Consider the following 72,089-nt stretch of genomic DNA (forward strand, 5'->3'; position numbering starts at 1 on the left):
ATTTTAAAACCAGCACTTCTATCATTCATGCACAGTGGGCTCCATTTACACCGTACAAGGGAAGCTACTCATACGCGGGTGGCGCTGTGGGATAAACCACAGAGCCTAGGGCTTGCCGATCAGAAGGTCAGTGCCGCGGTTTGAATTCCCACGACGGGGTGAGCTCCTGTTGCTGGTCCCAGCTCCTGCCAACCTAGCAGTTCGAAAGCACGTCAAAGTGCAAGTAGATAAATAGGGACCGCTACAGCGGGAAGGTAAACGACGTTTCCATGTGCTGCTCTGGTTCACCAGAAGTGGCTTTGTCATGCTGGCCACATGACCTGGAAGCTGTACGCCGGCTCCCTCGGCCAATAACGCGAGATGAGCGCCGCAACCCCAGAGTTGGTCACGACTGGACCTAATGGTCAGGGGTCCCTTTACCTTTTTACTCATACTTAGCATCCATAAATTGGCATCCATTTTCAACACACAATTAAAACAAACAAATAACTAATGTCCTGATGCTAAGAAGAGTTGTCTGAGGCCTGGTCTACACACACCAGAATGAGGTGTTTGCATGCTGTGGTGCTAGAAGGGACTGCTTCCCTCACTGAGGGGGAGTGGTGAGAGGGTGAGGAGAGGAAATCACAGTTTTAATGTTTTCCTGTGAAACTCCATGCAAGTAAAATAAATCACTAGCAAATAAAAAATTAGCAGGCAAAGGACCAGAATAGAGGCCTGGTATTTAGTTGTCTATTTGTATAGAATATGCATTCATTTTTTAACATTAGGGGCATTCAGAAGTGGTATTCCTGCATTGCAATACAATGTGGTACAGTCCTTTTCAGTGCTATTTGTCAACAAAAGAAGTGCTGGAACTCACCCTGAACACCTCCCTTGTTCTCTTATAATGGCAATGGCGTCCATCTGAGAGGTGCCAGAACTGAGTTCCGGTGAGTTCCAGCTGAAAAAAAGCCCTAGGCCTTTCATTCTATCATGTCAGCATTCTACCTCTGCTACTTTCATTTGCTGCCTGAAGCAGTGGGTCCGAGATTGTCAGTGAAGCAATTGAGGAATTTGTTGGACCCACATTCTAGGCAGAGTTTGAGTTCCAACAGGTATCAAATCCCCACTCAGCCATTATGCTCACTGGCTGATCTTGGGCTAGTCACTATCTTATCCTTTTTCACAGGGCAGTTGTTGAGATAAAATTGGGTGGGGAAGAACCACATAGACCACTCTTGAACTTATTGAAAGAATGACAGGATATACATGTAATAAGTAAGTAAGCCATTGCTTTCCCCAGTGCCTCTTCAGCCCACCCACAGGCTGCTTACTACCAGGCTCTTACAAAGGGCAGTAACATAATCCATCCAACCACTGTGATAGTGTTGTGATAACATCCCATATCAGTTTCACTCTGTGGTTTCAGAGGATCTGCAACCAGCCAAAAAGAAAAGAAGAAACTCCTGTTGCCATAATGGCCTCTTTCCTTTCAGTTCAGACTCCATTCTCTACAAGGTTGAAGAAACCACAGTACTTCTTTCTTTCTTTCTTTTAGTACACTGAAGGAAGTATTTACGACACAACCTTTTTTTCCTTTTCAGAACTCTGTGTGTGCAGAGGAGCACGTATTTGGGTGGCTGCACTGTGTCTTTAATTACTGTGATTAGACATGGTAACACATCAATTGTGCATGCTGTGATTACGAGGCCAAGCAGATCTCAACGTGCACAGAACCACTGCAGAATGAAAAACAGTGTGTGGCCCTAAAGCAAGTCACTAGGATGCTTGTGCAATATAAAAAGTAGAGCATAGTCACAGCATTACTTTGACACTGAGCGCTGAAATGCACAGTTATCAACCCAGCAGCTCACCCTCTCCTTCCCATGCTTTCTTTCTGAACTTTAGTAGGCTATTCTCCTTTACTTGCTTGCCCTTGTCTACCCCTGGTTCTCATAAGGAGATCGTAGACAGATGGCAAAGGACCTCAGAATCATGTAGCCTAGCTCAATGCAGGGTTGCATGATGAAGGCCTCTGTGCAGGCAGGTCAGACTCTTCTTACTAGTCTGTTATTTTGTGGGTAACATACCTGCATTATTACAGCCTGGCCCATGTTTTCCAAATTAACAGAGTTGCTCATTATGCTGGGAGATCGGTGATTGATTGCCTGGCCTTTTCCTGACCTTTCCCAACAAACAAGCACACTCGGGACCAGACACAACATGCCATCACTAAGTAGGGCAATGCTTCTTGCCTAGGAGGCGGGTCGGATTTGCCAACAAATCTCAACAGAGACTCAGTTGGAAGTGTGGGGAGCATTTTCATCAGTAACCCACCCGAACCATGAGTGCAATAGCTGAAGGGCATGGATGGAGCAGGTTGATGGCCTGGTGAGAAGCTCCCTAGAGGGCATTTTTGCACAGCGAATTCAAGGAGCACGGGTGGCAAACTGTCGTGGGCATGTATGCTCTTTATCTTCAGCTCCAAAAGAAGTCATCACAGCTGAGGGGGTGCTTCTGCTGCTGGTGGTAATCTGATCAAGGGAGTGGCAGAGATGTCTAGGATAGTGATCAGACTCTATCGCTTGTCCTTTACAAGCGTTTTTGCAGGAAGGGCGCTTGCACAACACTGAGGGGGATGTCATTTGTGTGGAATCAGCAGCAGCCTCCTTGTATAAGGCATTCTGAGGGCAAAGGCAGAGAGATGTCCTACGTGGGGAGGAAGTGGTTTCGACACACGTTCTCTGTCCTGAAAACAAATGCCTCGGAATGTGGCGAGCTTGTGTTGAAACCACGTCCACCACATTTCAGAATATATGCTTGTGTTGGTACACTGAGTGCCCTAGGAGCAGATTCAGCCATACCCAGATAGTAAAAAAAGAGAAAAAAAGGTTTGAATGGGAAGGCAGCTGTGTCCTATTTGCCAGTCACAGTCAGGATGCAGCTTGAGCTGTCGTGGGCATGCCGCGTTGTTCACACTCTTGAAGCTGAAGTGCAAGCTGCTACAGGAGGCTGAGACCATGGGGGATCTCGTTATGAGAAAGCTGGAGAATGTCCATAATTCAAAGTAAATTAACACGTGATGAAAAGTAGTCATCATTTAGGCTTGATTTTAAGATGGGTCTGTAAAGGCACTGTTCAAAAACCAGCAGGCAATTAATATAAAACAGAAGGGATGCATGAATGTACATGCAAAGACTCAAATAGTCCTATTTAGGCTTGGGTCTTTGAAGTTAAATAAACATGCAAAGGGGGCACTAGCTTTGCCTCTCCATCACTGCCACTACTGCCCATGGATTGGAAGGCAACAGTCTGCAGCAGAGAACCTGCAGTACTCATGTAGCTCCTCCGAATGCAATGCAGAACTCTGAATTTCCACCGAGATAATACGTTGCAGGTACGGTTCTACTCTATCAGTTCTTGGTCTCATTTTTAAGAGTTCCAAAGTTTGAAAAAGCACCTATTTTTTTCCACAATGATACCTCGGAATTATAACAATCAGGCTTTAGCACCTGAAGTGGTCTTCGACTCCCATCACACCATCCATGACACTTATAAATAGAGGCTTTTATTGGTGAAATATGTATGTATCTCACAGCAGAGTGGCTGTATGGCATGCCGTATATCTATCTGTAGGATTTAGTGTTCAGTTTCTGAAACACTAGAGCACAATACGGAAGGAGGTGGAGGGTGTTGAAGAAAAGCATATTTAAAAATAAACCTAGATCTTAACACAATCAAATGTGATTTATAGCAAGTCTCTGTTTCTCTCTTTTCAAATTTAAGCACCAGCGCTGGGAGCTGTTCTTTAAGTTGCCACTATAAATCAAGGAGGACAGGCAAAACCCTTCCAAGACAAGGGAATACACTTATTGAATTTCACTTGCTCAGATTTCAAATTGATACTATTTACATACAAAACGTGATTTATTCATTGCAGATTTCCCCCATTTAATGTGTTGTTACTTTTCAAGCCTGGAACATATCACTGTAAATAAGAGCACTTGTACACTCAGGTGTTAGGAGATAGGCCTGTTGCACGCAACACTCGGGATAACAGAGCCCTGAAATGTGAGCAGGCCATACAAGATACAGAATGTACTTGAGAGGAGTAACATTGTCAAAGGAAATCATCCCTCCAAATGCTTAAGTCGTATTAACAAGAACAAGATCATACACTAAGAACTGTGGAGAAAGCAAATTCTACTGCTGCACCACAGTGGAAACTGTGAAGTTAAGAGTTAGGTCCCAAGGTATGACCCAAGGCTACCAAATTACTAAAACTAAGCAGGTCTGGGTCTGGTCAGTGCCTGAATGGGACCCCCAATGTGCCATGCTCTGCAGTAAACAACTACAAACACAGGTGTGAAATTTGTCCCATACTAGCTACCAGTTTGCTCCAAAGGAAGTCTTTTTATTTTGTTCATTTTGCTTTGGACTTGTACAGTGACTTTCATTCCACAGAATGGGATTAACCACACTATACTAGACACAGTTGAATTCAAGGCTTGTATCAAGCCTCCCCCGCCCCTGAAGTGAGGAGTGTGCTGTAGTGCATTGCATTGCAACTGTGATATAGTGCACATGCAGAAAGGAAGGCGCACTGAATTTTGGCCTTATACAAGGTGCTGCTGAAATTTTAAAGACCCAAGTCTTTCCGTGCTTGTATCCTAACACTTTGGGGGTTTGGGGTTTGCTTGTTTATTTGTTTGCTCTTGTACTGGGAGGTGTCAGATTTGTTTCCAGTGAAACAGAATTGCTGTCAAGAGCAATTGTTCCTGCTGGTCTAAGCCTGAAAGCATAGGAGCCAACTCCTAGGGTCTGAGGTCCCTTTGCCCCCTTGCCATTCATATGGTGTGTGTGCTGCATCTTGTTATTTATTGTGGAGAGCGGGGCTTACCTGAGCCCCCTCAATATTTTATTCAAGCTGGCATTCCTGCTGGAAAGCCAATTAAAAATCCAGGAATCTAATCAGGAGTACAGATGATGCTATAAAGAAGAGTGTGCCTGTGCATGTGCAGAATGCAGTTCCATCTACTAGACTAGAGACAGGATCAAGATAAGCTCAGACCCTCCAAGTGTCCCTATCTTCCAGGGAGAGGCCTAGATTTACAGAAGGTGTCCTGGTTTGATCCTGGAATGCCCTGCATTTCTTTAGCACGCCCCTATTTTCATCAGAGAGATGTTGGCGGGTATGTCGTAGCCTGATAACAATCGCACACCTTTCTTTTGAGAACCAAACAACAACCAAACACTTTGTCCTTCTTAAGTCCTGCGTTTTAAGTGAACTGGGGCACTTTTTGTACTAACAAACACATGGGGAACGCTTCGTTGCAGCAGCAGCAGCAGCAGCAGTGGTAACCCCATTATCTTGATTTCCAGAACTGGACAGGCCAGGACTGGAAAAGCGAAAAAAGTCAGCACAAAGCCCAGGTCCCCCCAGGTGAATGAATGGAGCCAGCCGCGGCCAGCGTTTGCGAGCTTCCTTTGTGGTTCCCGCCCCTCGTTCCAAGGCGGGCACGTAACAATCCCAGATCCCAGTCTCTCCCTGCACGTCCGGCACTGCCCGGGAGCTTTTTCGTGCGCTGCGTTGGATCCCGCGTGTTCCCAGCGCGTGTCCTCGAGGGATGGCTGGGGGAGGCGGCGGCGGCGAGAGAGAGAGGGAGGAAGCGAGGAGGGCGGGAAGGAGGGAGGCGCTGGGCGGGGGAGGAGGCGCCGCTCGCTCCCCGTGGTACGTGTGCACGCTCCCGAGCGGCATGTCCTTGCTCCTCGTATCCGGCGGCGTGTGGCGCGAGCATGGCATTTCCCGCGTGGAGCTCGGGCCCGGCCAGAAGCGGCATGCCGCCGCCGTGGTGAGGCGATGCCGCCCCGCCGGCCGGGAGCGGGATCTGGTCTTGTGCGCAAATCATGGCCTCCGGCGGGGAAGCGGCCGAGCAGCAGCCCCCGGCGGCCGCCCAGCTCCGCGGAGACTCAGTAGAAAGCATGAGGAGGATTTTCATCCGCCACCCGCCCGGGAGCCGCGAGGAGGGGGGCGTAGAGGAGCAGCCCGCTGGGCCGGCGGCAGGCCCCCTCGGAGGCCTCCTGTGCCCCGCCGCGAGCTCGGCGGAGGCCCCGGGCGTCGAGGGCGCTTTGCCCTCCGCCGGCTCTCCGCCTCCCAGCAAAGCTCCTCTCCGGGAGCCCCGCAGAGATGCGCAGAGGCTAGTGTTACACTACGTGGTGCCTTGCATGAACGCCTATGGCTTGTGCATAGTCGACCACTTCCTGGGGCACAGGATGGCCGAGAAAATCTTCCAAGAGGTCCTGGCTTTGCACCTGAGTGACAAATTCCAGGACGGCGCCCTGGCGAGCCAGAAGGCAGGCGGCGGCCGAGCCATTCGCGGGGACAAGATTTTGTGGGTTGAGGGCAGTGAGCCGGGCTGTGAAAATATAGGCTACCTCCTGAAAAGAATGGATAAGCTCATCATGTACGCAGATGGCAAGCTGGGGCGCTACAAAATTAGAGGAAGACACAAGGTTAGTAGCTTGCAAGCATCGAGGACCCTCGGGGTCCGCCCCGACCGAAGTTCACTCCGGGCTCCTCCGGAGTTTCTGATCTCCCTCTCTGCCATTTCATGCACTCTTCCGAGTCTTAACCACGCAATTCCTGGCCGCTCTGCTACAAGCTGCAACTTGGGCTTGGCATTTGGTCCACCCGTCCAGATCCTAACCGTAGTTCGATCGCTTTGTGAAACAACTTTTAAACCGGGTAGCCTTCACAGCCTGGCAGCCCACGTGGGATTTCCTAAATCCACGAACTGGAGAAGTAGCGGGTGCGTGTGTATGGCGGGGGGTAACCTCACTACGCTTAAAGACACAATTTCCTTTTTTTTGCTTTTCCGCCTTCATCAAAAGTTTCCGGTTTGTGAGCTAGTTTCAAGGAGAGCAATACTGTACATATATGTGTGCGTGTATATAATATAACCCTGAACATCTTTCTTTAACGACTCTCTATAATCTTTATATTGTTAATTGCTGAAACGAAAGTTATCTTGTCAGGCTATGAGAGTGGGCATATTTTCCTAGCTTTTAGGAGAAGAGGAATGAGACTTAGAATCCAGGTGGTGACAAGTCAGCGAGCGCTTTTTAAACACATAATCTGTAATGGGAGGCTTTTGAAAGCCGGGAACTGGTATTCCGCACGCATGATCTTGTTTGCAAAGCGAATTCCAGCTCTACAATATGTTTTGTCAGCAGATGATCAGGTGTGAAAAGGGGGGAGGATGTCTTGTAGTAGGAGAGGGAGAGAAAGAAAAGATGGGGATAAGCACTTGTAAACTCGCTCCCCATCCCTATACTGTAGCATTAAGTTGCCAAGAGGAACTCAACTGCCACTTAACGCCCTTATACCCCCCTCCGTTTGTTTACATTGGCTCGTAGTATGTGACCGTAGTAGAAGCGTACATGCTAGGGGAGAATTCCTCAATGGCGGAGGCCACACCCACTCCGAGTTGTAGGCGGCGCAGGACAAACCATAAGCCGCGCCTCCTCCAGACACGCGGCTTTTCCTCTCCTCCCTCTCCCCCACGCCTTGATTCCAGCCGTGAACCCTACGCGGGTTGGATGCTCCCCGCGAAGCCCCGCCTCGCCTCCCTTTTGATTGGCTGCCCTCACGTTCCACATGGCTGCGGGTAGGCGCAGGGCGAGATTGTCCCCGGGACGGGGCTCCACCCACGTGGCGCTCGCCGCAGAAGTAGGAACACATTCTGCACGTAGCAGACGTATTAATCAGAGAGGGGCCATCTGCTGCCTCGTTGAAATAAATTGAAAGGAGTTTGCAGGACTCGGCACCAAAAGAAAAAAAAATTAGGGGGAGTGATCACATCAGCAATTGCGGGGTGTTCACACACTGGTCTCCCGGCCTTAAAGCTGGTAGAAAAGCGCTGCTTCAGCTTCCTTTTTCAGCAACTGCCTATCTGCCAAGGTATTGGGTGGAGGTCAGTACGCAGAAGGCGTGCAGCCACCGTTCACTTCATTAGCGAGCCTTGTGTCGCCCAGGGGTTGGGAGAACCCGAGAAGGTGACTGCTGACTGCGCTGAAGACAAAAGTACGACTTTAGCCAAACTTTTGGGCACGCCGGTTTCTCTGACTTGCCGGACACTGATTTGCTCTGCTCGCTTCTCCCAAGAGTTAGGCAACGCTGCTGGCGCGTGTGGCTGATTCAGTGTGTTAGCATCGCTAATAGAAACCAGGTCTCCTGGCGCGCTCTCCGCCGCTTGGCTTGCGGCTCTTGACTTTCTACTACAAGGGGCGAAATCAGTCGGGTTCATTAAAATGCCACTGGGACATATCATGAGATTAGACCTAGAGAGAATTGCCTTGGACTACATAGTGCCTTGTTTGCATGACATTGGTTTTTGCTACCTGGACAATTTTTTGGGCGACTTGGTAGGAGACTGTGTCCTGGAACGTGTGAAACAGATTCATTATAACGGGGAGCTGCAGGATGGCCAGCTAGCCGGCAAGCGCAATGGCATCTCCAAAAGACACTTGAGGGGAGACCAGATAAAGTGGATCGCAGGCACTGAGGAGGGATGTGAGGCCATCAACTTTCTCTTGTCACTGATAGACAGACTGGTTATGTACTGTGGAAGTAGACTTGGCAAATACTATGTGAAAGAGAGGTCCAAGGTAAGAAATTCAAAGGGGAAAGTAGCTACTAACACTTCTAATGTAATGGGGACTTTTAATTTAGGAGCCATTCCTGAATGTTTGGATTATAAGGGGGTTAATACCCTGATTTGCTTTCATACTGATGCTGGGTTTAATCTTTCCATCATAAACTGCAAATACAGGTAACCGATAACAGGGATGGTTTTTATGATTCTCCACCCCAAGTTAAAATCCTAAAAAAGTTTATTGTGAATATGCTCCTTTGCAATCAACTGGATTTACTTACTGGTTTAAGAATTTTTCACTTTTTCAGTGCAGCATGTGAATGACAATAATTCACACTGGGGCATCCAACTTGGTTTAAGTGAGATTATAACAATGTAATTGGCTCTCTTGTCTCCTCCTAGAAGTGGAAATGCAGGGTGTTGCATTTATGAGGAATTTGTTTTTAACTATTGCTAATAATAATTGCAATATAGCATCGATTATACACCTGTAGAAGAGTTTCCTAGAACTACATTGGCAATTCAAAATGATTTTGAATGGTGCCAAAAGTTTGTATAAATCCATTGCCTAATTAGATTATCCTTGCTTTCCTGTCACTTTCCACTAAGCTCCAGGTAGGGTTCTTGTGGTGGACATATGCTGAATGCTTGTCAGGCTCCTGAGCAGCTTACGGTAGCTTGTCTTTAGAAAGGTAATAAAGTTAATCCCTAATTTATGCACATATGTACCAGCAGAGGACACTGCACGCTGAGTAAATAAACAAAATCCACAGCAATTAATAAATTAATTTATGCTGAAAAGTGGCCGAAGTGTGGGCCCATGCATAAACTCCTTTTGGTTTGCATTGATCAAACTGATTGCACAGCTTCAACCTTCTGTTAGCAATTAGTTTCATACAACTTAAGCCTTTGTATGTCAGAAGCAAATCCTATTGAGCTCGGTGGAATTTCAACTTACTCCCTGGTTAGTGGAGTTAGGATTGCAGCTGTGGAATGTGAAACATATCTGGAAGTGACAACAAAAATCCTGATTAAATGGCCATGAGAGGACGTTCTATAACAGTAGTTAGATTCAAAATAAAAAAAATTCCTTCAGTAGCACCTTACCGGTAAAGACCAACTAAGTTTTTATTTTGGTATGAGCTTTCGTGTGCATGCACACTTCTTCAGATATTTCGTGCATGCACACGAAAGTTCATACCAAAAAAAACAACCTTAGTTGGTCTTTAAGGTGCTACTGAAGGAATTTTTTTATTTTGCTTCGACTCAGACCAACACGGCTACCTACCTGTAACTAGTAGTTAGATTGATTTCCTTCTTCCTTAGTTTCAGACTTCATTGAAAGCACCAGGTAAATTATTTCATTGCTTTTGCTTCCTTCCCCACCACTCAAGAGGTAAAGAAGTTAAATAATGTCATGCATATGTTCAGTTGAACAAAAGCAGTTTTGACAAAAAGCCAGCACATTACCTAGTTTTTGAAAAGTTATTCGGGACTTTCTTCCTCACTTCTGTGTTGCTCATTATTCCAGCATCCTTCATGCTAATGAATGAATAGTTTTACCAGAACTCAACTTTAGGTAGTGACTAACCCCACAGAAGTGTATCTGTAACTCTGCTATAGGCTTAATTATTTACAGTACAATCCTATGCCTGTCAGAAGTCTCATTGATTCAAATGAGGCATACTTCCAGGTAAGTGGGTATGGGATTAAAGTATTTGGTTGTGTGCAACTAACTTTGAATCAGAGTAGACCCAGTGATCCATTGCTGTTAACATCTGAGTCAAAGTTAGTTGACTACAACCCCATGATTCACAAATAGGACTTCCAACAAAATATTGCAGTGTGGACTGGGTCTATTCAGAGTTCCAGACAACAATGGCCTTTTGCAAGACACTCCATTCCCCCTGGTTTTGTCTTCCCAGTCAGCCAGTGTACTATGGCCACCAAGCATGCTCAGTGAGCTAGTTGGGGTTTCCCCCTCCTCTTAGAGTTTTTTTTTTGGGGGGGTATTTTACGTTTTTGTGTTTCAGCAAACCTCGGGACTCTGCTAAACCTCTTATGTATTGATGCATTTAGGCTACAGTCTAATGAGTTTGCTATTAGCATATAGAATTCTTAGAATTGCTAGTGTTTATCACAGAAGTAGAAGTTAAACTGAGTTAAAAGTGATCACCCATCACTCTGACTGCTAGTAAGCATAGCCACAATCTGTGTACAGTTTTAGCTATTTACGTACAGCTGTCTTAAGGTGGTGATTGTAAGCATGCTTACTAGGGAATAAATCCTGGCTGAATTAAATAGGACTTGTAAGCAAAGATGCTTAGAACCATGGAGCACAGGAGATGGAACATCATGGGGGAATGAATATGGAAGAGAAATCATAACATACATTGCAGCCATGGGAAGTTATATACTGTATTCATGTATGTTAGAAGCTGATTTAAGCCTCAGACTTGAAAATAATCTATGGTCACAATGATTCATACACTTACCTGGAGCCAAGTCCCATTGAACTCAGGTGGACCACTTCTGAGAAGATGTGCATAGGATGACACTGTAAGTTGTAGTCCAAAACATCTGGAGGGCCGAAGTTTGGGGATGCCTGCTCTAACCACTATAACACACAGGCTCTCCGTTTAAGATTGTTGCTTTAGACCAGGCACCCCCAAACTTTGGCCCTCCAGATGTTTTGGACTACAGTTCCCATCTTCCCTGACCACTGGTCCTGTTAGCTAGGGATCATGGGAGTTGTAGGCCAAAACATCTGGAGGGCCAAAGTTTGGGGACGCCTGTTTTAGACTGTAAGCTGATAACATACTTAGGTGTAAGTCCCATTGAACTCAAATGAGGAAGGGCTACAGCTGTACCTAGGGGTTGATGAAACCCCTCCAGGGTCACAGGCCCGTGTGTGTGTGTGTATGTGTGTGTGTGTGTGCGCGCGCACATACAATATTCAACTGTCTGGTGTTTGAGTCCTACCACACCAACTGGAGTGCCCCTCTCCAGCTCTGCACCTGCTTTTCCTGCAGAAGGAATTTGCTGGGATCTCCAGCATAAAAAGCTGGTGCTGCAGGAGGGACAGAATAATGCTAATATAGTCTTCGTTGCCTTTCCGAAGTTTTCTCACATCAACTTTGTTTATAAAGTCTGGACTGACCTGCTTCTGTATAGGGAGCAGTGCAAGCCTAGTCGTGCCCACTCTGAAGTATGTCCCACTTGGAATATACGAAGTGGCCTTATACCTTGGCCCATCTAGCTCACTATTACCTGACTAACAACAGCTCTCCAAGATTTCAGGCAGGAATCTCTCCCAGCCCTACCTGGAGATGCAGACATGCGTTAGTTTTCAGTAAGGTTGATGTCAACTTCCCCAGTTACATTATGCGTCCGCGTTTTGCATGTCACACAAAGTTTTAGTAGAAGTAGAAGTGAAGAAGAAATCCCAGTCCAGTTGAAGGGAAGTCCTCTTGGCTGCTTGAAATCTTGACAAATCAAAGTGAGGCGTTTGTATAAAACTAGGGATAGCAACTAATCCTTATGGTAAATGTCTGCTACTCCCAAGTATTCAGGCCAAAGAAATATTTACATGCAGGCATCATTTCAATCAGAAATTGCATATGAAAGGCAGACAGCTTGAAACATTGTGCTGCTAAAAGTAAACACTACTGTAGTTCAGGGGTGCAGCTAAAATTCACAGTACCTCACAAGGTAGTAATTTCCACAAGCAAACTAAAGTAGAATTTAGCTCCTGTTATCACCAGTGACACAGTGGTCCTGCCTTCCAATGTGTGCTCCATGCTATCTATATCACAGTTAGGTTTTCATTCCCATCCCATCTCCGGCACTACCATGCAATTTGTCATTGTTACTTTAAACTTTCAAAAACTCTGAACAATAATCCAAACCAGGCTTGGGTACTCCTCCCTGTCTCTCCCCTTTCCTTCTCATGATCTCATTCTCTATTTATTTATTTATTTGTTTATTAAATTTCTATACCACTCTACATCCAGGGAACACTGGGGAGTTTACAATATAAAAACACAAAAATACATAACATAGTAACAAAAAACAATCACACACACACACACGCAGGGTTATAGATGGTTTAATTCAGGCATAGGCAAACTTGGCCCTCCAGATATTTTGGGACTACAACTCCCATCATCCCTAGCTAACAGGACCAGTGGTCAGGGATGATGGGAATTGTAGTCTCAAAACCTCTAGTGGGCCAAAGTTTGGGGGTGCCTGGCCTATGCCTGGTTTAATTACATGCAGAAGGTCCCAGGTTCTGTCTCTGGTTAAAGGATTTCAGGTTGCAGGGCTGGGAAAGATCCCCAAGAGCTGCTGCCAGGCATAGTAAACAATATTGAGCTCGATGAGCCAGTGTTCCAAATCAGTACCTGGCACTTTTATGTGTTATGTGTCCATTATCCCATCATTACCATCAATTTCAGTGGAGCTGCTTTGGAAAACTTGTTGGTTGGTTCATAGGGGTTTATGTTCATGTCCACAAGTGTGTCTAAGTAAGGCTTGACCTGATAAGAAAACAATCTTACTCAAGACTCTAGCTTGCTCCTTATCATAGTTGAGTATTGGGAGCTTAGCTTGGTGAGCCACATCTGTGCCTTTTCTAATTCCCAAGACTTACTAGCCCATTTTATAAACCTTTGCATTGCTCTTTTGGCATATTACAGCAGGAAAAACCTCACTGCGCCTGTGGTACTGCAACGGTCTTTGACACTGTACTGTGCAGCTGTTGCAGTACCCCAGCACATGTGTGTGTAGGTCCAGAGGTTGTCTCCATAGGTGTTTCTCCATTGACAGAAGGCACTTTGATCTAGCAGAAGCTTTCCTCGGCTGTAGGAGGAGGCTGGTGATTTCCTCCAATTCCCCTAATCCCTGCATCTGTTCCAAAAACATGGGATGCTTCAGAGCAGCATGGGAGGTGATGCTAGGGATTGCAGGGGAGCAGGGAATCAGCAAAAGTACCTCCTTCTCTGTTCCACAGGCAGAAGTCTTCACTGGTGTGAGGGGCACCATTGAATGCATACCTTGGAAATAGGCACTTAAGCACTAGTTCAGGGGTCCCCAAACTACGGCCCCCGGGCCGGATGCGGCCCAATCGGCCTCCCAATCCAGCCCGCGACGACCCCCGCTGCCGCCGCCCGCTCTTACGACGCGCGGCGCGGCGACGATCTTAAAAATCAGCAAAAAATCGCCGAAAATCCTTTGTGCGCATGGGCCTCTCCCGACCCAGAAGAGGTCATTTCCGATGCACTTCCGGGTCGGGGGAGGCCCATACGCATGCGCACAAGCGATTTTCGGCGATTTCTTCCCGACCGTGTGCGTGTGCGCATGCGCACGGGCGCGCACTCCCCGCCCTCCGGCCCGCCGCGCGGTCGGCGCGGCGGGCACCGGCCCACTGCGCGGTAAGTCTGGGGACCCCTGCACTAGTTGGTGTTACCTGTTTATTGCAAGGGGTTTTTTTGTACTACGGTACCTTTCACTATAAACATCCAGAGCATAGCAAGTCGTAGAGCTAAATGATCAGTGCATATTTCTGTGGACATAAAGATCTTTTGTTCAAAGTCCGAGGTCAAAGCTTTCTGTAAATGGAAAGTGCTTCCACCAAAATAAGATAGTGAGGATATAAAAAGTTGGAAAGTTTCCTCCTCAAAGAATATGGAGCAGCAGTTTGTCTTCGTGTAAAAAAGCCACAGATTTTAACTAAAAAACAGAGTGAGTTTGTTGGCACAGAGTGCTGCCCTTGTGTGGGGGGGAAAAAAAGTGAGTGGGCTGCCATGACTGAAAAGCAGGGTGGAAACTGTTGCCAAGACCATTGATTTTATCACTTTGTATATCTTGTGCTCATTTTTAATCTATGTATGTAACTATGTAACCTTAGGACAGAATTGTTAAATTGTTGTTCATTGGACCTCTTCATGTGATTATACAATTTTTGTATACATTTTTAAATCTGTTTATTTCTATCATTTCGTTCCCTTCTTGGGGATCGAACATATTCAATGAAGAGCAGGCTATGAATACTGTCCAGTAAATAAATAAAGGTGATTCTCTCAAACAAGCAATCCTTCAGTGCATGTCTGAAGGGGTACTGGCTGCTTCAAATGCCCTGCCGAACATTTGAATGAATTCTGAAGTGGCATCTGTGTTACAAAGGCCTGCTTTGTTGGCAGTGCAGATGGACTTGAGGTGAGCATAATGCACACATTCTTGTTCAGATCTGTATCAGCATGTACCTGAAATGACTGGCATGTGAGAAACGCCTAATGCAGCATTAAGTCCTGAACGATCCCATAGCCTCTTTGTGGTAGTCTACTTCTAGTACTGCTCTTAATATTGTCTTGAAATGGTTCCTCTGCTATCAAGATACAGGAAAAGTAATGAATATGCACAGGGCTGGATCTGAGAAATCTGGCTGCCTAGCATGGCGTGATGAAAGCAGCACAGCCTCTGCCACTTGCACAGCTAAGCTGAAAGGTCGGAGGGGAGGCAAAACCTTGCTCCACACTACGCTGCGGTAATTTTGTCTGCCTGCACCTTCAGCTGGTAGAGTAGGAAGGTCCACAGTGGAGAAGTGATGCTGGCATCAATCCATGGAGGTGATTTAATTTAGTCAGAGGAGGATCTGCCCCATCACATTGTGGGTTTAGATTGCTGTTAGTTGCACTTGGGTGACATTGAAATCAGTGGGACTTCACTTGCGCATGACTAACTTTCCACGTTTGATGGTATCTTACCGTAAGTGCATCTAAAGCTATGGTTTCCCCAGTAGTGATGTATGGAAGTGAGAGCTGGACCATAAAGAAGGCTGATCGCCAAAGAATTGATGCTTTTGAATTATGGTGCTGGAGGAGACTCTTGAGCAGGGGTCCCCAAACTTACATTGCCGAGGGCCAGTGCGCCAGTGCTGATCGCGCTGCGGGCCGGAGTGCGCGCCCACGGGCCTTAGTTTGGGGAAGCCTGCTCTTGAGAGTACCATGGACTGCAAGAAGATCAAACCTATCCATTCTGAAGGAAATCAGCCCTGAGTGCTCACTGGAAGGACAGATCCTGAAGCTGAGGCTCCAATACTTTGGCCACCTCATGAGAAGAGAAGACTCCCTGGAAAAGACCCTGATGTTGGGAAAGATTGAGGGCACAAGGAGAAGGGGACGACAGAGGACGAGATGGTTGGACTGTTCTCGAAGCTACTAACATGAGTCTGACCAAACTGCAGGAGGCAGTGGAAGACAGGAGTGCCTGGCGTGCTCTGGTCTATGGGGTCACAAAGAGTCGGACACGACTAAACAACAACAACAAGTGTGACTAGCTTAGCCTGGTTCCAATACATAATGACTCTGTCTCACTGTTGCAGCTGTATTTATCTCAGTTAAGGAAGTCAGGAACTACTATTACTATACATGAAGTCACATAAAAAACATGAGTTCCAGAAGTGCAAACTTATTTCTGTTCTGGGCCTGAAGCATAAGTAGCAGCATGATTTATTACTGGGTTGTTGAAGAGCACCGCCTTTGGAACTAAAATTGTTTATTATAGGTTACAAAGGATTTGGATGATACTTGCATAGCAGCATGCTTTGCAATTAGTTTACAATGGAACGTCTGATGAAGACTGCCATCCTGGAAAAATATGCATAATTTGTCTTTCTTTTTTTCTAATGAAATGCACATGTTCTGGCATAATGGCTGGGCTCAAATCTGTTCTCCTGGCTAACTGCCAGGATGCCCAGTGTTCATCAGACTGGGTCGAGAGCCACTGGAATTGTAAATACAACAGACAAGTCATTTTATGATATCGGACAGAGGAATTCAGCTTTGGCAGAGATCCTGGAGCAGTTGCCATAGCTGTGTGTCAGAGCTGATCTTTAGATCTATGTTTATCAAGCAAGATTAGTTAGCCTGGTTCATTATACAGTGGTACCTAGTTACGAACTTAATTCATTCCGGAGGTCTGTTCTTAACCTGAAACTGTGCTTTTGCTAATGGGGCCTCTTGCTGTCGCTTTGCCGCCGGCACACGATTTCCATTCTCATCTTGCGGCAAAGTTCTCAACTCAAGGTAACTCTTCCGGTTAGCGGAGTTTGTAACCTGAGGCGTTTATAACTTGAGGTACCACTGTATATAGGAATAGAGTTTTTGTAGTCTTCTTCATAGTCAAGACATTAAAACTCTGCAGTTTGATACACCTTTGCATTCTGTTTTTTTATGCAACAGCATTCCCTTTATGCAACTCTATTCCACATACAGCTTTCCAAAGTTAGGTATTGGGTTTCTATAAGGTGATTTAGAAGGCAGGGCTGGCCTTACCATTCGGCTGGCCCTTCTCAGGGGCAGATGCTGACAAGAAGTGACGGAGGACTGGGCTGTGTGTGCCACATGGCCTGCCTTGTGCCCCTAAGCTAGCCTGTCGCCTTCGGGTGTGGTGGAGGATGCTGTCCCATTGCCAATGTCGTAGTAAGATTCTGCTGGTCCCATTGGTTTCTATACGTAGAATGTGGGAGGAAGGCGCCTTTGGGAAGCAAAATGCCTGTAGCCAGTTTTGAAAGACTGTTTGATTTGGATACAGGAGACCTATATTCAAAATTTTGAACTGCTATGGAGTTGTGTTCAGCACAATGCCAATATGCATGGTATTTAATGTACATTGCATAAGCAGCTCCATAGGCTTAATTTGGACAGATAAAAAGAAAATGGGAAGAGAAGGCAGGACAGTGGACAAATGTGCTCCTCTCAGCTTGGCCTTTCTCACGGGTTATTGTGGAAGATGTATTCAATTATAATTGTACAAGGATCTGTACATTTGCAATAGAAACGATGATTAGATATAATCCACGTAGGTAGTCTGTGTACTAATTTTAAGGATAATTTGTTCTCTTTAAATTTTGTTCCATGGGCACAGAACTAATTGGAGGGCACACAGTGAAGTTATTGTTATTTTTTTAAAAAAATGAATTTAGTTAGTATCCAAACAATCAGATTTGGTTAATGAAGAATGCTGTTCCAGAAACATTTGTATGAACCATGATGGTCCATGAGCCTGTCACCCACTTATGTGAATGAATGAGGGCAGTGGTGTAGAAGAATCTAGATTGCCCAAATATAACCATCTAATTTCAGGGTGTGGCCTCCCCAACTTGCTCCATGCCCACCAGAATGTTACTTGAGGATAACTAAGTCACCAACTGTCCCAGCATTCTCAGTGCCTACTCCCACCAAACCATGCACGGTCCTTTTGTTACCATTTCAAATTATACTCAAAAACATATGCCCCCCCCACTCTGATCTAGGATATGGAGCAGTTTCTTTCTGCTCCTATTGGGTCCAAGCCATAGGTTGCCTACCGGTAGGTTGCTTCAGCTGAAGCATGAAGTCACTGGACTTTTTCTATCTGCTTCACTGCTTTGTTTTAAAACCAGGTTGTTAATCAGGGCCCCTAATCGGTCACATTGTAATTGACATTGCCGATTCTTCTTTTCTGCTTCCTGTAAAAAGGTATTGTGTAAATTGCTTAAACTCTATGTGACCTTTTCCTGTGAACTAAACAGAGAATATGCCTTTTGCTCTTAGTCATCATGGACTCTTGAATGCTTGTAGGAGCTGAATTTTCATATGCCCAGGAGAACTTAATTATGAAAATATAATGGCAGTATGTTTCTAAATCCACAAGGAAATGCAAATGCAAGGGGGTAGATATGCAGGGCAGAATTTTCAGGGTCTGAAATTTCTCGCTTCAATCCCTTTCCCCAAGCCATTCTCTTAGCCCACGGTCTTGGTAGTCTTGTTTCTAGTTTTGGAGCTCAGCTGGTGGGCGGCTAGTTCTTCCAAGACCTGTGTTTGATACATCACACAGCCCTTACCAACAGTCATTGGCGGAAGGAGGTTGTGGACTCTCCTTCATTGGAGGTTTTCAAGCAGAAGTTGGATGGCCATCTGTCTTGGATGTTTTAGTTGAGATTCCTGCTTTGCAGGGGGTTGGACTAGATGACCATTTAATGAAGAGCTATCAAGTATTTATTTTCATGCAAACTGTCCCAGGTATTCAGCCTTGGCAACTCCAGATAGACCTGGGAGAAGTTCATTGTCTGAAACCTTGGACAGTTTCCGAGTGTACAGAGTAGCACTACTGACACGTTAGTATAATAATATTGTCATGCACTTTTAGCTTCAACCATGACATTGCCCCTATTTGTGTCACGCACTGTGTCTGTAAAGAAACCCTGGTGTGTGTGAGCTGCTTCTCAGTTGAGGCTCCACACCATTGGGGCATATGCACAACCAGCTGCTCTGATCATGTGGAGCCCCCTACTCCTAAGGAGCTCATATTTTGGTTTTTAGTTGTTGCAGGAAGCAGGGCTGATGTCAGGGGTGTGGCTAAAATGTGGCTCTGCTCCAAGTCAACATGCCATTGCAATCCACACGAGCAGTGTGTGGATAGGTCTAATATTGCGCTCGATGGACTAGTGGCCTGATTTGGTATAAGGCAACTCCCTATCCCTGTGTTCCAAAACCAGCATAATTTGCTTATATGTTTTAATGCAATTATTTTCACCCCCAAAAATGTGTGGGGTTTTTTTTAAATGAATAATGCATTAAAAATGTCCCTAATGAATGGAAAGGCACGGATGTTCATTACACTGATTGATGCAGGCAAGTGCGTCTGCTGAAAGGCAAACCTGTTTGTTTGCAGAAGGAATTCCAGGTGTCTAATTGAGTTAACAATTTACTTTGGTATCTTTATTTCCTTCTAGAATCAGCTGCTCCAGTAAATGTCATTCTTCAAAAGCTTATGGGCAAGAGGGAATGAAAATGCAGGTCTTGCTAGGGGCTCCAGTTTATGCATAGATCTTCCATCTTGGGTCAGACAGAAAATTAATCGTATGTTAGCAGGAAGTTAAATTAATGAATAGTTCTGCTATTATAGGTTCTGATTTTGCAGTCTGTGTTAAAAGTATGGATGCTGTCGGCAGCTTGAATGGAAAGCTGTGCCAACCCTGCTTGCATTGCTTTGCATTGATGTTCCTGTGCCTCTTGCCTGTATTTTGCTTCCTAAGCGCTCTGTCCCTGATCAGCAACCCACAGCCACTGCTTGTTCAGAAACCCCTGCAGAAAACACCCATTCCCTGTCTGAGACCCTGGAGAGCTACTGCCAGTCAGTGTCAGCAGTACTGTGGTACCTTGGTTCTCAAACTTAATCTGTTCCGGAAGTCCTTTCCAAAACCAAAATGTTCCAAAACCAAGGGGCGCTTTCCCATAGAAAGTAATGCAAAATGGATTAATCCATTCCAGACTTTTAAAAACAACCCCTAAAACAGCAATTCAACATGAATTTTACTATCTGGTAACAAGACCATTGATCCATAAAATGAAAGCAATAATCAATGTACATATTGCAGTCACACAATCAATCAATCATTGGCTGGACTGGGTTCCACACAGTCACAAAAACAAAAGAGCTGCAAAAACTAAAACGCAAAATAAAAAGTGAAAAACCAGGCAGACCTCAGTGTAACACTCAAAATGGAGCACATTCAGCTTCTGCAAAAAGTTCACAAACCGGAACACTTACTTCCGGGTTCCAAGTTGTTTGAGTACCATGGTGTTTGAGAACCAAGGTACCACCATACTGAACTAAATGGACTAATGGTCTGACTTAGCTTCCTATGACAACTTATTTTTGTTGTTGCAACGAAAATTATAATTCTTCAGTTTTGTTAATTAAAATTAGATATTATACAAACTAGTATTGAACATGCATGCATTGTAGTTTGCATAACTGCTTGTAGGCACACCCTTTGATCCAGAGAAATGCGCTATTTGGTTTCCCATTACTTTTGCCTTTGTTTTTCAAACAGCAATATCTTATGGGCGGTGCTGCTGCTGCTGTTTGGAAAACAAAACCTTCACCCCCTTCGCATTTGGGCCAACTCTTCTTCTTGCTCTCACGGACGTGCTGGAACACAGGCATTATTTCGTAACAGGTTTCGTTGAAACTGCTGCGACTTCCTCCCATGTAAATGGGACTTAATTCCACTGAATACGTGCTGGATCAAGGTCTGATGCCAGCACTCATTTGTAGCAACAAAAGCAATTTTTTTGGCTATAAAAACCGATTACTGCCAGCTAATATTTTCATCAAAATAATCACTTTGCTGATTACAGTGTTTAGTTATGACTGTGTGCTTGGCGGCATTCGACTTAAGACTAGAGTCTGCTTTATTGCCTGAGATACATATAGGTAATGCTGCTAATTGTATTGCAATAGCGCCCGGGATGTAGTATAGATGAGGGACCGCATTGTATGAAGCACTCCACAAAGAGATTGGGAGATAGATAGGCAAGCCGGCATGCTTTGTGCTCACGGTCTGATTCTGTAAGCATTTAAACAATTGTCAGACACTTAACTATGAAGCAAGGCCTTGATGTGATAAGCTCTAATTGGCCTGGGGGCAGCGGATGGGGGGGAGACTTCTGCTTGTTGAGACCTTGGCTGATAGCAGAGTTTCTTGAAAGTTCCTGTAGGCCTTCAGGGGACTCTCCTGTGAAGTGTGGGCTTACGCGGCCCATGGAAACAAAAGATGAATGTCGTAAGTAGGAGCTCCATTCCTTCCTACCCACATAGTGTAGTCTTGTCCATTTTGAAGGTTCAATTTGCTTGGGAGTATGAGGCATCGTGAAAACCCACCCCCAATTTACAGGCCAAGAAGCGATGGTTCAGAAGCAGCAACAATGAGAACAGAGTGTGCTGTTCTAAAGCAGACTTAGTGTAGGCTCCAGAGTTCAATGAGCTATAATAACTGCTGGCAGTTTTGACCGTGCTTCTTGTACCAGCACCCAACTCGGCTATTTCAGAGCAATTGGCTTCTTTAAAAGAGGATTAGACAAAAGGATAAGGCTATCAGTGGCTGCTAGACACAATGTTCAGCTTCCATTGTCAGAAGCAGGATGCTTCTTCTGCATGGTAGTTCCTGGGAATCACAAGTGCGGAGAGCACTGTTGCAGGCAGTGTTCAAAATTCACCAGGCGCCAGGCACATTTTGCACCTGGCTGCCGGCCACTTGTGACCAAGTGAAGATGCCCGGACACCAGGATGGCGCCATATGGAGGTGCATGCCCGGGGATCCTTGGATCTTGACTGTTTTCACACACTAGCAACACCTCCTGTATAATTATATCTGCACAATCAGAGTGAATTCCAGGAACCCAAAAGTCTTATTGAAGAATACGACTTTCGAGCTATCAGGGTCAAAAATGGCAACTAGGCATTCCGTTTTGGCAATTATAACCCTGGTTGGCTGTTGCGAGAACAGGATACTGGAGTTAATGGGCCTGATTCAGCAGGCTCTTATGGTGTGTCTTCAGACTTAGTCCCCTTTGCATCCCATATCACTGGTCAGTGAAGCTGGCCTTGGGCACTCATTCCATTTTCTTCCGAACTCAAAGGGGAGAATGGGAGCCTTTTTCACTGGACTAACCTTATCATATTAGGAAAGTGTGGGAGAGATGTTCTCCCCACCCAAAAGAAGAGCTAATGGATCAGGCCACTGGCCCCTCTGGTCCAGCATCCTGTGGGAAGTCTTGTGGATGCTTTGCTTTACTGCTGCTTGTTCTAATGTGATATCTTTCTTTTCTTTTTAACCTGAGGTATGGCCTGTTCTCAAGTGCAGATGTAGCACGAGCACATAAAACATAGTCGTCTTTGCTGTCAGATGGTGGCAGCATCTCTCCAGGGTCACTGTCCAAAGGACAAAATACGTGTGTGTGTGTGTCCGTCCATTGGGGGGGAAAACTATGTTCCTTCTTGGGTTGAGAGATTAATCCTCTTGCTTTCTTCGTGAAGCAGTTTCCAGCATGATCGATGAACTAGGAAATAATCAGGATTCCTCCATGGTAGGTTATACATCTTAAGACATTTATTTCCCATTGATTACACAGGTAACACCAATGTGCCATTGATATAAATCTCATTGCATTAGCAACAGACCTGACCCCCTATCTAGTCTAGAGTTGGATTTTATAGCATGGCTTGAACACAATCACTTTGCAAGTGAGGCAGGAGAGGTTTATTAACAATAAGCAATATGCCCGTCATTATGACGTGTAAAAAGGTCTTGTTTAGTCCACAGAGGTGACTTTCACCCATTTGCATTGTCCCCCCCCACTTTATAGGGGAGAAAGTAAAGGGTGCCCTTGAGGATGATACCAAGACTGCTTCTAACTGCATAGCCACAAACATACCTTTATCCTAGGTTCTGTTTTGTGGTCACCAGCCAAGCATTACTGTCTAGTCTCTAGAGCAGGCATCCCCAAATTTGACTCTCCAGATGTTTTCGGACTACAACTCCCACCATCCCTAGCTAACGGGACCAGTGGTCAGGGATGATGGGAATTGTAGTCCTGAAACATCTGGAGGGCCAAGTTTGGGGGGTGCCTGCTCTAGAGACTAGACAGTAATGCTTGGGCTGGTGTAAGATAAAATGGATTGGGGGGGAGAACCATGTATTCCTCCTCAAGTTCCTTGAAGGTGAAATATAAATGTAATTGATGATGATGATAGGTGGCTTGTATATCATTTGTGTTCTTTCTAACATTCATGGAGCTGCAGAAATGTGCAGTGTGTCACACAGAGATGAGATGTTATTTGAGTCCTTCCCATGTAAAGATATAACTGGTAAAGTAAATCCCATTGACATCAGTATGACGTATTTTCAAAAGAGGCTTATGGTTGGACCTTAAGAACATGGATGGAAAAAAGGCAAATAATGATGTCGGGGCTAGAATATATCACGGCTGTGGAACCCTGTGGTCTTTAAGGTAATTTTAGACCCCCAACTCTCATCAGCTCCAGCAACCGTGTCCAAAGTTAAGGGATGGTGGGAGGCAGTCCAACAATGTCTGGAACGCTGAAGGTTCCCCATCTTTGAGTGTTTGGAAGACTAGTAAGAAAGAGGATGCGGTGGCAGAAAAAACTAGATGGATCAATATACGACTCTCAAAAACCAGATGGGTTTTTGTGGAAGAAACTGAATTTTAAGGAAAGAAACTTTTAAGGAAAGAGAGTTAAAGTTGATTAATGCTTGTTATGTAAACTCATGTACTTTTCATACCTAAGCTTAGAAAGGAAAAAGCACACATCACCTCAGTTGTACCCATTGCCTGTACAATGAAACAGTCCGATTACTTTACACAGAGAAGGGAGGCCCAGTCCTCTCCCAGCAGCTGCTTCTTTAGTTAATTATGAGTGTGGCCATTCTCAGTTGCACAGGTACACATATTTTGCCATTTAAAGCTCGGGAACTTGGATCCACCTTTAAAAATAAAATAAAATACAAATTAACTGTTAGCCATGTGCATCATGCAATTGTTGGATAGAGCATTTTCCTAGAATAATTGTGAAGGCTGTGCAAATATGAACTTCTGTAGTTTCTTGTGTGCCCTTTACTATGTGCAGAATTTGGTGTCGGATTTTGGTATGTTCAGTAATCTTGGCCTGTGGCTAAAGTACTGTTTCAGGCATCATCCAATCTTGATTTGCTTTTGAACTCTTGCCACTAGCTTGTTGAAAAATCGCTTACTTTCCCTGGGTTCTCACCTCTGAAGTGTTTAATGATAATCAATCACAAGAAGCCCTTGGGAATTCCTTTGTACGTATATTGCTTCCTGAATCTGAATATTTCAAAGTCGAGCAATTGGATTGTCATTTTGTTCTTGCGGGTTTGTTTTTTCCCTTTGCATTTTTGTATTTTTCCCTCCGAGTTTCTGCTTTACTGAATTAAAACTCTGTGCACGTCCCATGATCCTTCACATCTGGAGAGTGATTGGCATGGGGTCAACAGAGACTACCTTTTTCTCTCTCCTCACCTGGCTGTTAACTGTGTGCCCTGAGCCTTCTAGTCAGTGATTCACTTCCATGGCATCCGCAGACCGCAGGTGAATCAGACATGACTTCATTTCGTAAAACAAAACATAAGAAATCTTTGATAATTTGTATTAACTGAGGAATATTCAGTAACAAAAAACCATTGCCATCATTTAGGCACATTCAGACCAATTGTTCCCACCCACCCCATATATTAATCTGTACTGTTACCTGGGAGCATCTGTCTCATATGGTGGAGCATCATATGGAGCATCTGTCTCACCTGGTGGAGTTCTCCTATGGAAAGTGGCCTAATGGAAGATACTCTAGTGATGTTTCAATGACACCTGGTCATTGGCCCCTTCCAGGCCTGCAGTTCTACTCAGAAGCAGATTGAAGCATGGAAATCTGCTTGCAATGGCTATCCCCTTCCTCCTAAGTAGAAATACTGCCAGGGAATGGACCAGACATCACGAAGCATCCTCTTCCTCTTCCTCCTGGATTCATCTATTGGTGGGAATGGACCCTTGCAAAACAACATCAGGCCTATGGTTACGTAAAAATACACTCAACAAACACACAGGACGTAACCGGATATGCTCTTACAGTGAAAAATATATTTTATTTATGTATCAAATAGCTCATAGAGTTCAACAGAAATGACTCATAAAGTTCAACGGAGTAAGCAGAAGACCCACGAGGTCCACACATTTACTAGTATCTATTCCATCTTTGTATGTTCATAAAATCCAAAAAATCCTCATGGGAGCTTGCTACAGTTCCACAGAATCCTTTCACAGTCTAGAACCGGATCAGGGTCAGTAGTTTTTAAACATAGAACCTTATGTTGCCATCTCTAGGTATGCATATTTACTTTAAATGCTGCTCCAGAAGACATCAATTAATTGATACATCAGCTGTGCCAGTATTCTGTTGGGTGATTAATAAAACAGAATTATAAAGTTCTAAATGCTTGCAGGGACTGCTGAAAAATTCAGCAACCACACATTTCCCAGCTGCTGCATAGATATAACTTGTACATATATAGATATACTTAAAATAACCTGAAGCAGATTCCTTTTAAGGTTATGACACTATTCCGTGTTGAAACAGGGAGAAGATCACATACCTTTAAAGCATTCTTATACCACCTTAACAGCCACGGCTTCCCCTAGAGAATCTTGGGCAACATCATTTTTTAAGGGTGCTGAGAGTAGTTTTAAGAGATGCCCTCACAGAGCTACTGTTCACAGCACCCTTAAACTACAGCTGCCAGGATTCTTTGAGGGAAGTCATGACTGGGGGTGATATAAGAATGCCTTTTAGATGTTTGGTGAGGATATGACGGTTGGAAGTGAGGAACTGGCAAACAGTCTTTAGAGAGACACCAACCCCCGCTTAAATAGACTGCTTCCTGGTACAGTGGTGCCTCGCTTAACGAATGCCCTGCTTAACGAATTTTCCGCTTAACGAAAGGTTTTTTCTAGCAGAGGTTGCCTCGCTAGACGAATTCGTTTCACAAAAAATTCATCTAGCGAATTGCGGTTTCCCATAGGAATGCATTGAAATTCAATTAATGCGTTCCTATGGGCAAAAAAAAATTCAATGCGTTCCTATGGGATTCGCTAGACGAATTATTCGTTATAAGAAAAGACCCGTGGAACGAATTAAATTCGTCTAGTGAGGCAGCACTGTATTAGGGAAAGCCCGTCACAGGTTTTCCTTACACAGTGAATATTTTTTTCCAAACCCACAAAGACCATTACATTCATGGAGTATAGTGGCGTTTGCGGACAGGCTTGAGAGAAATCTGGGAGGGGGTGGGCTAAATGTAAAGCTGAGGCGTGCCTTGAGTTTGATTGACAGGCACATCTAATTTAATGATCGCTTACTTTTGTTTCTGCCCACTCTTTTGAAAAGCTTCGAATCCCCTCCCACCCGCCGCTGATTTTAGGCCTTAGCCGACACTGCTTGCCCGACTAGCGGGGCTCGCTGTATTCAGGGGTACAGTAGGAATTTTTTCCACTTGGCTGATTTTACCTAGGATTTTTACCAATGCATTTCTTTGTATTTTGAGTTTTAAGTGTTGTGCATCCATTTTTCTTTTCTGTTTAATTCTCTTACTTTGTTGTATGTTAACCGCTTAGGGATTTTGCATTTTAAGTGGTATATAAATTAATCATAATAAAAAAACTATCAACTCACTGTATGTATCCCCTTGTATTCAGCTCTGGAAGAATGTGAGAGGCAAGGGAATGAAAGGGTTTTTGTATGTACAGTACGTTCTTGTCAGGGGGTAGTAGGGTGGGGAGGGGGGAGCTTCCAGCAAGAATCAGAACTGAGAAGCACTGTATGTTTTCTATGTGCTTTCCCTTCCCTCGACCGCTTCTCTGTGAAGTGTACTCTAGAGTGAAGTTTGTGTTTGATTGCTGATAGCCTCACGCTCTGCACGTAGCACTGTCATTAAGCCATCATCTAGCTGGCAAGGAGCCAGATCACACACACAGCAGTTTGAGGAAGTCTCCCTGAACCGAAAGGGCTTCCACTGATACGTGTGTGTGTGTGTGTGTGTGTGTGTGTGTGTGTGTGTGTGTGTGTAGACATACACATATATTATATCTCTATATACATTGATGGACCACGAGTGTTTGCTCCTGCTAATTGGAGTCTGGCTCCTGACTCCCCTCCCTCCCACACCCTGAACAGGAAAAATAATTAGTTTTCAACAGCCTCTTGCATTGTCGGCTTGTGATGGCATGGCTGCTTTCTGTGTCCAGTTGATCAGTTCTTAAATTATGGGCACTTCGGGGGGGGAGGGGCGGAAAATGGGGACATCTGCTGCATGCGATTTAAAAAGGGAAAACAAGAAGTTTTAAATGTTCAGGAACCCAGGAAGGAGCCTAATGAGAGGACAGGAGGAGTTAGCAGGCTTGCAGATAAATATCCATCACAATATAAGTTGAAGGGTGGAGGGGCAGGAAGGGGCTAAAGAGTAAGGCAACACCCTTCTCACAAAAGAAAGATTAATTGTTTTGATAATTAGAGCAGACAGGGGTGTTTGCTGCGAGCAAAAATCTATGGCCTGAGCATTTCTCTCAGCCTTTATCTCTTCCCCCTCTCCCAAAGCCTTCAGACTTTTGCTCTGTGATGAAAATGAAAAGTGAGAATACACAGCCAGTTTGAGGGGGCAAACTTCTATTTTTTTATCCATTTATCTTATCCACTTCTAACCCCTGAAATTACATCCCACCCACCCCCAAGCTTGGGACAGGATCCTGTCACCAAGTTAAGAGATTGAAGTTTATAACAGAGGTTGGATGGCCCTTTGTCATGGATACATGAGATTCCCGCATTGCAGGTTGGATTAGATGACCCTCTGGGTTCCCTCCAACTATACAATTCTGTGATTGGCTGTTTAAGCCTTCATCTAGGGGTTGGTGGAAAGTATATAATGTTTCAGCCCTTCTCCACTCACATTATGCTGCCTGAGCTGTCACTTTTTAACATAAGGAATTTTGGGGGTGTCCATTATTCTAATCATTTATTCATATACATTTAAATATTCAATTATGTAGCCTACCTCTTGGTTTTGGATCAGAAAATAGTTATGGTTTCCTATTAAATTCCCATTGCAAATTCAAAAGGTAGGTTTTTTTGTTTTTGTTTTTAAAACTCAGCATAATAGGTGCAAAGCCCTACCCCTTAATGATGTACATCCAAACTCCAGAAGCCATTTGGAATACAGTGATACCTCAGGTTAAGAACTTAATTTGTTCTCGAGGTCCGTTCTTAACCTGAAACTTTTCTTAACCTGAGGTACCACTTTAGCTAATGGGGCTGCCCGCTGCCACCGCATGATTTCTGTTCTGAAGCAAAGTTCTTAGCCCGAGGTACTACTTCCGGGTTAACGAAGTCTGTAACCTGAAGCATCTGTAACCCGAGGTATCACTGTAGTGTCTTGCAACATTTCTCTAGCTGTGCTGATATAAACGATTGATAACTCCTAGTAAAAACAGGAAATGTGTGCTTCCATCTTAAAATCTCGGGATGGAATACATGCTCTCCAATTTTATTCTTGCAGCAACCCTGTGAGGTAAATCAAGAAGAGATAGTGATTGGGCCAAAGTTACCCACTGAGCTTCATAAACTTCACCAATATATTTACAGCATAAGCTTTCGAATGCTATTTGTGTCCATAGCTTAGCAAGGTTTTGAACCTGTGTCTCTCAAGGTCCTAGCCTGGCACACTAACCACTACACCACCTTGGCTCTGTGGGGTTTCCAGCTGTTCATCATTAGCTGGGCTGCATGTATTTTTATTTTTATTTTTTAAAAGAACCTGATCTCTTGAGAGCAAACAGCATGCAAACCATGTTCCAGTAAGGCTAATCCATGCCTCTCAACAGACTCTCACGCATGTATTGCCTTCCTGATTGGCTCCTGCACAGGGTTTAAAATGGTTCACACACTTTACGATGATCCTTGCAGATTTGGATCTCAGTGTGCAATCGCCACACCAGCTGGTTCACTTTGAATGCACCTGTCATCTGTTGGGGGAAGTGAACTTGAGGCCCTCCTCCGATGCGTAATCAGCACAGCCAAGGTTTAGAGTGCCAAACATCTGTTCAGCTAGCAACCTATGCAGAAACATGTGAACTGGATTTATTATTAACCTATAATTGCTGGTGATCTTATCTTGCTTTTGATGAAAAGCAACATACTGGCTCTTCCATGTTGCAAAACATCCAGTGTTTGTTTTTATGTATATGCGTCTAGAACAAATAAAGCAAGGCATCCGCTACCAATTAATTGCCAATATCTTTTTTATTTATTTTGCTTTCCTGTCTGTGTTGCAAGCATTCTTTGATGAATTTCAACCAGAATTGGAGAGAGAGGCTCTTGTAACTCAACCACCAATTGAGTTTTTATGTGGCGGGGACGAAAGGAAGGATGGAAGAGATATTTTGCCTGCTGTTTCCTTTCTTGTATTCTAAATCTGAGGGTTTAGAAGGTGAATCCAATAATATCTCTCTGGGCAGGACTGTATGAAGTATCATTGAACGGACATGGCACAATGCCACGATCTTTTCCTTTGTATAGCCAGTGAGCTGTATGCTGCCATATATTGGCCCAAGGTATCCAATGGTACATATATTAATTTATTCATATTTTCACCAATCAGTACAAGCAGATGAAAACCACTGGGTAAGACAGCAAACCTACTGTTACCAAACTACTGGCAACAAGTCTTCCTATCCACAAATCTATATTATCTAGTGAGAGAATATTTGTGGTAATGTTTTGGATGGAAATGTTACATGTTTGAAGAAGATAGAGAATATATATCAAGTTGCCTTACGCCAGGTCAGGCTAATTGTATACCAGCTAAGTTTTATCTATCCTGACTGGCAGTGACTCTTTAGAGGCATTGGCAGAGGCCTTTCACATCACCTGCCACCTCAGTCTTTTAACTGCAGATGCAAGGGATATCATAGAATCATAGAGTTGGAAGGTGTCCCAAGGGTCATCCAGCCCAACCCCCTGCAATGCAGGAATTTCAACTAGAGCATCCATGACAGATGGCCATCCAAACTCTGCTTAAAAACCTCCTAGGAAGGAGAGTCCACCACCTCTCATGGGAGTCTGTCCCACTGTCAAACAGCTTGTACTGTCAGAAAGCTCTTCCCGATGTTTAGTCCGAATCTTCTTTCTTGTAACTTGAAGCCATTAGTTCGAGTCCTACACTCCATAGCAGGAGAAAACAAGCTTATTCCACCTTCCATATGGTAGCTCTTAAGATATCCTGTCTCCCCTCAGTCTCCAGTTCCTTCAACCGTTCCTCATATGGCTAGGTTTCCAAACCCTTGATCATCTTGGTTGCCCTCCTTTGCACACATTCCAGCTTGTCAATATCCTTCTTAAATGGTGGCACCCTGAACTGGACACAGTATTCCAGGTGTGGTCTGACTGAGGCAGAATAGAGCAGAACTATAGAACCTGGGAGCATCTTCTTCCACTGAGCTATGGTTACTCCCATTGCATCTTAATTCAAAGCTCCCTCACCAGGTTGTGGCACCGCCTGCCCCTGACCCAGGGGCTTCCAGGTAAGCAGCAGTGCCCATTCCTCCACAAAGAGGTGAGGTGAGAATTTCTCCTTGTAACTATGGACACCTGTCTCTCCAGATTAGGAAACTCCTGGCCTCCAGCAAGTGGTGGTAATTAAGATACTGTAATCAGGAATGACTGCCTCCGGCCTCCGATATTGCTCTAGTTGTAAAAGCAGACCGAATGAGTACGTGTCGCGAAGAACCACCTTTTCCTGCCCACCTGGAACGTAGCATGCATTCTCCCTTGTTGTCTTCAGTTGCACTTTATGGTTCCTGTGGGTGTTTCAAATTTGTTGGTCTGGTAAAGTAAACAAAATGAGGACTAACTATGTACTGAAAATATTCAGAACAACAACAACAAGAAGAGTTTGGATTTGATATCCCGCTTTATCACTACCCGAAGGAGTCTCAAAGCGGCTAACATTCTCCTTTCCCTTCCTCCCCCACAACAAACACTCTGTGAGGTGTGTGGGGCTGAGACACTTCAGAGAAGTGTGAGTAGCCCAAGGTCACCCAGCAGCTAGCTGCATGTGGAGGAGCGGAGACGCGAACCCGGTTCCCCAGATTACGAGTCTACCGCTCTTAACCACTACACCACACTGGCTCTCGTAATACAGTATGTTTTGGCCAGTTCTGCAGCTCAGTCTCAGACAGCAGACACATATACCATGTCGGCGCAGTCTGATAGATTTGGAAAGCTCAGCAAAAGAGCCGAGAGCGACCTCAGGCTGTGGAGTTTTGCTCCCTTCAAGGCGTTTAGATATAAAGCATCCTGAAAGAAGGAAACTTGAGCACTTTAAAAGAAAATGAGAGTATACGAGGAAACAGTATGTGATTATGGTACCTGAAATAAGTGGCTATGGGGAAGCATTTGGAAATGCTCCTTCGGATAAGGGACATATGGCAAACTCGGGGGCAGATAATGAAAATGGAGATAATCTTTGGAGCATCGGCATTACAGCTTGTTTCCCCACAAGAAAACATGGCCTGTTGTTATCCACACCTGGCCAACTCTCAGTCCTATACTCTGAAACCACACCCTGAAAGTGAGCTATGCAAGTGCTTCTGCACACCTGCCATTCATTTCAATGGGATTAGCTCAGGAGAACTTCCTAGTGGATTGTGTCGTCCGAAAATAACTTGAATAATTTAGGGCTGAGAACTAGACATTACACAGAAATATATACAGTGGTACCTCTACTTACGAATAACTCTACTTACGAATTTTTCTACTTACGAATGGAGCTCCGTCCGCCATCTTGGATGCGGTTTACTTACGAATTTTTAGATAGGGTTGCTTCAACTTACGATTTTTTTCTCCCAGTGCATTTCTATGGGATTCGACTTACAATTTTTTTCGACTTACAAATGTGTGTTCAGAATGCATTAAATTCGTAAGTAGAGGTACCACTGTATACTAAACCAGGCGTCGGCAACGCCTTCTGCCCGTGGGTTGGAGGATTCCCATGGACTGTCGTCTTGTGGGCCGGACATGGGCCGCACAGGCACAGAAACAATTTCCGGTGCCGCACTGCCCATGTCCCAAACACTGGAAATGGCTTCTGTGCATGTCAGCGGCTGCGCAGAAGCGATTTCCGGTGCTGGCTGCCCATTTCCAAAATGTCCGCAGCGCCAGAAATCGCTTCTGCAGCTGCGTAGACGCGATTTCCTGCGCTGCTCGGCAAGTCCCCGCGCCGCGCTGCGCTGGTTTACCGCAGGGTACGGGGGGCTTGCTGAGCGGCCGGCTCGGTTCACAGGCAGCCTGTGGGCCGGAGGTTGCTGATGCCTGTACTAAACCCTCTAGTTCCTGCTATCACCAGTAAAAGCAGTTTGGAGTAATTTTTGGAGGATAGCGCTCTTGGCAGTTATTAGCCTTGAGGGTGGTGTTCTATCTCCACTGTGGAGGCAGCCTCCCTCTGACTTGCTGGAAATCTCTAGTGGGGAGAGTACTGTTGGACATGGGTCCTGCTGTTGGGCTTCCCATAGGCATCTAGTTAGCCATTGTGAGAACAAGCATTTTCATGGAATGTCTAGTTGGCCCCTTGAACCCTAGCACTGCAGCACCAGAATGGACTAGAAAGTGACCATACACCAACAACCTGGACTTACATGGTGCTTGTTCAAATTTCAGGTGGGGTGGGTGTGCATGTGCAGACAAGGCAACTTCATGCAAGATTGCCTACACTAATGCTACAGAATTTTTAAAATGTATTTTTAAGTTCTCTGCCGGCACTTATTGACTGTTCCTCAGTTTCACCTGATTCTATTCTCCAGCTTAAAATTATTAACGAATCAGTTGAAATGAGAATGATTTTCACATTCTTCACCCAGGAGCATTGCTTCTTAAGATCATCGATTTTACAGGAGAATGGGGTGTGTGTGTGAATAATCTTGTTAGCACCTACAGAAATCAGTCTGTGGTCAGCGGGTGAAAAGCTTAGCATTGTACTTTGGGTCATGGCAAATAGAAAGTTTAGTGGAAACATTTGGGGGGGTTGTTTATTTTATTTTTTAAAAAATCTGTACTTAATTCTATTGGTATCTGCAAATATTTTATCCATTTCTCTTCTACATTATTCCTTTATTGCCATTTTATCTTGCTCATATTGGTTTTCCCGTCTCAGTTTGGTATCCTCTTGATTTCAGCTTGTGTTACGTGCTTGGCTTGCTTCTGTGTCAATTATCATTGATTCCCGGGGTGGGGGTATGTTTCTCTCAACAGTTTTATCGTGAGCGTTCTATTGATGTTTGCTGTTTATGCATTTCACGTATTTTCGTCAGAAAAACAAACAAACAATAAAACATCCATTAAGAAAAATCTAACCAGTGTTCATTCTCTTTGCATTTCATCACTTTTAGGCAATGGTAGCCTGCTACCCTGGAAATGGAACTGGCTATGTGCGTCATGTAGACAATCCCAATGGCGATGGGCGCTGTATCACCTGTATTTACTACCTGAACAAGAACTGGGATTCAAAGGTAGGAAGACGGTGATATTTTGAGATGCACTCAAAGCTTGCCTTCTGCATTGTACTGCTTTATTCCTCTTTAGTACTGTATTGAACTGTGTAGAATGTCTTCAGCCAGGAGTATCAGGTGAGATGCACAGTGCGGTGGACAGCATTTTTGTTGCCAGGTGGATTCTGTGGCACAACTTAAGTGCTCTGACATCGCTGACACACTACTCCACCCCACCTCAGAATGTGGCAGTGATGCCAGCTGCGATGCTTCCCCTGGCCATCCGCTCCTGGCCTAAGTCAGACTTCCCCAATCTAGCGCATCCAGGTATTTCAGATGACAACTTCTCTCAGCCTCATCTGGCACACCTAATGGGGAGTTGTAGTCAAAAACACCAGGAGGGCACTAGGTTGGGAAGCAACTGAACCATAACACCATTTTGTTACTGGATACATAACCACTGTTTACAGTGAGTACATGGAAAACGTGAAGCTAAAATTCATTTCCTTGTTGCATTATTTTTATTTCCATTTGACACACAATTTTTGGAAGGCAAGTAGTTATTTGGAGGTTCTGGGCTGAGGGTTTAAAGAGATGGATAATGAAGCTTTTAGCCTGATGAAAACAAAGCAACACCGCAAAGAAACAAATGTGCTCTTGGCAGCTGAAGCAGATTACATAAAGGATGTTTTGTAGTCCTCTCGTCCTTTGAACTATCCCTCCCTCCCATGAAACAACCTTTAAAGAATGCTAAAGGAACAATTGTGCTTATGAGGGATTTTTTTGTCTTGCGTTATGCAGAAGGAGGTTGTGCAAACTTGTATTTTTTCAATATCGGGTAAGCCTCGCCCTCCCATGCCTTAGCCTAAACCTCATAAATAGCAGTGTATTTGCTAACATACCTGTTCAGGGCTTGGAAGCAGTTTGCCATGATGTACCTGAAGAGAAATGCATTGACATTGTGTCCTTAGGATCTGTCAAAAACATCAATTTTCAAAGCCCTGAATCCGGGGGGGGGGAAATGTCTTCTATAGTCAACAGCAGTGCCCAGCCCTCATGACTGCCAAGGAAATATTGACAGAATGGCTCAGCTTGCACATCATGGTAAAACATTGGTCTCTTCTATGCTCTTGTCCTGGGAAGAAGCAAAGCACAATCTCTGGCTTAGTTTTGCAGCTGAACTGAGGATTGTGGTTTGTTTGCTGTAAAACTCCAGCTCAGTAATCCAAGAACAAAGTCAACTACTGATTGTGGTTTCTTGGGAACAAAACAAGCCATGATCCCTGATTCGGACATAACACAAAACCAGGTATTCATGGCTTCAAGGAGCGAAATAGACCATAAAGGTGCGATCGTGGTAAACCATTGATGTGCAAACCAAGCCAGTAAGATCCCAAACCCTCTGAGTAGAAGAACACAGACTACATTTTCTTAGGACTCTTTTCTGCTTAGAGTTTTGTTTAAATATAAGTACTATATAAATTGCCCGAGCGAGTGAAATGAGTTGCTGCCTCCTGGGGGACTCATTATAACTTGCAAGCTGCCATATTATTAGGACCAATTCCCTAAAATGGTGTGGTTTTTTTTAAGTATACACAGAAGTGTCTACAAGTGGCAAACACAAACATCGTATCTGTAGCTCATCAGGAGCTATAATTGGCTGCAATCCCCTATTGAAATGTGACAACCTGGACTTATTCTGGCAGCTCATAGGTAGCTGGAAAATGCTTCTAAACTCCTCCATGTGTTAAAAGGCTTTAAGGCGGCACAGGTAGCTGCTGCCTCTCCACTTGGTTGGCTGGCAGATTGTGGGACCAGAGACGGCTTTGATGTCTGCGTGGTTAGACTCTTCATCCAAGTGTTGGCATTTCCCAGGAGGAAAATGTACCTGCCGTTTCCATTGATGCTTCCCACGCTCCTTGTGAAGTAAATCTCTCAACCAAAGTGACAGTCCTGTGGGTGTGCCCCATGGCTTACAGTTGGGCTGTTGTGTAAGTGCCAGTAACAAGCCTGAGAGCAATAAATAAACGGAGAAAAGTGGGGTAAATAAAGCCCCCGGGTTTAGCGTACCAGAGACAAAACAGTGAGGAAACTCTTGCCCCATCTGTGCTATACATTTAAAGCCGTGTCATATCACTTCAAACAGCCATGGCTCCCCCCCGGAGAATCCTGGGAACTGTACTTTGTTAAGGGTGCTGAGAGTTGTTAAGAGATGTTGCTTCCCCTCAGAGATCTACAGTTATCAGAGTGGTTTTGCAACCAATCTCTCTTCTCAGGGAACTCTGTGAATTGTTGCTCTGTGAGGGTCATAGGAGCCTCCTTGGCACTTTTAACAAACTACAGTCCCCATGATTCTCATGGAGATTTTACTTTTACAGCAGAGTGTCCCATGTGGAAGTTTACGGGGAGGGGTGGGATCCGAAGAGAAACAACCATATATGCAAGTGTACACTTTGAAGTATTATCAAGATTCATGCCTAGCTTGCAAGTTACAACGAACCCGACAGGAGGTAGCAACCTTTTTAAAAAGAAAAAAGAAAAAAGAAAAGAAAAGCCAAACAACTCCACAAATGATAAGACAAGCATTCTATAAAAAAGAATGAATGAATAAAGCTGTTTCTTTTCTATCAAGTCCCTAAACAGAGGTATACTTCTGTATTTATCCTGTTGACAGTCAGTCATCATTCCTAAGCCCATTAACGGTGGTTCTCCTCCCAGTAATATTTTTCCTTTTACTTTACATTAAATCTCCCCTTCAGTTTCTCAAACACTTATGATTCACAACCATACCTTAAATTTTCTTAAGTTTAAAAATGAATGCTCTCTCTCTCTCTCTCTCTCAAGCTACATGGGGGAATTCTACGAATATTCCCGGAGGGCAAGTCCTACGTAGCAGACGTTGAACCTCTTTTCGACAGATTACTTTTTTTCTGGTCAGATCGAAGGAACCCACATGAAGTGCAGCCCTCCTATGCAACAAGGTAAAGAAGATGTGTGAGGTTTTTTTTAAAAGCAAAACTGAACAACAACAACCATTGGATGATACCCAGTTGTGGCATCTGTGAGTGGAATGGACTTCAATTCTGGCACCTAGGCTACTCCTGCCTCTCCCCCCCTGCAGTTTCCTGTGTGCTCCCCAAATCTGCCAAGGAGGATTGAGGACCCTCCAGAGCAGATTTGGACACAACGTGGAAGAGGAGGAATAGGAAGAGAACATTTGCTCATGTGGCAGTGGATTCCATCCATGGATATTCTGCATTTTTATGTCCTTGCTCCCAAGATAGACAGCAATTGATTGGTTTTCGTTGTTGGGTGGGTGCTCTGTTGATACTGAATTGGTTGCCCCACTGTGTTGATTTTATGACTGAATTGTGGTTTTGTTTATTTTGAATATTGTTTTAATTGTGTATTCTTTTGCACGTCACCTAGAGAAACATGGTTATTCAAGTAATAAATAGTAAATGGGTTCATCTAATGAGTCATCAGAGGAAGCCCCTGCATAAGGACTTCCTCTTGCACAACAGGGTTTCTCCCCTTCTCTCCCCTCCCACCTGCAGATGGGTTCAGGCCAGGAGGAGAAGAGGAATCATTCTATCTGGCAAGCCAAAATGCTTGCCCTAACACAACAATGCCTTAGTGCAACACTGAACTCCTCCCAGTGGGTCCAGTGTGGTAGGCTACATTTATTTACATGCAGAAGACCATCTCCAGGCATCTCTAGTTAAATGATGTAAAGTAGCAGATCTCAGAAGGACCTTTCTTGCACTGCCTTAGACATGGAAAGTTGCTTCCACTCAGGCTAGAGGAAACTCTGCTATATGGACCAATATTCTGACTTAGCCACTAAAGCTGAATTTTGCTGAAGAAATTAGCCGGGACAAAAATCTGTATCATTTGCTTGCTTGTTTATTACTAAGAGCATTTATATGTCACTCTACAATCCAAATTCTCTGGGTGGCATACAGTAAATGAGTGTACAAACAACTTAAATACAATATAAAACATAAGATCATTAAATCAAAAGCAACATAAATTTAAAAAAGAAAAAAATCCAGCAGAAACCCAAAATTAAAATAGATTTTTTTAAAAAAACAAACAAACTGATAGGATTATAACTATGAGTTATTTAAAAACCATCAAGAAACTGTCTTATGAACTATCATAAACACAGTTTTGATTCACTATCTTTATTTTTCACCATTGCTTCTTCTAATGCCATATTTTATGTTTGTGAGGAAATGACTTATGATTTTTCACATTTAGAGTAAATAAAAGCCCTGAATTATGGAAATTTGCTTATGCATGGTTTTGTGTAAAGCACTATGCAAATTAATGTTGACCTCTTGGCTCAACATATGATTCCTATTGTGCTTCTAGATGTTGAACATGTTGTCCAACCCTGTACAAAAAAGTACCTCCAGCTGGCAGATTTTTCTAACCCACCTAGGGCTGGTGCATGTAAACAAGCACTTCTTTCAAAACAACCCCATAAAGGTTGAGGTATATAGCAAATGGTTTGTTGGCAGTGGCTTTCCATGTAAATCCTGGCTTGGAGGATTGAGATCTAATTTTAATGAGCCAAAATAAGCACAAACTTCAGGCACCTGCATACACCTGTTTTGCTCCCCACTTTGCACAAACAAACAAACAAACAAAGCAGGAACCACACTTTGCTATAGCTTCTGTTTCTGCCCAAATCAGGAAACACTGGTTAATAGCTTTTATACAAGCCAAGATCTGGAAGCCAACTTTAGACCATATGACTACATAGTCTAGCTTGTTTGGAAGCTATCAACCATAGTTTCCTGGTTGAGACATAAAAGGAAACTATGGCTAGCTGTGGTCCCTGGCTCATTTCATCACTGGTGCAAAAGGAAAGGCGAAGTGGCTGCACCTGGTTGTCTGAAGCTCCTGCCTATCTTGGCTTAATAGTTTCAAGGCAGCCTATGAAAAGTGTTTATGTTGCTGATTTGAACCTTTGTCTGCCACCACTATTTCCCACATCCCTTTGCACTGTTTATGCTGCTGCCCCCATGATTGCTCTCACTCTGATCTGGGCATGTGTAAAATATTTTTGTTCATGTGGTTTTTTCTGATGACATTTTTACCTTAGTGACACCTGGTGATGTTTGCTTAGACCAGTGTTTCCCAACCTTGTGCCTCCAGATGTTTTGGGACTACGACTCCCATCATCCCTAGCTAGCAAGACCAGTGGTCAGGAATGATGGGAATTGTAATCCGAAAACAGCTGGAGGCACAAGGTTGGGAAACACTGGCTTAGACAATGTACTAGGTAGCTATAGTCAATTATTTTCATGTTTCATAATATTGCCATACAGAACCCAGGTTACCTGCTGTATGCTGTGTTAATCTCTAGATGTGTCTATAACCGGATGGAGATGAAGGCATAAAAAACAGCTAAATTTGCCTGCCTATTTATATTTGTGTGCCTTGCATGCAAATGAACAGAGTTGTGATGTGCATGCCTAGACTGTCACCTACTGACCAATTTGGCTGCTTATTAATGTATTTCAAACATTGAAATGAATCACAGTTTCTGTATTATTTATTTATTTATTTATTTGAGAGAAAAGTGTAGTTTTCTCCTCTCTCAGGGTAGCATTTAGAGACTTAAATCAATTTCCTCTCCTTTACAGGTATGCCATGACTGTGTGGTATTTTGATGCTGACGAAAGAGCAGAAGCCAAAAAGAAATTCAGGAATTTAGTTGGTATGTTCATTTATTTACGACCTCATCAAATATGCCACCCATCATATTGTGATATTACAAGCTCCCTGGAATTAATTACATGGAGCTCACCTTAGGCCTGATCCAGGAATTCAATTCCTATGTGAAAATAGGTTTCTGCTGGAAGATATACTATATAGTATGCAGCAGTCTGCCTGCATTCCACAATTTGGACAATCCATTCAGAGTATTTATCCCCCATGGAAGCTTCTCTGAAACCGTTGCATCTTCAGAATGAGCAGTATGCTCACAATCTTCGACCGTGCCTGCCTTTCCCTTGATTGGCCACTGGGCTTTAAATCAGATAATATCAGTTCTTTATAAGTGAGCTCCAAAATGTGTAATGGCCCAGTTCACACGTCACACCGGTCCATAGTTTAGAACAAACTATGGTTTAGTGTGAGCAGGCAGTATGTGGCTCATGCCTTGCTCCTGCTGCCACAGCTAGAACACACAGAGTTTGGCTTGTCATGTTGCCTGAACTGGGGGTTGTTGGTTTGTTTCCTCCAAACAAGCCATGAGTGGAAAGCCAAGAAAACTTGGTTACCACTTGTGGTTTGTTTGGAGAAAACAACCCGTGAGCCAAGTTCAGATGACACCAACCAAACTCTGGTTTGTTTCCTCTCTAGCAAGGCAGGAGTATGGGAAGGAATGACTCTGGTATGTTTGAGCAAGGTGCACCAGGATGCCACTCCTTCACTTTAAACCAGGCACCCCCAAACTGTGGCCCTCCAGATGTTTTGGCCTGCAACTCCCATGACCCCTAGCTAAGAGGACCCAGTGGTCAGGGATGATGAGAATTGTAGTCCAAAACATCTGGAGGGCCAAAGTTTGGGGATGCCTGCTTTGAACCATAGTTTGTTTTAAAATATGGCTTGATACAATGTGGGAACCGGACCAAGATAAGGAAAGCGTAGCTGCTGCTGCTGCTGTTCTTAATGATGTGATTGCATTGTGCCAATGACGCGGAGGGTGGGTAGGAAAATTTGAACCACAATGACATCACATCACAAATCATCTTATAATGAAACATTTGCTGTGTAGGTAGGAAAGAGATGCAGAGAGGTGGCAACCATACGTTCCCCAAAACATTTAGTTTCAGCCTACTCGGATTTCTCTGAAGTTCTCATTGCAGATTTAGCATTTGAGAGATCTTTTTTTATATATAGAAAAAAAAAGTACAGTTGTGATGAGCAGCAAGACCAGGGTTTGGTTTTCAAGCATGTGGTGGTGTAGTTAGACCACGAAAACCTGGGTTCAGATTCCTGCTACTACAAACCCAAACAGTAAGAATATTGCCGTTTTCTCTAGGAAAGATATATACTGGTAAACTCACATATTCAGTATGAGTACTGTGTAGGCCTGCCTCAACATGTATTCTGGCATTTAATCATATATTTGATCTTTCATTGTAGATGCAGGGAAGACAGAAGCAGTTCTCAACGAAGACTGAACAGAGGGATACCCAACGTAATTCCCTTTAATGATGATTTTGGGACTGTTTTGCAAGCAATAAGATCCAAAGATGTGGTCTGTTTCTGGTGATTACTGGACTCTCTTCTTGCAGAAATGCACTACTTTTTTGGGCACTGTCTAGCATTTGCATATTACAGTGATGGTACTCCTGGCAGCTTCCTACCACATCCATTTGGCATAAAGCACCCCTGTTTTCTACCTGCCTTTTCAGCGAAGAACGCCTCCAGGTGTGTTTTTTTTTTAGAAGGTGAAGAATATCACCAAGCCTCATGCTAATGACAAGACCAAGTTGGCAATACTGGTAATAAAGATCCTAAGCATTCGAAACTGTTGGGGAAACCTGAGCCTTGATTTGCACTTTATGTACGTTTTTCTAGTTCAATGGGAAGGATCCCTCTCTGGCAGACTGCAGATGGACAGCAACAGAAGCAATCAAGGATGCAAAACGGAACTACAGTACACGTCTGTCAGGAGCCAACTTCATTATGTTCAACGTGGGGCCTTTGATGGGCCGCCTTGTCACTTTGCTGCACAGGCTATTACCAGCCTATATTGTTGATTCCCCCCTAAAAGGATAACCCTCCCACTTCCCATAAAATTGCCTGGATTTTATTCATGTTGCTAAAGCCAAGCAGCAGCAGGAGCGTTCCATTGCTCTGCCTTTTAGAGCCCCAGGACAGAGGTGGAAGCAGTTGAGCAGCTGTCCACTGTTTCCTTTTTCCCTCTTCTTTTCTGAAGTATGAATGATCTATATATACACATTTTACGAAGCAGCCAGCTCCACCTCCTACCCAAATTTGTAAACCTTTTTTAAATTAAAAAAAATGATGATAAACTGAATGCATGTATGCCAAGAATTCACCTAGTCAAGCTTTATTTTTAAACTTTTAAAACTGATCTTCCACCTGCCACAGTTTGAATGATGGAAATGTAACTCTGTCTGTTTCTTTTGACCTGGCAATTGCACGGCAGGATAGCTGTGGTCAGATACAGAATGCCATCCTGAGTCACTTTACATCTCTGATTTAATTTCTCCTCTGACATTAATGGAGCTCAGATTGTACAGTTGAATCTCAAACCTAATTTCTGTTGTTTGTGAGTCTATGAGAAAGTGTGTTCAATACTTCAACCTTCACAGCTCAGTCCTAAAATTTGTTGTGCCAGCAAAAAGTGTCAGATGGGGCGTACAATACTGTCTGTACCTACGCAATATCATAGCACATTACCTTGCTGGCAGGCAAGCTATAAAAACGTTTTGGACTAGGGTTCATAGTCTCTGTGGTGCCAAGTCATATCCCCACTGCAGGTCAGACGTTTGTGTATTTTTATTTCAGGGTATGTGTGATTTTTGTGGGGAGAAATTACTTGGTCCCAGGTTTTAGATTACTGCAGGAAAATATTTCCTTCCTGCATTTGAGCCATGAATTGTGCTGAGGCAGGATTAGTAATTACCAAGCACAAGTTTTCTTATCCTAGTTTCACTTTTTTAAAGGAGAGAGAAAAGGAAACTTTTTTATTCTCAGTAGCAGAAACCTAGACATTCAGCACTTACCATAGATCATGCTTAGGATGGGAGCAATACAATGGTTATTTCCCTCAAAATAGTATTATTTTCACCAAAGTACCGTATGTAACACAAACAACATATAAGTATATGAGTATCGTTTCACTGATACCTATTGCAATGATGTGAACCTTGCTTTGTTCTTCCATATGTATATATTTTCTTCCATGTTCCATATATTTCCACAAACTTAATTGACACAGGCAGTTTGCTTTTTTCTTGTTCATACAAACCAACATTTTCTTCAGTGGTTTCATTTTGTGCTATTACTCTTTATACATTATCATATTCCCAGACAAGCACAATGCTTTCCCAGAGCTAAAGCCCATGAACAAGACTAATATTTAAGCATTGCTTAGTCTTAGCAATAAATATTAGTGATAAATATTAAGCCACTTAACAACACAGCATGTAAAGACAATATATTTCATAGCAAATTAACAGTTGCTTCTTTAAGGGGAAAAAAGACTTTCTTGCTGCCATATTTGAGTCTGAATTTTAAGATGCTTCTGAACAATTCCACCTCCTCAGGTTCCTGTGTGATCAAGATGGTTTTATGCATTTTGGTGGGATTGTTGTGTGACTTCAACACAAAGAGCCTGCTTAATTTCAGAAAGAATTGATCAGCTCAAATTAGACTTTAATAGATAAAGCATAGAAGCTGATTCATCCCATCTGTGCTAGTGAGTGATAAAACCTCCTCCTTCACAGATAACATAAATAGCTCACATCAGGAACTATATTACCACACTCTTTTATAAAGCTACTGTCCTCACCACTCATAGATAAGTAACAGCCTGCGTGCTCATCTTTCTTAACTCCTAAGTATCTAAAAACTTGAAAATGCAGGAGTACTCAGAACTATGGTTGTAAGCGTGGTAAAGTATTTGAATGTTTTAGTGATGTTATATTTATGCAAAATTATGGGTGAACTGTTTTGAATGGTTCTGAATTCCATTTCTGCAAACAGTCAATAAGTGGTCTATTAAGAGATGGTGGCAGCATATCAATGAAATAATTGGATCAAGCTAAAAAGTATTGATTGTTGAGTTTTATATGAGTGAAATATTCACTGCTGGTGTCACAACCAAACGGCTCCAATTGGACATGGGAACTGGAAGGGGTGTGAAATAATTCCAGTGCCTTTAGTAATAATGGAGTATGATTACTAGACATTTGAATTTCACCTCAGATGCTCTTACCTGAGGTCAAATACTGCAATTCTGCATTGCGTGGAGTGACAGGATAATACTCCCTATATGAAAACATGGTGTGTGCACCATTAAGAGCACATGATTGCAGCCTTCATTGATTAGTCTAATGGTTGACTCAATTAAAAGCATGCAGCCCAATAATTACCTTTTCAAATCTGTTTCCTTTGCACATCAAACACACCAGGCAAAGTTGCTGTTCAAAGCAATTGTGTTTGCTGTGGAATAAACATTGGGCAAAAATGCCAACTGTCTTTTTTTTTATTAAAAAAACACCTATTCCTATGAATAGGCTATTTGTATTTTTAAACCTGGATGCCCATTTGTAGACTTCCTGTGCCTAAAGACTTGTGGTAATCTCATATTCCTCCAGTGTTTCCTTTGCTCCTACGAGGTAGCAACTTCAGGGGAGTGGGGTGGAGAGTCCAGGAATTGTAGCCTTGAATTTGCATCTCATACAAATGTTTTGTTCTGTATCCACTGATTAGGTAATTTTGGTATTTTCATACTAATTGATTTCTAATTTTGCTTGCATGAAAATTGTATCCATTTGCTGGCAAATCTCTCTCTCTCTCTGGTTTTTGCTTTTTACACCTGTGACTCACTCCCCAACAATCTGGGAGTGCATTTTGGACATAACTTTTGCCAGGCTACATGCTGGTCATCGTTGCTGGCAGGTGAGCCGAATACTGAAACATTCTGTGGTATTTTGCTGTTCTCCCCACATTTTGTGTTCATGTTAATTTAAAAAAGAAAAATGTGGAGAAAAGTGTTTCAGGAGTCAATAAACACTGGGTCATACCATCATACTCTGTTCTGACTCAATAATTCATTTCCATATATTCTTATTTTCTACTGAAAAGCCGGAAGCATACCTTGGTTTATTACCCTGCAGATTTTATCAGCGTGTGAAGTCTATCATGAATCGTTGTGGCTGGACTTGAACGCTGAGTCAATAGGGGGCTGCAACAATGATGTAGAATGGAAGGCGAGAGGCCGGGGTGTGTATGTGTGCCAGTTTTTAACGTTGCACAGGGTGCCGCTGGAATTTGAGACTCCAAGGTCTGCCACTGGTCCCATCCTGCCGTTATTAATTCTGTCCAACACATCATCAGGCTCTGGCTCCTTCCATTCTGCATTCAACTACACGTCTCTTTCCTCCATTCAAAAATAAAAATACAAGCCCCACTTCACAGAATCACCGACCTGTAGCATTGGAAGGAGCCATGAGGGTCATTCTAGTCCAACTGCCTGCCATGCAGGAATCTTTCACCCAACATGAGGCTCAAACCCATGACCCTTGGATTAAGAGTCTCATGCTCTACTGACTGAGCTATCCCTTGAACTATTGATTTATGGGCAGTACAATCCAAAAGGGTAGATGAGGCAGTGGAACTACTAAACCCAAGTCCTGGCCTCAGTCGCCCCAGTAGAGATGAAGGTGAGGAAAGGGTTTTCCTTCCTTGGAATTTCCTTGGAAAATTAAATATGCATGTCAGCAATAAGGCCGGCATATTCCTCCCCACCATCTGGTTATGTGTTGGAGGCATAGGAAGGCTTTGGAGCTAGCAGATTCAAAGCCTTTTGCAATTTGTCCACAGAATGCAACCTTTTTTGTCATTCACTGTCAAAGCACTGAAGGTTGGAGGCACAGCTCAGTGAAGAAATCTCCATAGACTGATCTGCTTTGCCCACAAAGAAAGAGATCTACAAAAATCCAGGGGCCCCGGGATCTCCCTAGGGCAATAGGCTTGCACCCTCACAACAACACAAACAAATGCTCCTTGGATGCACTCCTGCTGTTGCTGCAATTTCTGTAATCACTTTGTGCAAATCAGGGGTGTGCCTACACTTTTCTGCGCATCTCCTGTATTTAGCAATGATTGCAAGAGATTGACTGGAGACTGTTCTGAAGCAAAACACTCCCCACTGTAAATATTTGCACTTCCTCAGTATTAAGTGCCGGATTAAGAAATTCTGAATATGCTCAGGGAAGAAGTCCTCTTGGCATTGGGAAAATCTGTGCTTTTCAACATTGATTACCATTTTCCATCCACTCAAGTTTTAAACCAGCTTGGGCATTTTCCATGTAAGCATCTAAGCTTTGGGGCAGCTCTACACATTAAATTGCTTTTAGGTTGTCTTGCCTTGCCTCTTTGTATAGCAAACATCACAGTAGTAAACTGTGGCTTCTTACCTCTTTTCTGGTACTTGCCCCTAAATATTCTCACACCAAAAGTTTGTGGGTGAGAGAAAAACCTCAACACTTATTGAATTCTAGTAAGGCAAGTCTTTTCCCATATATTTAAAAGTCTACGAGATTTCTTCCCCTTTTTATTCAACTGCACCCCAACCCCATGCTCTGACCCTCTCAATTTTATACTGCCCTGCAGAAATTCCAAATACCCATTATTTGAAGCCCTTTCCTGCCCGTTTCCAGGTGTGTCTGAAGCCCACCCAAGTTGATAAAAAATGAAGGTGAGGGTGGAAATATTTCTGTGTCATAACCTTCTTATATTAAGAGGCACACAGTAAGCTTGGAATTTCAGACACAGACAGGAACATAACGTAGCGAGGGAGAGCAATTTAAGGGGGGAAATTGGGGAACTAAGGACATTTAGAACCACCTGTGGTGGGGCAGAGAAGATGAGGGGAATGCTATAGGATGCACAAATAAAAGGGGACAACCATGATGTATAGACAGAGCTGGCCCAAGACATTTTGGAACCGAAGGTGAACTAGAAAATGGGCCACCCCCTCTGCCAGGGAAGAAGGGGTGAGTGAAGATCTACACCTGGAACAAGGGTGGGAGGAGACTAGTAGTGCCTCCTTTTCACCAAGAGTCTACTGTAGAAGTGGCATTGGGAGAGGCTGCCAAGAAGACAACAGAACTGGCCTTCAATGAGTGGCGGCAGCAATAGGCAATGTATTTCTTGGAGGCCAGATCTGCTGCCCCTGGTGGTCACCTCACATTGCCTCATGGGCTGGCCAGCCCTGTGTATAGAGGAACATAGTACAGTACTCTGCCTTATACTGCTTTAGCTGATTGGTCCATCTAGTTCAGTGTTTGTTATGGCAGCCAGTAGCAGCTCTCCAGGTTTCAGATAGAGCACTCTGGATAGCTAAAAAAAAAAAAAAAAAGTTACATTCATGCCATACATTTAAAGCACAATGATACCACTTTAAATAGTCACACCTTCCCCCAAAGAATCCTGGGAGTTGTAGTTTGTTAAGGATACTGAATGTTGTTGGGAGACCCCATTCCCCTCACAGAGCTATGCTTTGCAGATTGGTTTAAGAGTCAACCCCGCTTCACAGCGAGCTCTGGAAACTGACTGTTTAAAGCTGTATCATAGCACGATGAATGTGGCCAGAGAGGCTACTCCCTGGTGCAGGAAAAGAAAGAGAAGTTGGAACTGGAGAGAAAGAACAGTGTGTGCTGTGGGGTTGAGAGAGAGGAGACAGTGTAATGGAGTGCAGATGGAAAATGAGAAGGATTTTTTTTGGGGGGGGGATTGGGGATAAGGGAGGTGTCTGATGGCAGCCTGTGGTGCTGCATTGTGAAGGAAGGGTATCTTCTGCCCTGGATCACAAAGAGGGGAAAGGGTCAACAAAGAATAGACTGAAAAGAGCACACTGAGTGACAGAAAAGCTCTTCTGTGGTTGATCTAGAATTATGGTCCTGCTGAGTTAGTTTAAAATACATAAAAAGTCATCTGGTTGACTTGAGTTGCACACTCCTGTAGGAAAGAAGGCCTTTCACTGCTCTCTTGTAGAAACACTCTGTGAAAAGACAGAACATGACTTCTTTTAAAAGGTAGGCACTATATTAAAAAAATGTTATAGGAGCCGAACTAAGGACCTCAGTGTAGCAATTTCTTCATGCTGACAACCCTGGTTAATGCCAACATCTTATTCAATTCCTCTGCTGGACTCCCACAGCAGTAAATCCTCCCACTACAACTAAAAGATAAGAGAGTTTGGTCCTTGATCTCAGCCAAAGGGGCTTTACACAGTGGAATCTTATTTCTCTGGAGGGGAATGAGAAATGAGAGAGCGAATGGTTTGTCTCAGAGCTGCTGTGGTGGCAAGAAGTAGCATCTGGAACAATCAACGTGCAGCTCATGATTAAGGATGGAGATCCTCAGCCTGTGGAGAGGATTAGCCCACGCTGAAGCAGCATTTCAACAACCACTGAAATATTGCTTTTGTGGTCTGGTGCTAGGCTACATACACACCATCCATTTAAAGCACTGTTATACCACTTTAGCAGTCATGGCTTACCCTGAATAATTATGGGAACTATTCTTTGTTAAGGGTGCTGAGACCTCCATTCCCCTTGCGGATATACAATTCCCAGAGTTCCCTCGAAAAATGGATTTATTGGCAAACCACTCTATTCTTGAGATCTTCAGCTCTGAAAATTCCTGGGGGATGTGGGGCTAGCCCGCCAGCTACAACACCACACCCACACCCTTCTGATGCATGTTAAATGCAGGAGAGTTAGCCTGTGCAATCTCGGGAGCGAGTGAGCTGTCTTTTTATTCTCTTCCCAATGCACCCAATGTAGCAATTTCCAAATAGGGGGCATGGTGAGGGGAAGGGGGTTAAAAAGGCTGCCTACCCACTAGCTTAGGAAAGCCACATGGCTGAGAAACAAACCCAACTAACAGCGAAAGTCCCATCTTTTTATGACCCCGCAGTGCCCCTGATGTATCATTGCTATGTTGGGAACAAGTGTTGCATTAACAAATAGCTTGCTCACTGCAGCCACCTCTGAGCTTTCTTGCCGCCGCCGCCGCTTGTTACGCCCTGTTGCCAAGTAAGTTGAGCAGGACCCACTTATATGGGGATGGTGCACTGAGACCAAAATCCCCTCTGACCTGGAACAGGCCCAATAGCCCTGTGGGAAATTGGTTTCACCTATTAAGTTGAGCAAGAATCCCTACTGCCTCTGTTTAGGAATTGCTGCCAGGCAGTACTGAGATAAAAGGGTCCAAGGATGTGACAGCATCAGAAGGTCCCCCCCCCCCCACATCTGCGTGGGAGTTTCACATTGTAGCAAGAGAGAAGAATCCTCTCCTGTGGGAATTCATTTCAGAAAGATGAACTCCCCTTCCTCTGTTTTCGGGGAGGAATGCTAATGGTAAAAAACAACAACGCTGCCACCACAAAAGCCATTTTCTTTCACAACAACCATGTTTTCTAGGCAGGGCTGAGACAGCTACAATAGTACGGAACATAAAGGCTTTCTCTAGGCATGGTCTTTTTGCAGGCTGAATATTCAGTGCTGAGAATGACTCCTGCACTGATCTTCCAATTACATTCATTCATTCATTCATTCATTCATTCATTGCGTTTATATCCCCCCTTTTGCCAATGGAGCTCAAGACCGCAATTCCCAGGTTATCTTCCTTTCAGACACTAAACAGACCCAGACCTAAGCAAGGTTGCTGCATCCTATGCCATCAGACCTTGAGCACACACACCTTGAAAGTCCTACTGCAATCTGAACTTTTTGCCCTCCACCACCACTGACATGTCCACATTAAGGTAGGGGGAATTGTTGCATTTCTATCCCAGCTTTCCCCCCAAGGAGCTCAAGCTGGTGTGCACAGTTGTGCCGTTCCTCATTTAATCCCCACAACAACCCTTTGAGGTAGGTTTGTCTGAGAGGAAGTAACCAGCCTGGGGTCAGCCAATGAGCTTCATGGCCAAAGGGGGACTTCAACCCTGTTCTTCCAGGTCCTAGTCCAACCACTAACACCATACCGGAAAAAAATTAGCTTTGAACACTCGTCTCTGGACTCACCCTGAGCATTAATTATCATTGAACAATCGTCCTGATTTGCTTGCACAAAGCTGATGCTGAGATTGGGCTATATGCCATCTTTATTGAGTATTTGCTCTGATTTCTTTGCAGGGAGCTGATACAGCAATGAGCACCCATCCTGATTTGCATGTGCCATGTTTACATCTCTTACCATTTATCATTTTGTTCTTCCCACACTTTTCAGTGCATTTTCCCATCGCTTTCCTAACTGCAAAAAGTCCAGGTGTTGTTTTTTTAAAATGGATTCGTGGTGCCAAGGCTTTAATCCACTTTAATTGCACAAACGTAAAGATGTGATATGCAAATGAATCCCTCCAGCAAGATATTGACAGACAAGCCACCTCTGATTTATTTCACCATCACCATTATCATTATTATTGTTCTTTTGCCACGTCCTTCCCTGTCTTTCAAGTTTACAAGGAACAGTGAAATCCTGCGCAAGTTGCTTCTGGGGAGCATTGACATGCGTGCATAGCACAGCAAAGGAAGAAAGCAGAAAATAGATAATAATGCATGCAAAGCATAAACAAATACTGTACTTCTTTATGTAATCAGCCTTGAAACGTGATATGCACAGACTTGCCCATTCTACCTGATGCCGTTTTTCCATGGCAATGGCATTATGTTATAGTGTGTCACTGGATAGAGATTAAGAAGTAAATTGCTCGCATTTCAGAGGCACCAGCAGCTTCTATCATAATTTTTTAAAAGACAGTTCAAAAGCTGTCTAATTGGCAAAGGGAAAGGCTTAACTGACTTAAGCTCCTCAGTCTTTAGAGAGTTTTCCAAAGCTCACTGCAAACACTTCTGCTTCAAAGCTTATGCTGCTTTATCTATGAGAAGCTAAACATTGGATAATTCTTTAATTAGTTCCCAACAAGATGCTTTCTCTGCAGCACAGGCTTGCAACAGGGTAATTATGTCCTTAGTTTTAAAACAAGTGTCAATACAAATGGTTTTCTGGCTTTCTTGTCTCTGCTGCCTACTTCCCGCCCAACATCTTATTTCTACCATTTGATTTAACTATTGCACTGCCAGCCAGGAAACTGCAGCAGCGCCTTAAGGGTTTGATACACCTTACAGGCGAGTGTGTGTGCAACGGAAACAAGCAGGACATGGCTCCTTCCTGGAAAGCATTTGTGTGTGCACTGGGAAACCTGCAGGCAGGAAGGTGAATATCAGAGGGAAAATTGCAGGGGTGGAGAGAGTGCCACTTTTCCACAGCAAACCACCACATCCCAATGTGCTGAGAAGTTTTCATTATGCACATCAGCACAAGACATGTGGCTAGATGCTTAGGCTCAGTTCCTATATAATGGGACAACATTGTTTTCCACTACAAGAACAGGTTACGAGTGAGCCTCAGATCCACACACACTTCCTTCCCCTCCTCCTTTGTGCCTGCGAGGTGGAAATTTAAAGCTTCTCTTTTTGCTTTAAAACTAACAGTAGTTGTCTGTGATGTCAGAACCTGGGAAACTGTGGTTTGTTTAATCCAGGGATGAAGCATTAGATCTGGCTGGAGGGTGGTTTGCTTAAACCATAGGTGGGGAATTAGATGCTTATCTCCCCACGCACCTGTGGGCCAAATCTGACAGGAGGGCAGGCCTGCCCACCTGTCAGCCACCTGACTATCAATCAATATAAGTTTATTGTTCTAGCCAAGTACTGTGACAAACCTGCACCAACAGTACCAGTAAAACAACACAGCTCATATCCATAATATGAGCCAACATTCATGATGTAAGAGAAAGGTTATCAGAGACACCAGCAAGCTCAAAACTAGCTTGATTTCAAATTAAACCTTTAAACCAACACAACAATTTATAGTGATTTTATCCAACTCCTTTTTCCTGATATATTTTTTAAGCCAGTGCATAGCGGGCCACTCTGGGTGTTACAAAGCTATTATTGTCACTCAAAAGAAACCAGGCCATTTCTGCTGGGGTGTACCTGCTTCATAGCTGTCAAGTTTTCCATTTTCTCGCGAGGAAGCCTATTCAGCATAAGGGAATTTCCCTTAAAAAGGGGGAGAACTTGACAGCTATGACCTGCTTGCTTGTGTGAATAAAGGTTTCGGAAAACAATCTTATATAAAGGGGCAAGATAACATATTATGAGTGATGTCTTCCACCTCAAGTTGACCACAAATACATAGTCTGTCTATGTATGGGACCATTCAAGACTGCAATGGGCATCACTTGGCAATGCAGCTCAATTAAGGCATTTCTTAAGGAAGCTGGTGAGAGTTTGGTCGGATAACTAGCTATAAAATGTTCTGTTCTCAAGAGTGGATTCCAAGGGGGGAAATCAGTGTTTCTGATTAGTTGCAGAATCCGGGACCGGCAGCCGTGTGACACCGGAAGTTGCGTCGACGTAACTTCTGGTGTCGCTTTGCCCTTCTATGGGCACCAAAAATGGCCGCCGGTGGCTTCAAAAGTAGCTTCTATGCATGACCGGAAGTGCGTCGACGCAACTTCTGGTGTCGCCCCGCCCATCTATGGGCACCAAAAATGGCCGACACCGGAAGTTGCGTCTACGCACTTCCGGTCATGCGTAGATGCGACTTTTGAAGCCGGCGGCGGCCATGTTTGGGGCCCATAGAAGGGCAAATCAGAAAGAAAGAAAAAAGGCCGCCGGTAGGAGAAAATAACGGAGAAAAACGGGAGACGAAGTGATACGGGGGACCACCGGGAAAAGGTAAGTAAAAACGGGGGTTTCCCGGGGAAAACGGGGTACTTGGCAGCTATGGTTGCAGGTCCCTTCTGGATTTCACCCAGAAGAGCCAATCCCTTAGTTGACACTTACTCAAGGTCAGAGCAGAGCTCAGTTCTGGAAAATAATACTGTAATAGTCTAAAACATACTGCATTGACAAACTCCTTTCCAGAGTTGGTTACCATTCAGTTCCATATAGCACAGAGCAGGAAAACACTCAATCTTTCTTCCCAGAAGTCCACACATTGTCATTTCTACTTCGTGTACATAACAACAAATCAGGCAGAAAATGAAATGCTGGAACAATAAAGTATCTAGCACGAAACAAAACACTACCTTAAAATCTGTGCTAAAAGAAGGCAGTCTTAGTCACGGCCTGTGGTACAGCAAGGAAGGTGCTTATCTAATCTCAATTGGGAGGGAGTTCCACAGACAGGCCCACCACACCATATTCATGGCATCTACTATGTAATTTGTCACAGTGTTTCACAAATGAAGCCATCAGCAATGCTAAAACACGACCTAAATTAGGAGCACAAGTTATGCTGCTGTTGATGGCAAAGAGAATAGAGATCAATATTAGCTTAGGAGGAGAGACACAGAGGAGCAAAGCTGCTTTAGAGAAATGCTGCTGCTCAAACTTGTGACCGAATATGTAGGAAATACAACTAAAGGTGTTGTACAGTAGTCCTTCCAACACAGTGCTTTGCGAACAATTCCGTGCAAAGTTTGCAGCGTTTGAAAATCTAGATCGTGTATTAAGTTATTCAGCAGTTTTACTTTGTTGCAGTGTGTGTCCTGAGAAAGAAATTAAATTCACTGAAAATATTTTCGGGATCCTATTTATGATGAGATGACAGCCTAACAAGCCTTTTAATGATGCTTCTGTGGCATGTAAAAATTCTTATTAAAATACTCCAGGCAGCAGAGCATTATAACACATTATTTATTGCTCTTGGCGAATGGGGGGGTGGGTAAGCCTTATGGTTTAAGGCGCACGCGGGGGGGGGGGTACTGGTGGTGGTGATGGTGATGGGATTGATATCTGCTGTAATTAGTTGTACAGTATTCCGGTCTAGGGACCACACTTATTTTTTCAATTATCAGAACAGCAGCAATACTGACAAGATTCAATAAATCAAATATGGAAGTGTTGCCACCAAGTGGTGCAAGATGGGTTAGTCGCTTTTAATTTAGTGATTAAAAACATCTTTGGGGAGAAAAAACAAACACCACAATTCCTTTAGTTGCCAGACAGACATTTCTTTGTACATCTTGCTTTATGCTAGTACCAGTGCCAGCATCTACATATTCAAATGCTGCCAATTTTAAAGTGCTCTTTCAGCTGCAAAGAAAGGCAGAAATAGTGCATTCCACCCCCGAAATGTCTGTGGAAGGATGTGTGGATCCAGAATTGGCCTCCACAGTCACTTACGGACCCATTGTTAAAACCGTGTTTATAGAAGACAATCTTACTCGGCTACAAGTGATCGCCAAAGAAGAAGATGGCAACCCCCAAATGGGTGTGTAGGAAGGGGGAAATAGTTTGTTTTCTGTTGATGCTATATGGATGGTGGGAAGAAAGGGAGAATCTATCCCTTCCCTGCATTCTGCAGCCACTGATGGGGAGGATGAAGCTGCTGAGTTAGTCATACCATTCTGCAGGTCTATGTCAACACTGGTTCTGTGTCAATTGTGTGTGTGACTAAGATAAAGACCATCTCATATGGTCTATGTGTGAATTAAAAAAAACCAAAAGCCACAAAATCTGGTTGTTTTTCTTAAATTTACTTAAATTTTACTATACAGTCAGACCTCGGCTTAGGTACGCCTCGGTTTGAGTATTTTCAGTTTAAGTACTCCGCGGACCCGTCTGAAACGGATTAATCCACTTTCCATTACTTTCAATGGGAAAGTTCACTTCAGGTTAAGTACGCTTCAGTTTAAGTACTCCACGGACCGTCTGGAATGGATTCATCCACTTTCCATTACTTTCAATGGGAAAGTTCGCTTCAGGTTAAGTACAGACTTCCGGAACCAATTGTGTTTGTAAACCGAGGTACCACTGTACAATTGTACAGTATTTTTTTTTTTAGCAGAAAGTAACTGAAACCATCAAAAGAACTGTACAGAACAGCCTTACATTTACAGAGCAAAATATCATTTTGAATTAATGCATATACCCAGCACATGGAACCTTACAAAAGGACTCTCTGTGCTCTTACCACAGCAAAAAGACTGATACTGATGAATTGGAAAAATAAAAATGCGGCTCCCTTCTACAATTGGATTGAAGACTTATACAAACTCACAACATATGAGCAACTTGTATATAAACACAGACCTGACATGGACAAATTCAATGATATTTGGAATCCATTCTTACAAATACTGTAATAGGCTAAGACCTGGTGAAGTACAATAACAACCTTGTAAAATATACAGTTTTGGGTCTTTCCCCCTCCCCCCTTTGTTTTCCCTTCTGCACTGGTTCTGTGGGTTCTGTTTCTCTTTCTCTCTTTCTCTTTTTTGTTTGCATCTCACCGTGTTTGGTGCACATATAAGTATGTACTTTTGAACTTTTAATAAATATGTTTGTTTTTTAAAAAAGAAATTACTTAATTTTTACAAGGTGGTTCTGAGGGGGTGACCTTCAATCTTAACCCCCATGCCCCCCCCCCAAACCAGACTCTAGTCACTTGGAAAATGACACAACTTTCACACACTTTGCAAATCAGTCTACAAAAGCCCCTGTAAAGATGGAATGGGATGACATTACATTCCTCCCTCAAACTTTGTACAGAAAAAAGAAATTGCTGCCCCTTGTACCCATTTGAGACAGCCGTATTTTTCACCTTACAGTAGATGCCTGCATTTTTTAAAACTCTCATTGGAGGTGTGACTATGGACTTGGCTGTGTGTGACTGAGGTACAGTATCTCCTTGGAGGGATGACCTCTTGCACCTCAACAAGTTCCACTGGCTCAGAGAGGCTTCACACATAGGCCTGTCTGGGACTGTGAGAGCCTAATTAGGCACAACCTGTGCACAGGTAAGGGGGGAGGTGGCAAAAGGCAGCCCTCAAGTCTTTTTTGCTGTTCCTTCTTCTTCCTCACCCCAGCCCCATCATTTTTGCTAGCCATGTTAAAACTGCAATGATTTCTCTTTAAATTCCTCAGATTGTTCAGTCACAGAACCACCTCCATTTTCAGTTAATAGGTGTGCTGGTAGTTCTCTGGACTGGATTCTTTTTAATGCAACTGGGGAGTTACAATATTTTTGTGCACATGCTGTTTTTAAACTAAGAAAATGCCAAAGGGACGTTTATACTGAAATTTTCACCGCACACCGGGTCCAGAAAGTTAAAATAAAAGTCCTAAACTTCAGATAATCAAGCAAAACAGTTAATCTACTCTCAACCCTCAATTTGAAAATAGTTACAATAGATTATGAAACAAATATCATGATTAAAATTACACGGAATGTACGTAAGTATAAATTCTTGCTGCTCCTCTCTTTGTGCACCTGGAGCGAGGCCTTCTCATCTTAAGCACTCGTCATTCATGCCTTTGGACTCTCATGTCAAGACCAGTATGCCATATATCACAAAGGTTGATGATCAGAACCAGTGAAGGCGGTGAAGGTCTTGTGTGAGTGTCTGGAGGCGGTTGGAGGATGGATGGCGGCTAACAGATTGAAGTTGAATCCTGACAAGACAGAAGTACTGTTTGTGGTGGACAGGAGGCGGGCAGGTGTGGAGGACTCCCTGGTCCTGAATGGGGTAACTGTGCCCCTGAAGGACCAGGTGCGCAGCCTGGGAGTCATTTTGGACTCACAGCTGTCCATGGAAGTGCAGGTCAATTCTGTGTCCAGGGCAGCTGTCTACCAGTTCCATCTGGTACGCAGACTGAGACCCTGCCTGCCTGCAGACTGTCTAGCCCAGTGTTTCTCAACCTTTTTTGGGCCACGGCACACTTGTTCCGTGAAAAAAATCACGAGGCACACCACCATTAAAAAAGTTAAAAAATGTAACTCTCTGCCGCCCTATATTATAATTATGACTGTAAGAAACACTTGCCAAATATTGCTTTCCGGCGGGTTAGTGTTGTGTATTGGCGGCCGCCAGGCTCGTTTGCACCAAGCTTTGGGAAAGAGGAGGAGAAATATTGCTTTCCGGCGGGTCAGTGTTGTTTATTGGTGGCCGCCAGGCACGTGACAATGTAAATCGCCCTTCTCGTCGCCGCACGTCGCGGCACACCAGCCAGCGTCTCGCGGCACACTAGTGTGCCGCGGAACAGTGGTTGAGAAACGCTGGTCTAGCCAGAGTGGTGCATGCTCTAGTTATCTCCTGCTTGGATTACTGCAATGCGCTCAACGTGGGGCTACCTTTGAAGGTGACCCGGAAACTACAACTAATCCAGAATGCGGCAGCTAGACTGGTGACTGGGAGCGGCCACTGAGACCACATAACACCAGTCCTGAAAGACCTACATTGGCTCCAAGTACGTTTCCAAGCACAATTCAAAGTGTTGGTGCTGACCTTTAAAGCCCTAAATGGCCTCGGTCCAGTATACCTGAAGTAGCATCGCCACCCCCATCGTTCTGCCCGGACACTGAGGTCCAGTACCGAGGGCCTTCTGGTGGTTTCCTCATTGCGAGAAGCCAAGTTGCAGGGAACCAGGCAGAGGGCCTTCTCGGTGGTGGCGCCCACCCTGTGGAATGCCCTCCCATCAGATGTCAAAGAGAAAAACACCTACCAGATTTTTAGAAGGCATCTGAAGGCAGCCCTGTTTAGGGAGGCTTTTAATATTTAATAGATTATTCTATTTTATTTTTCTTTTGGAAGCCGCCCAGAGTGGCTGGGGAAACGCAGCCAGATGGGCAGGGTATAAATAATAAATTATTATTATTATTATTATTATTATTATTATTATTATTATTATTACCATTTGAAAGCTGCAGAATTCAACCATCAGCCTCCTTACAGAGCAGGACCTCACACATTACACCAGATGCCCAATCTACCAGGTCATGGTTGGCTCCTAGCATTCAAACCCTAACTAGTTACAGCTCCCAAAGCCTCATACAGCTACCAAATTTGCTTGTCTTTAATTATATCATAGCATCATTCTCTTTAAATTGTGTTTTTGGGGGAGTGAGAGGTGAGCATGTCACTTACTTTGAAAGACGAGGCAGCAATGTAGCCGAACTGGGCTGGGACCTAAGAGGTTTGGACACAGAGCAGACCCTCCCCGTTGCGCGCAATGTTGCAAAGCAGCTCATTAGAGTGTGAAAATGAGAACCCAGAGTAGATTGCTGCTTCTCTCTTTCCCTGGCCAGGAGATGGAAGGAGCAATGAATGAGAAGGTAGGGAAAGATTTGAGAGGTTTTTGGTTTTTTTCCGGAAGAGGGAATCCGGGACTCTGCAGGACAAAGTGAGAAGCTGTGATGGCTTAAGGTTTTTCATGACAGTCCTGGCATTTTGTGGGCATTCGGAGACTATGGAGTACGACAGTACAGTATATGGTTCCCTGACCCTTCTTTATGGAGTATTGGGCCTCTACTCCTGGATGCAGTCTCCCTGACATAGCATAACTTTTGTGTTCCTGATACAGAAGATTTGCCTGCTTAAACTTCTTGCCATAGATTGCAATTGCTGAATTTGGATGTGCTTATCCTAGACACATATTTTGTATTGCTCCTTATATAAAAGTTTGCTGCAGTGCATGGATACATGCATGAACTATTCCACTAGGTGAAACATTCTGACATCCAGACTAGTTTTTAATCAAAGAACATGGAATGTCACTGAGTATTCCAGAAATTCTTTGTAAGGTGCTCCATTTGAGATAATACGCTGCAGCTTTTGCCCCTGAGAGACGACGCCTATATTGACAAGTATAAAATTATGTGATTCCTGCTTTTCATTTGCACTAATCAATTTCCTTGTTCTCTCTTTCCCCAAGAATTTCCTCTTTGGGAGGAGGGGGAGGAAGACATGTACATCATTAGCTGAGATGTTTAAAGTCTTACTACCAGAGATTCTATTTTTCCTTTCCTCCAGTAATGTAGCAGTATATTTGAAATGTCTTCAGGGTTTAGTACTAATCAGCTTTGCAGATGATCTGGCTAACTGCATCACAAGACTGCTTCTTGTAAGACGAATCGCTATGAGCACTAACTGACCTTGGCTGGAAGTCTTTCAGAGGCAGCATCCCCCTAATGTTATACAAGGAGGTGGGGGGGGGGGAAATGATGATGAACAAATCTAACCACAAATTCAATGACCTCTCAATTCGGATTAAAGTGGAGAGACAAGCCTTAAGACACTTACATGATCTTCAAAAAATATGTAATACTTCCTCACCATTTGCAAGTCACATAATCCATCCCGGGGGACAAAAGTGGGCACCTAGTTTCTTAGCTAATGCTGTACCAGGATAGCTAGGGGGTATTCCCAATTAAATTTCTCCTTGATACTTTGAAGCATTTTGCATAATATGTATAAAGTTGGAATACTGTGAAACAACCCAAAAGAGGCCCCCCAAAATGTACCCTCCCATCTCTATTAAATCTATAAAGTAAAAGGTGAGTAATGCCTCCCAGGTAAAACTGTTAAAATTTCTAGGTGTGCCCAAATGCCAAGTTTGTCCACCAGTCCCTATAGCTCAGTATTATCTGCACCTTTTGTATGCAGGGATTGAATTCTGCATGTAGGCAAATGCTCTACCACCAAGCTATGGATTTTCCCACTTGCCTAAACTCTTCCTGCCTACTTCCTGCCTATCAGTGCAGGCTGCTAACCCAGTCATATTCTACAGTTCCAACTACCATTCTCTTTGAAACAAGGCTACTTCCTGCACTCCTCGAGGCATACAGGAGGGGCTAGCAAACTCATCGTTATAAGGCTTGCTATCTGATTGCTGCAAAGGAGCCTGGAGTTCTGACAGGAAAGAGTTAATGGGCCCAGAATGACTGCAAGTGTTCCTTATTGGTCATCAGGCCAAACTTCCAGCTGCCTCTGTAGTTTGTGTAATTATAGGTCACTAGCCTACAAGGAATGGTAAACAGCTGGAGTCACCTCTGGAAGGTAAGAGACATTTTGGCAAAAGGCATATATTTCTCTCTCACCAGCTCTCCAAGGGTCATGTAAGCCAAGATCTCTAGTCTTTTCAGAGGAAAAGGGAAACAGACTGAGATAGCTTTGAGCTCTGGAAAAGGCATTTTAGTAAACTGCCTTTCTCTGAAGATCTGATGTGGGGCAAATCTATTTCTCAGTCTGGAAAAACTGTGGTGTGTTGATAAATCTCATGCACATAAATAGTGAGAGTTGTGTGTGCTGCTGGTCTACATCAGTATATGAACTGATGTGAAAGACCGACCCTTGAGAGAAGTTTTTATTCCACAGAAAGAACACAGGTGAAAGACATGATTTTTCCACTAGGTGGCTGAAGCAGAGGGTTACATGAGAAGATTCCAAGAGAAGCCTCCTCTCAGCTTTGCTGAGGGGTTCATCTGCCGTTCTAATTGCCAACTACAATGGGGAGACACAGCTTACACAAGAGGGGAAAGAGGGAGCCCTGAGAGGTGTGGACAGGATGAAGTCAGTACATAACTAAGTTGAGGGAGTTAGGTATGCTTAGCCTGAAAGTAGGTATGATAGTCATCTTGCTTCATCTAAAGATGGAGCAAGACTGTGTTGTCCTGCTCTGGAGGGTAGGACTTGAACCAATGGATTCAAGTTACACGAAATGATTGAACATCTGTCATGGATGCTTTAGTTGAGGTTCCTGCATTGCGGGGGGTTGGACTAGATGACCATTGGGCACCCTTCGAACTCTAGAATTCTATGATTCCAGCAAATTTAAATATGAACATACTGTACATCAAAACAAAATAAAAAAATCCTTCCAGTAGCACCTTAGAGACCAACTAAGTTTGTCATAGGTACCGGTATGAGCTTTCGTGTGCATGCACACTTCTTCAGATACACTGAAGGATACTGGAAGGATTTTTTTTATTTTGTTTTGACTGTGTCAGACCAACACGGCTACCTACCTGTAACTAATACTGTACGTAACCTTGGAAAATGGGGTTGGGGGATCACTGTTGGGCCTGCTTTCTAGATGATTTGTTATTTGGACACAATGATGGGTTAGAAATGTAAGTAAATAGTCAAGCAAGCTGTTCTAACACATCTGGTTGCAGAAAAAAAAAATGGTGCCTCTCCCCATTTCCATGTACAAATGCCAGCCAGGCTAGAAATGAAGCAGCATCCCCCATGGTGCCTGAAGGCAGCAGCATACTCTCCAACATTCCTCTGATAGAAATCGGGACGTAATTGGGGGGAGGCTGCTGTCTATCAAATTCGGCACTTCCCATCTGTCAAGTCCAAAGCCCTGCCCCTTTCCCTTCTTAGGTGGTTGCCTGGATACCACCACTCCACCTCTCTATGATGTTTTGCTGTAAATAGAGAGGCCCTCTTGCATGGCGCTCTAGCACCGCCACCCTCTATGATATCTTATTTCTCTCCCCCTGCCCCGGGACTTTGGCATTCGGCACAGACACCAGCAGGCAGGGGCACAGCTGCCTCCTTCTCCTCAGACGTTTTGTAAGAAGAGGAGGGTATGAGGCCGAATGTTGCCACTGCAGAGCTAAGGCTGTCTCACAGGACTCTGTTGCTTCAGAGAAATGGGGGTGGGGGTGGTGGGGGGAGGCCGTGCCACACCCACAGCCCTTTCTGGCCACCATCCATCCACCATGAGGGTGAAGCTGAGCGGCAGAGCCTCTCACAGCTGCTCTCACAAGGCTTCATTTCCCTCTTTTACCTGAGGTGATGGAGCGGCAGGACCGGAGGCCAAGGGGGTTCCCCTCACACTCCTCTTTCTCCTCTACAGGTGGAGGACTGCCAAATCATTATCTCCCACTTTTTCTCTAGGAAAAACAACAACTTTCTCCTTCAACCCCCTTTGTGCGTTCCACAAAGTTAAGAGCCAGAGAAGGAAAGAACGTGTGTTTGTGTGCGTAGTACAGGGAGCAGGGGAGCAATGAAAAGTAACACGGAGGACTCAAGTCATTTGTACATTCAAATTTGAAGATGACTTAGATTTCAAGATACCGTCTGTCACAAGGATTACGCTGCTAATCATCTAAATTTGACTCGCCTTTCCCCCTCCCTCCCTCTCAGCCACTACCTGCAAAGCCTCTCTCAAAATTATCTGGTAAGCCCTTCTCATGAAAGGCTTTCCTGCGAGGTTTCTTTTGGAAGGCTCCGGAAAAGGTAAATAAAAACGAATTAATACAGCATTTCCCTTTTGTAGGGAAAATATGCAAATAGCGGCTTGACAGAGCTTTAGCAGCATTAAAGGCTTTCCTGTGGTATCCTCAGAGGCTTGGCTCCCGGAATCAGAAGCCTTTAGGCAACCTTTAGCTTCATTTATGTGTAATACACCCTCTCTGGCTAATGTCCTTCTGGCCCAATTCCCCACAGCACTGTTTCCTCTCTCTCTCTTTTGGCTTCACACTTCATGAATTTTATTTGCAATCAATAAATAAGCCCATTAACATCAAGGTTTTGTATTTTCATCATATATCATAATTTCTCATAAACTGTTTCATTGTACAGGTCAGGTTCACTGAGCATGTCCCACTCATCTTTATTTCTCGGCAGATAACGGAGAAACACACAAGAAATATGCACAGGAGAAATTATGCACAAGAGATTAAAGTCCTTATTACACAACAAAATACCTCATCTTAATTTTTCCCCCCTATGGCGGGCCTGCCACTGTGCGAAAATGATGCCTAACACAGAATTTGGTTTACACAAGCTCTTTGAAATTTCCCAAACCAGATTGGGGAAAAATCCTTTTGATACCCGAAGGGCCGGGTGTGTGTGTGCTATTTTGAAAAAGAAAAGGGAGGAGATACTAAGAAGTATCCTCCACAAAATTAATGGTCTTATAGGAAAATGGAACTTTTATTCAAGAAATTAGGAGGTCTGCCTTTTTCCTTAACATGTTTGAGCAAGGACAAATTAGCAGTCTGTGTAAAATAGTTCCTTTTTATTAAAAAATTGTGAATGGAAGATATAATTTGTTAATAGTTGATTCTCTTTGTGCCTCTAATTAGGAAGCGGTAAACTGATTTGTAATGTGCTTGCTGAGTTTATGTGTTCATCCCAAGCCAAAGATTCTTCTGTCTATCTCTCATCCCTCTTCTCACATTAGCTACATGGAAAATAATACATGACAGAGGAGGGGGTGGGGTAGGCATCTTGCTGCCCCTCCTGAAAAGCTGGTTGTGCTTATGTAGGCATTGGGATCTTTAATAGCACAGGACTCCTGAGTGCATGGAGAAGCCTCCACAAGTGGTGTGTGTGTGTGTGTGCGCGCACACACACACACACACTTGTTGTTTATACATTTTCTGATAGAAATGTTGGTTGCATTTTCCAACTTATCAACAGTTTTACTATACTTCCCAACCTACCCTTCCCTGACTTCCTAGATCTTTTCTTTATTAGCTACATCTCCATTGTCCATCCACCTTATGGTCATAAATTTATCCCTGCTTGAAAGCTGACCTCAACACTACCTCTATTCAAGTACTGTTCTAAACAGTCCCATTCACTTCTTGTTTTTTTTTTTGCCCAATTTCTGATTTTAGCTGTCATACTTGCCAATTCTACAAATTCTATTAATTTGTGTAACCATTCTACTTTTGTTGGAGTTGTTTTCTCTTTCCAATATTTTGCACACACTATTCTTGAGGGCACTAGATTGAGGGCACTAGGAGAAGGGGACGACAGAGGATGAGATGGTTGGACAGTGTTCTCGAAGCTACGAACATGAGTTTGACCAAACTGTGGGAGGCAGTGCAAGACAGGAGTGCCTGGCGTGCTATGGTCCATGGGGTCACGAAGAGTCGGACACGACTAAACAACAACATTATTGTAGCTGTTATTGCATACAAGAATACAGTTCGAATTTTCCTAGGTATCTCTTCTCCTATAATTGTTAATAAGAAAGCTTCCGGTTTCTTTGGAAAGTTGAGCTTAAATATTTTTTTGAGTTCATTATATACCATCTCCCCACCCCCACCCCTTTTGTGTATTTACAGAACCACCACAAATGAATTAGTGAACCTTCTGTTTGTGAACACTTCCAACACAGATTGGATCTTTTCTTGTATGTACTAGCAATTTTACTGGGCTTCAGATACCATCTGTAGGCATAGCTGCCAAGTCTCCCGCTGAAAAATGCGGGATCAGCAGCGGCGCAGCACTGGAAGTCGCTTCTACGCATGTCTGGACATGCGTAGAAGCGACTTCTGGTGCCGGCGCTGCCCGATTTCCGGTGCCCAGACATGGGCAGAGCGGCATCCGAAATGGAGCCTCCCTGGCAGGTAGGAAATTGGGGGATTTCCGGGATTTTTTTCTATTTGAGATAACAGCAGGAAACGGATTAAAATTTGGGGGTTTCCCGCGAAAAACGGGAGACTTGGCAGCTATGTCTGTAGGTCATTTTTTGGATAACCCAGCTCCCCCTACATGATCATCTTGGCTATGAGTTCTGGAAGACCTGCTCCCTGCTTTGCAGGCCTTTTTTCACCGGGCCTGCAAGGGTGGAGCTTGGACTGACTCCAGCTTACAAAAGCTGAGGTAGGCCAGAGATCATCTTGGCTGCGAGTCCTGGGGGACCCGCACGATGGCTTGCAGTGTTTGTGTCCAGGGCGGTTGTTTTCCCTGCTCCATCTGGTGCCCCGGCTGAAACCTTACCTGCTTGCACATTGTCTCACCAGAGTGGTACATGCTCTGGTTATCTCCCGCTTGGACTACTGCAATGCACTCTACATGGGGCTACTTTTGAAGGTGATTCTGAAACTTAAAATTAATCCAAGCTGCAGCTGCCTGACTGGTCGCTGGAAACAGCCTTTGGGACCATATGACACCAGTCCTAAAAGACCTATTGGCTCCCAGTATGTATCTGAGCACAATTCAAAGTGTTGGTGTTAATCTTTAAGGCCCTTAATGGCTTGGGCCCTGTATACCTGAAGGTCTCCACCCCCATTGTTCAACCTGTACACTGAGGTCCAGTTCCAAGGTCCTTCTGGGGGTTCCATCATTGTGAGAAGTGAAGTTACACGGGACCAGTCAGAGGGCCTTCTTGGTAGTGGCGCCCACCCTGTGGAATGCCCTCCCAACACAAAGTGAGAACCAATTATGCAACCTTCCATAGAAATCTGAAGGCTTTTATGTTGTTGTATACCCTTTAGGAAACCACCAAGTATAATAATAATAATAATAATAATAATAATAATAATAATAATAATAATATTTTATTCCACCAGGCATGGGAGGGCCAGGATCTGACTGGCTCCAGCTACCAAAACTGGGAATTCTGAAGAGTCCAGAGGTCATTTGTCTGTGTCTTAGTGCAGACCGAGGTCACCGAGTCTGAGTTTCCACAGCCACCACCTACCATAAACCACCATTGGCAGCAATGGCAACAAGAACGGCAGATAAGTTCTATGCTTACGATAATATTTTATCCTCTTGCTTCTGCTATTTTAAACATGCATTTGACTTCATTTAGTAAAGTTTTATTTTGAAATGGTTAAGATAATTTTGGTTAACTTTGCTGTGCTAAATGTGTTCTCTAGTTGACCTTTGTAATGTTTTATTTTGATATGTTTACGATAATACTTTCCTGTTAAGTACATTGCTTTGAATGTATACTTTATATTTGACTTTCTTCAGTAATGTTCAGTAATGTTCTGGATGGTTTGATGTTTTAATGTGTTGCAAACTGCTTTGAGATCTTTCCCCCTTAAAAATATAAAGCAGTATAGAAATGAAATTAATAGCAACAATAATACGTAGGCTGCCCCACTTATTTCAATGGAAGGATCCAATGTATCTGTATACTCCTCTGCTCCTAGAATCCATTTCTTGAAATTAGCAAGAAAATCTGGTGGGTTGGAGAGCTCTCTGTATGCCGCTAACTAATTGTGGGAGGGAAGATTATGTTCAGAAACCTAATATCAAAACTGATTAAAGCAGTGGCGTTGTAACGTGGGGGCGGTGGGGGCGGTGCGCTCCCGGTGCCACATCTCTGGGGGTGACAAGGCGGTGCCCCACCACAGTGGAACAAGCAGCGGTTTGCCGGCGGCACTGCTCCAGCGCTGTACGGATGGTGCCGGGATCCTCTGCTCGCGGCTGCAGCCGCATGTAGAGGATCCTCCGTTCGCGGCTGCAGTCGCGAGCAGAGGATCCCAGCTCCATCCGTGTGACGCTGCAGCAGCGCCGCCGGCAAACCGCTACGTAGCGTGCATGTGCAGCGTCGCTACAAACGATGCATGCATCATATGTAGCGATGCCACATATGCACACTATGTAGCGACACCCGCCCCTGTGTGCACATCATGTTTGCCGCTCCAGGATTCAAGCCATGTGGCAGCTCCACCAGTGGGCATCCCTATAGATTAGATATTTCCTCCAAAATGTTTTGCTGCAGTTGTGTGCTACTGGGTACAAATCCACTTCTTGGCTTCACATTCAACTTCTTTTCTTAGCCAGATGTCAGACACCACAAAATTGACAACCACATTCTAAGTGGATGTGAAACCATTTGATTCTTACTAAATGGGAATTGTCATCTTGCTGAGTACTGAGCAGATCTCCTGTTGTGGTTTCTCAAGGAACGTTTTTAAACATCACAGATTTAGTCCAACCAGGAGAGCCCATAATTTTCCTCATGACTGTTCACAGAAATGAATATATGTTCTTGACAATGGTGTTGAAGGCAACAGTGTAAGAAGTTTCGTATCAGTATATGTCACATATTCCTTTAATGGTCTCTCTCAGTGGGTCTGTGCTTTTTTCTGATTCATTGCTTTTCTTTGTGTAATTGATTAATGCATCCATGTTAGGCTAACCAAACCTCCACATCTCCATTTCATTATTTAAAAAAAGATACTGAGATCAATACACAATAAGGCAGGCTTATGGGTTTTTGTATCCTTATTCAACTTAAATTATGCATTTCTAGACTCATCTATTGTTTTTCATTTTATTTTCTGGGCACATAATTGCTGCTCGTCAAAAGGTTCAGATCCTTCCATTCAGGTCAAACTGATTTGGGACCTCTTTAAATTGTTCCAGTGGGTCATTTCCTGTTTTCCAGTGGCTGTGATGGCAGACTCATTAAAACGGCCAGCTCATCTGATTTCGTTATCTTTCAAAGCAACAGATGTCAGGAATACTTTCACTTATTTATTTCTGAATACAAAACAGAAGGGAAATTTAAACTTTGATTCTTGCAGTAAGCCACAACAGCTTGGCCATTAGTAAGCTGCCGGTGTGCATTGAGAGTGTACCGTGAACTGTGAGGTCAAAGGCTGTTATTGCCCAAAGAATTCTTGAACTACTCTGTGTCTCAGATAACTCAATTTATATGTCACAGAAGAAGGTGAAGATAGCATATTTTGGATAAATTATATTCCACTTGCACTTAGAGAGTTCTTGACGATGCTTAAAAGAGAAAAGGGTTACACCCCAATCACAAATGTCAAGAAGCTAGCTAGCAGAGTACTACAACCGACTGCAGAACAAAACCGTTATTGCAGGAGAGAAAGCTTCCAGACAGAACTTCTGCAATGCTGCTTTCTCTCCTGGGAACTGGGCTAAGTTTTCAGGCAAGAATACAGGGCAACTTGGCCACAACAATGCAAGCCCATCCACATCTATCTCTTTTGTGGGTCTCTTAGCCGGGCCGGGTTTGCCCACGAAACTAAATTGTTCAAAGTCGTTAAAACAAAAAAGAGATGGTGAAGAGTTTCAAAAGGACCTCTCCAAACTGAGTGAATGGGTGGTGAAATGACAGGTGCAATTCAATGTAAGCAAGTGTGAAGTGATGCACGTTGGGGCAAAAAGAAGAAGTTAATTTCACGTATACGTCCATGGGGTCTGAACTGGAGGTGGCTGACAGGGAACGAGACCTTGGAGTCCTTGTAGATAGCTCAGTGAAGATATTGACCATTCCATGCTAGGGATCATTGGGAAAGGAATTGAAAATAAAATTGCCCATATAATAATGCTGTTATACAAATGTGTGGTTGCGGCCACATTTGGAATACTGTGTGCAGTTCTGGTTGCCTCACCTGAGAATGGATATTATAGATTTGGAAAAGGTTCAGAAAAAGGCAAACCAAAAATGATCATGGGGATGGAGTGATTCCCCTGTGAAGAATGGTTGCAGCATTTGGGGACTTTTTAGCTTAGAGAAAAAGCAAGGAAGAGGTAGCATGATAGAAGTTTATAAAATTATACATGAGATGGACAAAATGGAGTGAGGAAAGTTTCTCTCTCTCATAACACTAGAACTCATGGACACCCAAGGAAGCCAAGTGCTGGAAGATTCAGGACAGAGAAAAGAAAGTACTTATTCACACAACACATAGTTAACCCATGGAACTCGCTGCCACAGGAGGCAATGTCAGCCACCAACCTACATAGCTTTAAAATTCATCACAATATAAGGAATTGAAAGTCTCAAATGTTATCACTTGCTCTTATAGACGAGAAAGAAAGTTTCACATTTATTGTTTTCTTTTTCATCCCCCATCACACCACAAACAAAACAGCATTTTAAAAATGCAATGCACCCTTAACTTTGTTCCCCAAGATGGAAATTGGCCCCATAAGCTAGGGTTGATTAATCTACCAATCAAACTGATTGAAGCTTACAACCCTAGATAATATAAAAGGTTACCGAAAGCCAAACTCGGGTGGTTTTGGCTGTGTTTCACATGTTCCAGCTGCTTTTGAAGCATCCTCGGGACATATTTATGTAGCAAGTCCCCTCTGAGCCTAGACTTAATACCAATCTAATATAAATTGGTTAGAGGTAGTCAGCCTGGATTTACCAAAGAGATGTCATGCTTAACAAACTTGATTCACTTCTTTGAGGAAGTAGCAATGAGAGTGGACAAGAGTGAAGAACTAGACATAATTTACTTGGACTTGGAAGGGCTTTCAATATGGTACCATATAACAGATTCATTTATAAGGTTAGCAGGTAGAGCATTGATGGTGAAATAGTCAATTGGATATCAAATTGACTCAGTAACAAGCATTGGAGATGGTGGTAATGGTGACAGATCACACTGGAGTGTGTAAATATGCACCATGGGGTGCACAATTGAAGATTTCATGAATCTACTATTGATAGGCAATCATTGACCAAAGAAAATCAGAAGAAAATTAAAAAACGCTTTAGAAAAGCACACAAGGGAAAAGAAAACACACACACCCTCTCATTTGAAGCCCTACCAAATGAAGAGCTAATTCATCATATAGTGTTATATGAAGGACTACTCCTTCAACATTCAACTTCACGGAAGTTATCCTAGTCTTCACTGAGGCAGTCCTCTTTCTGGATAGCATCATTCCAGAGTGCAGATGGAGCACACATGACTAAATGCTCATGTCTGTCTGTCTGTCTATCTATCTATCTATCTATCTTATCTATCTATCTCTATCCAAATGTTGTAAATAATAATAATAATAATAATAATTAATAATATCTTTGTATTTAGGCATTTTCAATTAAGTGCACTTGCAGTCTGAAGTGGTGTAGGTCAGACATAGCTTTATCATATCAACGAGAACGAGGCTGCAGCCAGAGTGTTTACTGTGAATATCCTCTTCCAAGGTTGATGTGTTCACCTAGGCTGGATCTAGACATTGTAAACTTTGTATGAGAAATTACGTTGGCGAAAACGGAACTCCACAGTGCCATCTGTGTCACAGTGTTATAATGCATATACAGTGGTACCTCGGTTTACGAACTTAATCCGTTCCAGAAGTCCGTTCTTAAACCGAAACCATTATTAAACCGAAGTGTGCTTTCCCTAATGAGACCTCCCGCTGGCGGTGCCCTTCCACTGTTCGGATTCCGTTCTTAGACCAAAGTAAAGTTCTCAAACCAAGACACTATTTCTGGTTTTGCGGAGTTTGTAAACCAAATCGTTCTTATACCTGACTGTTCTTAAACTGAGGTACCACTGTACAACACTTTTAAAACACTGTTTCTTTACCAATCTAGCTGAGTCCCTAAACTTCTAAATGTGCATATTTGAGCTGAATCATTAGGTAGGAAACTATGGTGGCCTGGTGAAGAAGAGGGGAGGGCTCCTGCTCCTTTTATAGTTGGGTGAAAGGGGGAACTTCAGCAGGAGTAGAAATCCCCTCTTCTGCACAACTGCTAAAGGGAGAAAACCCCTGTTGTCGTTTTCAGCCACCCTAGAATTGAGCTCCCCAAAGCTGTAATAGCTACACTTGCAGAAAAACGATTGCAGCAATCCTTTTGAATTTCGCCAGGATCAAACTTGTTTGCATTTTTAATCCAATTCTTTTAAAAGAATTCTTTCTTTTAAACAATGAAACTTTAATAGTGCACAACACAAATGCCTTTGAACCTGTTTGCCTGTATCTCACCCTTTTATTCACTCTGGAGGGGCTAGTATGCCTGCAAATGTCATGCACTGTTAAAGAAAAGCATGCATAGCAGATTTTTGATTTCTCAGTAGTGAAAGGGTGGGGTGAAGGGACAAAGCAAACTTGGATAGACCTGAAACTGAATCGGGCAATCTAAAAGTGCATCAGGTGGGCTGTTTTCTAAAATATCGAATTAGGGGCAGAACCAACCTTTGTAGTTAGTGAGCACCCCTGATACTGGATACCAGTAGCTATGCTGTTTAAAGCATCAATCCTGGTTGCATGGAAATCCATGCTAGTACTACTACTAATGATATTATAAAGCCAGCACTTTTCTCAGAAGTGGCAGACCTTACAAGGTTTTGGGGAACCCAGGAAAGAGACTATCTATTGCCCCTCTGTAGTAATGAAGAGTAGAGCACACTAACATCTATTATACAAAATCATACATATTCTGGTTTATTCCAGAAAAACAACATGGAGCCATGTAGTTACTGATGGAGGGTAGAATCCCCAGTTCACCCACAGGTATGCACTTAAACTAGTCATCCTAATTGTAAGTTACCAGCAGGGCAGGTAACAGTTAATGGAACCCGATTAGTTTTGCCATGGCATGATGATTATCAGTTTGTGGCAACACAGAGTTGGGTAGGATTTTAATGTTATTTTGTTATTTTAATTATGCCTTGATTTCAGAGTTGTAAACCATTTAGAAGCCGTTTTGCCATATAAGTGGTATACAAATGTATTCATCATAAGAATAAGAATAGAAAGCCTAGTTAAGAGAAAGAGAAAAGCAAAGACCACGTGGTAGGAAGGTTTTATCAAATTTCATTGGTGGACATGACATTCCCACCCACCCCAACCCCATGCTACCTATGAGTTTGTTGCGTACTTTGAGCACAGTGAGGATAGCACTGCTGTTGGAGTTGGAGAGGTCCTTTTGCCAGCAACTTGGATCATCTTTGGAGCCTGCCCAGCCTCTGTGCCCTGGCATCAAACCCATCCCACCATTTTTCAAATGCTCCTAGATGGCACAATTAACTGGTGTGGCTGTGAAAGAGCTTAGAAAACAAGGCAAATATGAAACTTGCAATACTATATGGAATCTGTTTCTTGAAACCTTTGGAGATTAGTTGTCTCAAGGCCTTGTTACCAATCTATTCCCTCTCCTATATTCATGCCCTTCCTATCCAATTACGAATTTCCATCATTCTCTTCTTGTTATCCATCTTTCCTCTACAGTTATATGCTGTCTACTGCTTTAGGCATAAGGAAGCTGTGGCGATCCAGATGTTGTACTGACCATTGGCCATGCTGGCTTGTCCTGATGGGAATGCAACAACATCTGGAGGGGGCCACAGTTTCTCAGGTTTTTTTCCATATGGAACTGGCTACCAATTTAGGGGGAGGGAGACCCAGCTCATAAAAACATATTGTGCTTTGCAATCTCTTTAATATTGATCACCTCTGCATTCGCCTTAAAGCATAGCAGATATGTTTAGAGGCAAAAGGAAGTGATCTGAAATCCTGTTTACTTCAGTGAACCTCACAATGGCCTATCCTTCTGACAGTCATCTTGATAATGACATTCACGAGTGACTTTGTGCCTCTAGAATTTAATTGTGCAAGAAAAATGTAAAGGAAAATGTTTAAACTTTCTTGCAAAGGCTAGGGCCCATTAATGTCAGCATTTAGGATGGTGTTGATTGATTTTAATAGGCCCAGAGTTTGAACTTTTGTTATTATGCTGAGCATAAGGATAAACACATACATCAACAGTCCATCAAGAGAATGCTAATTCTGGTGGGGGGAATGTGGCTCCTGTCATTTCCACCACAATCTACGTCTTCAAGAATAAAAGCAAAAGCTTCTCTCCACCTTCTACAAGCTAATGTGTAGCTGTGCACTACATGTGGCTGTCTTGAGCTTCTGGTATCCTAAGCTTTCCTTTCCTTTCCCTGTATGAGAAGAGAATGGATCACATACATGCTACTGTTAAATCCTCATGTGGAAAGAAATCATTATTAAGGACTAGCAACTGGTAGTGCACTCTACCTTTCTCCACATTGCAGATTTACTTTTGTAGTTCCCTCTGGGCTTTTGGGAGCTGTTAGGTCAGCAGCTAGAGATGCTAGGCTATGCACACAGACAGCCCTATGGATCAACTGTTCTCCTAAAGCTGACAGAAACAAATTCACACTTTCCTATAAGCTTCTCACATTTCGAAATGAAAATGAAAACGACAGGGAATTAGTAAGACTACGAAGCTATGTGATTAAGTGTGGGCTTGACCTCGTATTTATTGCGGCGTCTTGTGTAATATAATGTGCCCAAGTAACATTCAATGTTGGAGGAGACTCTTGAGAGTCCCATGGACTGCTAGAAGATCAAACCTATCCATTCTTAAGGAAATCAGCCCTGAGTGCTCCCTGGAAGGACAGATCGTGAAGCTGA

General features: G+C 43.6%; 1 protein-coding gene across 2 annotated transcripts; it reads left to right on the forward strand.

The window, feature by feature from the left end:
• Window positions 1-5,729: 5,729 nt before the first annotated feature.
• On the forward strand, window positions 5,730-44,392 carry EGLN3 (egl-9 family hypoxia inducible factor 3). Of its 2 annotated transcripts, none has more exons than XM_060272974.1 (5): window positions 5,730-6,495; window positions 33,485-33,604; window positions 36,428-36,564; window positions 39,241-39,314; window positions 40,748-44,392. In XM_060272974.1, the coding sequence occupies exons 1-5, from the start codon at window positions 5,890-5,892 to the stop codon at window positions 40,783-40,785; spliced, it is 975 nt and encodes a 324-aa protein (XP_060128957.1). In that variant the 5' UTR covers window positions 5,730-5,889; the 3' UTR covers window positions 40,786-44,392. The 2 variants fall into 2 exon arrangements, with proteins under 2 accessions (XP_060128957.1, XP_034965478.1); XM_035109587.2 differs by having other exon boundaries at window positions 6,374-8,649.
• The last annotated feature ends 27,697 nt before the right edge of the window (window positions 44,393-72,089 follow it).

Source organism: Zootoca vivipara, chromosome 1 (assembly GCF_963506605.1).
Source record: "Zootoca vivipara chromosome 1, rZooViv1.1, whole genome shotgun sequence".
Classification (NCBI taxonomy): domain Eukaryota; kingdom Metazoa; phylum Chordata; class Lepidosauria; order Squamata; family Lacertidae; genus Zootoca; species Zootoca vivipara.

What these genes read in the sequence shown, in the direction of transcription:
- EGLN3 (XM_060272974.1), top strand. Translation starts at nt 5,890, where the DNA reads ATGGCCTCCGGCGGGGAAGCGGCCGAGCAGCAGCCCCCGGCGGCCGCC. An exon ending in AAATTAGAGGAAGACACAAG is followed by an intron (nt 6,496 to 33,484) that starts GTTAGTAGCTTG and finishes CATCACTTTTAG; the next exon opens with GCAATGGTAGCCTGCTACCC. An exon ending in GAAATTCAGGAATTTAGTTG is followed by an intron (nt 39,315 to 40,747) that starts GTATGTTCATTT and finishes CTTTCATTGTAG; the next exon opens with ATGCAGGGAAGACAGAAGCA.